At 40.3% G+C, this 57,260-nt stretch overlaps 1 protein-coding gene across 1 annotated transcript; it reads left to right on the top strand.

Moving 5' to 3' along the window:
* Positions 1 to 416: 416 nt before the first annotated feature.
* mtmr8 (myotubularin related protein 8) lies at positions 417 to 42,758 on the top strand. Its single transcript, XM_073058050.1, has 14 exons — positions 417 to 616; positions 9,814 to 9,936; positions 10,526 to 10,688; positions 14,327 to 14,484; positions 23,292 to 23,420; positions 23,513 to 23,647; positions 24,171 to 24,303; positions 25,291 to 25,400; positions 25,917 to 26,042; positions 27,537 to 27,586; positions 30,044 to 30,244; positions 30,923 to 31,051; positions 38,619 to 38,745; positions 41,187 to 42,758. The coding sequence occupies exons 1-14, from the start codon at positions 593 to 595 to the stop codon at positions 41,508 to 41,510; spliced, it is 1,932 nt and encodes a 643-aa protein (XP_072914151.1). The 5' UTR covers positions 417 to 592; the 3' UTR covers positions 41,511 to 42,758.
* Positions 42,759 to 57,260: the final 14,502 nt, after the last annotated feature.

Genomic DNA, 57,260 nt, shown 5'->3' with positions numbered 1-57,260 from the left:
ACTTGTTCTGCTTGCAAGGGTAAGTACCAGGAGGCAGATCAGTGGGGAGGGATGAATGGACCAGGGAGTCGTGTAGGAAACGATCCCTGTGCAACGCAGAGAAGTGTGGGGCGGGAGGGGGGGGGGAAGAGAAAGATGTGCTTAATGGTGGGATCCAATTGTACAATTTTTACATTTCTAGTGTGATTTGGTCAATACGTTCAGTGGTGTTAACAGAATGATATTTAAACATGGCAACATTGTCCCCCCACCCTCTCAATGTTTCAGATTTCTCCAGCACTCTCGGCTCAGGAACAGAAGGTCGACCCCACCCACACACTTTCCGAACCCGGGACCCCTCCCAACACCAGCGCGGAGCTCAGCCCTGCCCGAGCCGAGCCGAGCCTCCCTCAACTCTCGCGGGATCAGTCCGCCGGGGGCGGGGCGGAGAAAGCGGCAGCGATCACGTGGTGCTGCCGGAAATGGCGGTCCTTAACGGTGATGATGGCTAGAGGGACCGAGCTCGAGAAAATGGAAACACGCAGTACGTCGCTCTTCCGGTCGGACGCCTGATTGCGGCTCCCGCCGGCCGAGGGACAGCACGCCGCTGACCATGGAGCACATCATAACGCCAAAGGTGAGGCCGACGGCAAGGAAATCAAAGCCGCCCATTTCCTCGATCCCACCCCTTTTGCCCCTCTCTCCCGGATCCAGTCCTATCCCCAGTCCCCTCTCCGATTCCCATCTCATTCCCGTTCTCCAGACCATTCCCTCTCCCGATCTCACGTCCTATTCATTCTCACGTCCCATTCCCTCTCCACGATCTCCCGCCCCATTCCCTCTCCCGATCTCCCGTCCTATTCATTCTCACGTCCCATTCCCTCTCCACGATCTCCCGCCCCATTCCCTCTCCCGATCTCCCGTCCTATTCCCCATCCCCGTCCCATTCCCTCTCCACGATCTCACGTCCCATTCCCTCTCCACGATCTCCCGCCCCATTCCCTCTCCCGATCTCACGTCCTATTCATTCTCACGTCCCATTCCCTCTCCACAATCTCCCGCCCCATTCCCTCTCCCGATCTCACGTCCTATTCCCCATCCCCGTCCCATTCTTGATCCCCGTAGCAATCCCTCTGATCCGATCCTATTCCTCCCCTTTCCGTGTCTCCGATCTCCCATCTCATTCCTTCTACGGTGTCCCACCCCGTTACCTGTGCGGATCTCCCGTCCCGTTCCCTGTACCGATCTCCAGCCCCGTTCCCTGTGCCGATCTCCGGCCCCGTTCCCGCTACCGATCTCCCATCCCGTACTCACTCCCGGATCTGCCGCCCATTCCACTCTCTGATCCCTCCCCATTTCATCTTTTGCGTCCCGTCCAAGAAGAGCTGGGTGAGTTGCCTCAACACCTGTCGCGGAGTGGCACTCACACCGACTGCGATGAAGTGCTTTGAGAGGTTGGTCATGGCTAGAATCAACTCCTGCTTCAGCAAGAACCTGGACCCGCTGCAATTTGCCTAACACCTCAGCAGGTCTCTAGCGAATGCAATCTCACTTGCTCTCCACTGGGATCATCTGGACAATAGCAATACCTGCTGGTTATTGATTACAGCTCAACGTTCAACACCATCACACACTCATTTCTAATCAACTAGCACCAAATCCTGGGCCTCTGCAACTGGATCCTTTACTTCCTCACCAGGAGCTCGCAGTCAATGCCAATGTGAAATAACATCTCCTGGCTGAAGATCAACACTGGCACACCACAAGGATGGGTGTTTAGCCCATTGCTGTGCTTCTTCTACACTCACGATAGTGCGGATAGGCATAGTTCAAACTACATCTGCACATCTGCCGACAGCATGTCTCGGAAAAGGTCTAAAGGGGGAGGGTGATCAGCCAGAACTTAATACGTATTGGCACCAATGATATAGGTAGGAGAAAGGAAGTGGTCCTGAGGAGAGAATTTAGAGATTTAGGTAGAAAGCTGAAGAGGACCTCAAGGGTAGGCATCTCTGGATTACTTGTGCCAAGGGCTAGTGAGGGTAAGAATAGGATGATTTAGTAGATAAATGGATGGTTGAGGAACTGGTTCGGGGGCATGGTTTCAGATTTCTGAATCATTGGGTTCTCTCTGGGGTAGGTATGACCTGTACAAGAGGGATGGGTTACACTTGACACGAGAAAGTCTGCAGTTGCTGGAAATCCAGGCAACACATACAAAATGCTGGAGGAACTCTGCAGGCCAGGCAGCATCAATGGAAAAGAGTTAACAGTCGATGTTTTGGGCCGAGACCCTTCATCAGAATGGAACACCTGAAGTCAAGGGGAACCAATATCCTTGCGGGCAGGTTTGCTAGACCTGTTGGGGAGGGTTTTAAATGATTTGGTGAGAGAAAGGGAACCAGAGTGATAGGTCTGACGATGGGGCAGTTGGTATACAACCAGACGCAGTGTGCTTTGAGAGTCAGGAAGGATAGGCAGATTATAGGGCAAAATTACATTCAGTGGCAGGAATTGCAGTGTAACATGGGGACAAAATTGAAAAAAGTAACAATACAAGACTTAAGATAGGTGATCTTGTCATGCAGTTTAGAGATTAGTAGGTATAATGTGGGCATTATTGAATTGTGGCTGAAAGAATATCATAATTGGGATCTAGACTTCTGAGGATACACAGTGTATCAAAAGGTTAGGCAGAGGGGAAGAGATAGCTTTGCTGGTAAAAAAAAAATCAAATCCTTGAGAAAGAAGTGACGTAAGATTGGAATATGTAGAATCCTTTTGGGGAAGAGTTAAGAAACTTCAAGGGTATAAAGTCCCTAATGGAAGTTATATACAGGCCTCTGATCAGTAGCCAAGATGTGGGCTACAAATTACAATGGGAGATAGAAGGACAATGTTACAATAGTCATGGGGGATTTCAATGGATTGGGAAAATCAGGTTGGTGTTGGATTCCAAAAGAGAGAATTTGTAGAATGACTACAAGATGTCATTTTAGATCAGCTTGTGGTGGTTGAGCCCACTAGGGGAAAGGCAATTCTGGAATGGGTGTTGGGTAATGAACTGGATTTGATTAGGAATGTTAAGATAAAGGAACTCTTAGGAGGCAGTGATCAAAATATGACAGACCCCACCCTGCAATTCGAGAGGGAGAAGCTAAAATCAGATGTATCAGTATTCCAGTATTATAGAGGCATGAAAGAGGAGCTGGCCAAAGTTGAGTGGAAGTGGACATCAGCAGGGGTGATGGCAGAACAGCAATGGCCAGAGTTTCTGTGAGAAATTAAGAAGGTGCAAGAAGTATTCTGAAGGCAAGGTGATGCAACTGTGGCTGACAATGGAAGTCAAAACACCATAACTGCAAGAGAGGGTACATAACAAAACAAAAATTGGTGGGAAGGCCGAGGATTGGGAAACTTTTAGAAATTAATGGAAGGGACCTAAAAAAGCCAAAAGGAAAGAAAAGATGAAATATGAAGGTAAGCTAGCCAATAATAGCAAAGAGGTTACTAACAGAAAGCTTTTTCAGATGTATAAAGAGTAAAAGAGAAAGTAGATATCAGACCACTGAAAAATGATGCTGGAGAGGTAGTAATGGGAGATGAAAGAAATAGCAGATGAATTAAAAAAGTATTTTGCATCTATCTTCACTGTGGAATACATTAGCAGTATGCCAGAAGTTTGAGAGTGTTGTGGGGCAGAAGTGAATGCAGTTGCTATTACTGGAGAGGAGGTGCTTGGGAAACTGAAAGGTCAGATGACAGATAAGTCACCAGGACCAAATGGACTGCAGCCCAGGGTTCTGAAAGAGGTAGCTGAAGTGATGTGGAGCATTGGCGATGATTTTTCAACAATCACTAGATTCTAGCATGGCTTTGGAGGACTGGAAAATTCCACTTGTCACTCCACTCTTCAAGAAGGGAGGGAGGCAGTAGAAAAGAAATTATAGGCCAGTTAGCCTGACCTCAGTACTTGGGAAGATGGAGTTGATTGTTGAGGATGAGGTGTCAGGGTACTTGGAGGCACATGATAAAATAGGCCAAATCAGCATGGTTTTGTTACGGGAAAATCTTGCTTGACAACCCTCTTGAAATTCTTTGAGGAAAAAAACAAGCAGGATAGACGCAGGATGGATGTTGTGTACTTGGGTTTTCAGAAGGCCTTGGACAAGGTGCCACACATTACAGTTAGTCCCCGAGTTATGAATGTCCAACTTACGGACAACTTGTACTTGGGAACCGAGGAAGCAGAACGCCGTCCACCATTTTAAGTCGGATCGCGACTTTTAAGTTGTTGCCGTTGACACTGTGTTGAGTGTGTAACTTTGTATTTGGCTTAAATTTTTCTTAGCAAGATTAGCCCTGAACCCCCCCCCCCCCCGTTCTGGTCGGCTGGTGGCGCAGTGCCAAGCTGGAGAATGGGGTTTCCCAAGTTCGATCCAGTGACAGACTGCTCCCGTGCTGGGTTAATGACAATCCGGTGACTCCTGTACCATCTGTGCCGGGTTGATATCAAGCTCGTAACTCGACATCGTAAAAAAAACTGCCACCTCCAGTTTAAATTCCCACGCGGAATATTGTGGAGGATCAAATACAGTGCCGAAACCCAGCACAGCCCCCACTCGTCCCATTTAGCCTGTCTCAGTGCAGTGGACTTTAGGACCCGGGGATTTCAGTGCGGTGGTCCTTAGCCCTGCCCCGATGAAAGCAACAATTATTACTAAGCAACACAGTGGTTTAATTATTGGAATACATATGTTTCTTAAGTATTTTATATGCATAGAAAGGTAAAATGTATACTATATACTAAGACAAACTTTTGACTAACTGACGCTAAATAATACCGGATGTACTTGTTCCGACTTATGTACAAATCTGACTTAAGACGGACTCGGGAACGGAACGTATGTAACCTGGGGACTGGCTATAGTCTGCTTAACAAGGTAAGAACTCATGGTATTACTGGAAAGATACTAACATGGATAGAGGTTGGCAGGAGCCAAAGAATAGGAATAAAGGGACCCTTTTCTGATTAGCTGCTGGTTACTAATGGTGGTCTGCAGGGGTTGGTGTTGAGACCATTTTTTTAAACGATATATAGCAATGATTTGGATGATGAAATTGTTGGCAGTGGCCGAGTTTTTGGACAATACAAAGAGAGGTGGAGGGGCAGGTAGTGTTGAGGAAACAGGGAGCAGAAGGACTTGGATAGATTAGGAGAATGGGCAAAGAAGTGGCAGATAGAATACAGTGTCAAGAAGTACACCGAATTACAGGAAGGATATTAATAAGGGTGAAAGAGTGCAGAGAAGGTTTACAAGGATGTTGCCGAGACTTGAGAAACTGAGTTACAGAGAAAGGTTGAATAGGTTAGGACTTTATTCCCTGGAGCTTAGGAGAATGAGTGAATGCAAGCAGGCTTTTTCCAATGAGGTTAGGGGAGAAAAAAACCAGAGGACATGGGTTAAGGGTGAAAGGGGAGAAGTTTAAAGGGAACATTAGGGGGGGCTTTCTTCACACAGAGAGTGGTGGGAGTGTGGAATGAGCTGCAAATGAAGTTGTAAGTGCGGGTTCACTTTTAACATCCAAGAAAAACTTGGACAGGTACATGGATGAGAGGTGTATGGAGGGATATGGTCCAGATGCAGGTCAGTGGGACTAGGCAAAATGGTTGGGCACAGCCAAGAAGGGCCAAAAGGCCTGTTTCTGTGCTGTAATGTTCTATGGTTGTATGGTCATGTACTGGTAGGAGGAATAAAAGGGTGGACTATTTTCTATACCGACAGAAGATTAAAAAATCTGATGTCCAAAGGCACTTGGGCGTCCTCGCCTAAGGTTAACTTGCAGGCTGAGATGAAGGCAACAGTGTTATGTGAAGATTAGAATATAAAAACAAGGATATAATGTTGAGGTTTTCCAAGGTACTGATGAGGCTTCACACAATATATATAAATATATAAGATAGCTTATATACTGTATATTGATTGAATATCCATCAAGTGATGCCAGGTTGTACATACGGTGACTGACAGGAAATAAGAACATAGTGGTGGTGTTGGTGAGTGGAGCGGTTGATCAGCCTTATTGCTTAATGAAAGTAACTGTTTCTGATTTTGGGAGTTCTGGTATGGATGCTATATAGCATTCTCCCCTGATGGGAGTGTGGCAAACTGAACCCCGAAAAATGTTGTAACTTTCAGTGAACCACAGGGCTTGAGTAATGTGGGATTAGTGGATGGAGGAAGAGTGATTGGTAGTCAACGAATAGTGCTGAAGGGGATGTGTGATGTCATTGGGGAAGGGTGGTCTTGCTGTGCAAAAGAACAAGTGATTAGCATTTGGAAAGTTACGGGTTTGGGGTAAGGTTTTCTCAAGACTGATGGGAAGAGGAGGTAGCACTGTGGGTGAAGAGTCAGTTTTCTCACCTTTTCTTGAATAGTGGGGATAGATTTACTTTTTCTATGAACTAAGGGATTTTGAAAGATGTCAACCACTGTTTCTGTTGCTCCCACCTTCAAACCTGAAGATACAGCTTTTTTGTTCCTGCGGATTTATTACTTTTCAGTCTCATTCAATTTTCTTACTTAATTCTAGACTAATGCTACTTTCTTTGAACTCTTCATTCATCCTTTGTACCTCACCACTATTTCCAGGAAGATTTTTATATCTTCTGTGATGATGGATACAGCATTTTGTTTAAATTGTCTTCATTTCCTTATCTTTGATATAATTTATCTTTTATCACTCTGTAAAGAACCAAATTAACCAGCTAACCTTTTTCCTTTTCACAGTTCTACAACAGCTCTTACTGTATTTTTTTTAATGTTTCTCAGAGCCAGCTTATGTATTCAGTTCTCCCTTGTAATGGTCTTTCTATGCTGAATCTGAGATTCTCTTTTTTTTTGGCAAGCTTTTAAGGACTATCTTTTTCCTGTAATCTTTTATTTCTCTTGACAGCCATAACTGAGCCACTTTTCCTGTTTTGATCTTAGCTTACTCTGATACTGTAAATTGCTGACTCTGAGGGACTAGTGACTGCAAGCTGCACATCAGAAGAGGTGTTTTTCAGAAAGACCGTCATCAATGAATTATTTAACTCATACCCCAAAATGTGAAACATAAGAGCAAGACATTGACCTTGCACGAAGTGCAGTTAGTTATTTTAGAGTTAAGAACTAAAGTCCTAAGTCATAGTTTACTTCTGAAAGCTCAAATTTCTGCTGGAAGTGGAGGAAACATGCTAATTTATATCATTAGCTGTGTGACTAGATTCTGGCAAATGTTAGCTGCTATGAATTGACTTGGGGTGATTTTCTATTGGTCACTAATTGCCCTGGAAATGATCACTAGTGAGATCTAACATGGGCTAATATGAGGTGGTATAAATTTAAGGTGTTTGGTGGAAAGTATAGGGGGATGTTAGAGGTAGTTTTTCTACACAGCGTGGTAAGTGCATGCAGTATTTTGCTAGTGGTTGTGGTAGAGGCAGATGCATTAGGGACATTTAAGAGACTTTTCGGAAGACACATGGTGAGGGAAAAATGGCGAGCCATGTGGGAGGGAATTGCTAGATTGATGTTAGGGTTGGTTAAGGGTTGGCACAATATCTCAGGCTGAAGGACCTGTTCTGTTCTATGTTCTAGATAGCTTTTAGTGAGTAAGATAAAAATGATGCAAGTAGCTTGATTTGAAGACACTTGATTTTAAAATGTTGCCTTTCAAAACATTTTTATAGTATTATCTGTCTGTACAGCCTCTGATTAGGCTGCACTTAAAAAGCTGAGTTGGGGAAACTATGCTGTAAAAAGAACAAGGAGGCAGTATTTAAATGGTTGGGGTCAGAACTGAAAGATTACAGCTGCAGGAACAATTGAAAGGGTAGCGGACTTGTTTTTTTAAATCAATTAATAAAGGAACTAGAAATGAACTGTGGTAGATTTTTAGAATTCAGGATCCATTGGACAGGGTGGCAGAAGCAAGGATTGTATTGGGCCAGAAATTGTTTGTTTAGTCTGTTTGTGTAAATATGGCACAATTGACCTTCCCAATTCATAACTAGCTGATGCATAAGCAGACGGATGTTTTCACTGGCCCTTAACATACAGGACCTCAGAATCAGTGGGGCTTCCAGTGCTTAACGAGTAATCTCTGCTTCAAAGATTCTCCGAATGTTTTGACAGCAGGCAAAACCTGACTGTTAACTTGGTCAGCTCTGTTGCCTGCAAAAATTGTGCTTTCTTTTTAATCTGTACATGTCTCTTTTTCAGTAGGTTTCAAAAAATATTGAAGTTCATGTAAATAAAAAATACGAAGGATTTATTAAACTTTAGATTCACAGTATTTTACTTTTGGAACTGGAAATACATTGCATTGTTTGGTAATTTTATGTGCTAATAATGAATAAAATGCAAGCATCACTGTTTCTTTTTGGATGTTAATGCTTGCAAGAGTCCCTTAAACAATAAAGATAAAATCTCTTTAACATAGTAGTCTTTTTTTAAAACCCTAATACGTTTTATTTTATTGAAATAACCTTTTGTTGCTGAGCATCAATTTGTAATTAAGTAATACATTTACCATGGTTAAGTACATACCATACACTTTCACTTTCATAAATGTTATTATACATCACATTTATCATTCTACAAACGTTTGTACATCAACAAGGGCACCATGGTAGCATAACGGTTAGTGTGAGCTTTTACAGTTTGGGACATTGGTGTTCATTTCCACTGTCACCTGAAAGGAGTCTGTATGTCCTCTTTGTGGAATGTTTTGGGTTTTCTCCGGTCTGGGTGCTCTGGTTTGCTCCCACAGTCCAAAGATGTACTGGTTGGTAGGTAAATTGTTTCATGATTAGGCTAGGGTTAAATCGGAGGCTGCTGGACGGTGTGGCTGCAAGGGCTTATTCCATGCTGCATCTCTCTCAATCAGTCAATCAATAAATAGTGGCCTACAAATGCACCTCCTTATTTCTCAGTGGTTGTTGATTAAGAACATTTGTTCAATGCAGTGAAGTTTGTTTCAAAGTGAGAGGCTATCCATATCTGTTGCACTTGTTCAAATGTTTCAGAATTTAAAATGATTGTCTGCTTGTGTGTAGTTTCTTATTGATTCTATTGAATTTCTTTGTTCTACTGTGAATGCCTGCAAGGAAATGAATCTCAGGGTAGTATCTGGTAACATATAAATACTTTTGATGATAAATTTACTTTGAACTCTGAACCTTGAAAACGAGTGTATCCAGATTGTTCTCATGCTGATAGTGTGATTTTTAAAAGTATCAATGAACTTAAAGCATTTTTCTATCTGTTGTTATTATGGCATGGTATCATTGGGGGGTGGGATATTAACTTGTTTCAGATTCTGATGAGTTACCATGCCTAATGATTTGATGAAGAGCGATTAAAAGGAGGACAATCGCGTGCATTACTTAGTTGAAAATAATTTGTTCTGATTACATTTTTGTGAAATGTTTCCTGTGACACATAATATGTAAAATGTTTGTGCCTATCTACCACTATCAATGCCACAATGCCTCTGAAATTTGCATCAGTTGTTTTGATTATAAATGTGAACATAGGAGTTTTGAAAGCAGTGTTATATTAAGGCCCAGTATGGCTGCTTCATTCTATATAAGTAACATGTTTTTTTTCCAGCCCGGTGGCTTTTATTTGCTGAGTTAATCACCATCTGTATCTGCTCTGTCTTCATCTGGTTTTCCAGTGTTACGGTGAAAGGCAAATAATTCCTCTACTGTGAATATAACTGCTTAACTATTGAGGAACTTTAGTTCTAATTTTTAATTTTCATTTGCCTTTGTATTTCTTGCAGGTGGAATATGTAAAGTTGCTTGACCGGTTTACTTCGAAGAAACCAACACTGGGAACACTTTACTTGACTGCAACACATCTGATATTTGTAGAATCTTCGTCAGAGGTCCGAAAGGAGACATGGGTGTGTAATTGCATATTATTGTACACTGCTTTTGTGCTAACATTTGACTCTTGAGAGTAAAAGTACCCACTTTAACTTAAACCTTCCCTGTGAGCAGGGCAGATGAGTAATAAATGCTTATTTTGATGTTTGGGTTTTATATGCCTTTGACTTCAATGAATTGCAATATTTGAAGCAGTATAAAACTGACCTCTGATAGAAACAAAATTAGTGAAAAATTTTAAGCAAGTGATTAGAAAGTGACAAGGTTAATACTTAAGATTTTAGTTTCTGTTTATGCCTAACTTTTCCTGGTTTTCTAGAATCTGCAATAAGTTTGTGTGCCAGCTCGGTATCCTTACCCCAGTGAGTAATTTAAAGTAGAAGTTAGTTACTAGTGGGTGTCAGCAATATGAATTGTCTTTTGTTTCTCATTTTCACAATCTATTTGGATTCCTAGTGGGTAACAGTGGTACTTGTTTCAGTTTTCATTTGATTACTTTATTTATGAGATTTGAGAACATTGCAATTGAAACTGCTGTTGCCAAATGAAAAAATACAGAGTTCATGGCCAGACATTGAAACTAATTTGTTTTATTTCTTCTTATAGATCTTGCACCATCACATTTCAGCAATAGAGAAGCTTCCCCTTACTTCTGCAGGGTGTCCATTGTTAATCCATTGCAAGAACTTCAGAGTTGCACACTTTGTTATTGGTCGAGAGCGTGATTGCCATGATGTTTACAGTTCACTTCTCAGACTGTCACAACCAGGTACAATACACCCTTTGAAAACCTCCATGTAAATTTCTTAAGTTTATTGGCACTTTCACTTGCCTTAGTTCTGTTCAATAGTTGATGCATTGTTTTGGTATCTGATCACATATTTTCAAAGTTTGCATATTATTTGTTACTTCAAAGTGATTGCTGTGAATGCCCAGCATAATCACAAACAGGAAATCTATGATGATGAAGCAAAATTTTCCTACTAGTTAAGTTGATTAGAAATCACTAGGGCTCTTTGATAAAACCTAAATTTAAATGGGGTAACTGTGTTTTTGCTGGCTTTAATGATCCAGAGTGAGGTTCCTAATTGACTCAACTCCACTGTTCATATTATTTTTAATTGTACAATACAAAGACAATTTCACCCAGATCAAATGAATTTACTAAAAACAGACCATTATGTTGCTGCTTTAAAGGTTGACAGACATTGTTGCCACTCCATATTGTGTCAGTGTTGGATGATAAACAGGAAATATTAGAGAAAATCACAAATTAGTAAATAACTTATTTATTTGTCCCTCAAACATGATAATATTTCTGGCTGCTTCATAGATATATAATCAGGGCAAAGTTAACGGTGAATCAAAGAAAAAGATATTGAGTGATTAAAATCTTGGCTACATGGAAATTCAGAGCTTGAAACAAACAAAAACATTCTAAATGCTCAACAAGTAGACATCGGAGGATGTTTCTCCTGGCTAAGAGTCTAGAATGAGGGTCACAATCTGAAAGTAAGGACTGCGTCACTTAGGATCAAAATGAGGGGAAAAGTAGTGAATCGTTGAGATTCTCTGCCCCTGAAGACTGATGGCTCAGTCATGACTATATTCAACATCAAAATTGATTGATTTCTGCTATTAGGACAATTATCAATATGGAGATGGGTTAGGAAAATTGTGTTGAGCTTGTTTTTGCAGTTTCTGCGGACCAGATTTAACAATGACAGAGCTGCCAGTTTTGCAGTGAAAAGAATGAGGATGCAAAAGAGTTCGGAGTTCAAGGGACATAAATTTTTTAGAGGTTGACAGTACAGGGATGTGAAAAGTTATGGTAAAAGGAGAGATGATGAACCTAAGGGATGTCAAGAATGGTTGAAAAGAGATAAATATTTAAGGAATATTCTGGTGGTGGCTGGTAAAAGGACTCTTACTAGGAAATGGTTATCACAGGAGAGCCCAACTTTAAATACATGGATGGAAATTACAATGGACATTTACAAAATGGAGAAGATAACAGCATCTGTTAACCATAAGCTTGAACAATTTGATTCATCCTGGGAAAAATGGTTTAACTACATAATGCCTCATAGGCCTGATTTTATTCTCACAAATCAATGCATCTGTTGTAAAAAAAAGATCATTCCCTACTTGTACATAGTTCTTTCCTTTTGCTTGTTTTTTCTTTCCACTCTTTTCTATAAGTGTATACCTCAGATAAATACTTTGTGGAGATTTGTGATATATATGATTATATGATATATATGTACAATGTCTGAAATACATCTTATGGAAATGTTTGTTTGATGATGAACTTCAATAAAAAAAATTACAAAAAAAAGGGAACTTAAGAATTTAATGTCTTGAGGTCTTGGGCACAGAAGTATATAAAAAAACTGCATGTGATCAGAACAAGGTAGCAAAGTTTTGGATAAGCTAATGTTTATGATGATAGGAGGCTGGCCAGGGAAGCATTAAAATGGACCTTGTAATTGCCAAAAATATGCACAACTACTTCAACAATATTGGCAGGAACAGGGATAAATTACTGAACTGGGATGATGGATATTTTTTGGATTGTAGAGGACATGGAATGAAAATGTCAAGACACCTGTTGGGATTTTGATGCTAGAAGAATGTTGGTTCTGGAAAAAATGGACAGGGATCTGTTTTATTTATAAAGTGAAGCAACAGGTATTTGTTAACTAGTGTGTTCTTCTAGGGGCTGAATCACACACTCATTCCTTGCACAGATTTTCAAATCTGTTTTTAGTGAATAGCCAGTTGTACTTTAAGGTGTCAAAAACTGAGGCAATGCTTTTATGTTGTAATTCTATGTTTGGAAATTATATGCAGTGCAAGAAAAATAAGAGAACTCTTTATAGAGAATTGCTTTGATTCTCTCCTAATTTGCAGTGCCTACTCACAAACTATCTTTGTTAGCTCATTTCATTATGGGAAACTTGTGTCAGCATTTTAGTTACTTTTTTAATATTTTAGAAGTTTGAAACTGCAAAATTTCCAAAGGGTGCTTACCTAAAAGGATAGCATTGTGTAGTACAGTAACATTTTGTTCGATGCAATAGAAACAATTTTGCGAAGAAACATTTGGTTAAGCACACTGCAGGCCAATTCTAGATTTTGAACGGGTTCCATTTTTATAGACATCCATTAGTTGGTTTTGTCTGTATGTCAGAAAATACACAAAAACACTCGATTAGTTAACCTTTGCTCCACACTATTTTAATGAGTGATGTTGATTAGGGAACATTAACATTTATTTATTTAATGTCTTCTGCCTTCTTTCAATGGTACAAAATCAGTGTCCCACAAAGTGTCTGGTTTCAATGGGCTTGAAGTATCAGTGGCGATTGCATAGTTTAATAAGTATCATTGTGGCAGTACTAATAGAAGCGGTTGCTTCTCATTTGCCTGGGGAAGTTGCAAGTAAGCAGGTGCTTTTTCATGGTTGGTCTTTTTGGATTTAAGAATATTTATTGGAGTTCTGATGAAGGGTTTCAGCTTGAAATATCAACTGTATATTCCCCCTCTGTAGCTGCTGCCCGACCTACTGAGTCCTCCAGCATTTTCTATGTGTTGCTCAAGATTTCCAGCATCTGCAGAATCTTTTGTGTTTAGTGTCATTGCTGGGATATTTTGAATGCAATATTATGGAATTACACATTTCAGGGAATCTGAGACATTGATTTCAAGTTGCTTAGTTTATGAGTCTTGTTAAACTCAGGGGTTCTGGTGCATATGAACTGTATTGTGTATTTTCGTGGTAGTATTGAGAAGACTACTTTGATCTTTTCTTTTGTGGTAGTAAAGTTTGACTGCGGATTCAACTATGCTTAGAAGATTTGCATTAAGTGATTCCTTTAATGGTACTGATGTCTTGGACACATCTAGATGGCATTTTATTTATCTCACAAATGAGTTAGACAAAAAAGTGTTGCTACAAAGGACAGATCTATCTGCTAAATTGTGTGCAAAACTTAATTGTCGCTGAACTTAGTCTGGGTTTAAAATGAGTATGTGTTCCTACACAATATACAGAATATTGTTAACCAGAGACTGTCTCCTTTTCTGTTAGCTGCATGGACTTAAGCACATCCCTGCCCCATCTGGCCTGGATCTTACAATCTGCACTAGGATGCTGCTTATTTTGTTTGTGGGGTGTGTTCACATAGACGGAACAGCATAATTTGAAAACCCCATGGGTAATCAGGGATATCTCGCCTATAAACCTGTCATGAATTTGATAATGTTCCATTCAGTAACATATTGGCATTCAGTATTATTATGGTTTATATATAGAATTTTTATTGCTGATTGTTAAGGGTGTTCCTTTTATACATGAGCAGTTTTATCTTTATTAACTTTGCAACAAAATTGATTACATTTCAGTGGAGTATGAGGAACTTTATGCTTTCTCATACAACCCTAAACATAAGGAAATGGAGAGAGACATCAGCTGGAAAATGATAGATTTAAGGGAAGAATTTCAGCGAATGGGAGTACCTAATGGACACTGGGAGCAGACCGATGTCAATGAAAATTACCAGGTGAGCAGTTCTTTTGTACTTTTTTATAAGCCAGGTATGATCACAGTTACAGGTATCATTGATGGGATCACAGTTCCCAAATAGTTATCACAACAACTTAGTTTAATTGTTAGTCTTAGTGTTAGTTTAGTTGAATACAGTTTATGAATATGAGCCAGCAGATCCTTGAATTTGTGCTTTGTTTAGGGTCTCTTAATTTATCTGATTTTGCCAGAGCAAAGGATTGGTTGTCATGTATGAATCTTAGGGTAAACAGTGGTTACAGTTTCACTCTCTATTTCTTGTTTATTCATGCTGGAAAGTGTGCAAATGAGAATTTGAAGTTCTCTCTCCAGGCACTTTGTGACACTGTCCAGCTTGATATCTGAAAAAAAAATCCATTCGACAGTCTTCCAAAGACAGTCTGCCTAAAACCAAAACAGAACAAGAATTTGCATCTCTGGGGACGACGACAATGGGATCATACAGATCCCTAATTTCACTTGAAATATTTTCCCAGCACAGATACAAAATAAACCCAATTCTAAATGTTACAGTATTTTCATCTCATACTTTTATGTTGTTTTTGCCAATGTTCTGTATTCCTGGAACCTTGAATTTGAAACTGCCTTCCTTATTTATAAGAGCTGAATCAATATCCTATTTAGTTCCTGCTTTTGGTGGATTTCCAACATCACCAGCAAAGATCACTGCTGGAATTTCACTTTCCTGCAGGCAGTGACAAGTTCATTTTAAGAAAACTTACACTGAGTTTGACTACCTTGTTTAAACTTACCTTGTTATTTGTGCTAATATTGACATTGATTAGGTTTTGAAAGGATAGGAATTAATTTAAATTGTTTTATAAGGTGATGGAATCTAATCTGGAGTGGGAAAAATATAGAATTAATTGCTTAGATCTTAAAACAGTTTTTGCATGGAAATGCTGAGGTGAATGGTTGGTTTCTATGACTAATGGTGGGATTATGTTAAAAGAGACCTATCATAAAATCTGTTTGTTATGCTTGTCAGTATATTTTGCTGATTCATTTTTCTGAACCAGCCAAACTACTCGTTGACTCTGTGGTGAAAAATGTCTTTAAACTTTCCAGTAGCTGACATCTCTGATGTGAGATTAAAACTTTCAGAGTTCGCTAGATCGATGTATTTAGTTTTAAATACGATTATTCATGATTTCATCAAAATCTGGCCTGTTTCTAAAGTCTGAACTTCAGTTTTCCAGGGAATATCTAGACTAAAGTTCAAAACATATCTGCAGCTTGTTAAATTTTAAAGCTTTGTATTTAAGGCTTTGTAAAGCATTTCTTCCATTCCTAGCATTAGTGACTAATCTTTAAGTATTGCTTCATTCCTTTTGAAAAGATCTTGTAAATCTGAAAAATTGCATTGCAGTGCAATCCAAAGATGAACAGAAAAATAGCTATTACTATAGTTGGAATAATTAATTGATACTATTATTCATGTCTGTGTAATTTTTTTAGATGTCTGGAAAATAAATGTTCAAAACCTTGTCTAACAGTTCTAGTCATAGAGTGAGAAACTGGAAACAATTCCTCTGGCCCAATGCATCTGTGCAGACCATCAGGCACTCGTTTGTATGCTGTTGTGTAAATCTGATTTGGTAAAAGATACATTTTTAGTTGATGAGAAAGATGATAGAAATAAAATTAATGAACTGCTTTGTTAAGTCAATATCATTATTAAAATTGATCCAGAAGCATTTGTCATGGATTTATTAAAACATTTAGACCTTGCAGTGTTGTGAAGTTCATTGTTGAATATGAAACTCAAATGTTCATATTAGATGAAAGGCTACCATGCTTCTGAGTTCATTGGTGTTCGTTCCTGCAATATTACATCAGTATGGCAGTGACAATGAAAGCAGAAGGGAGCAAAGATTGTCACGTGGGCAGAAATGGCTGCTGGATGTTGTGGGTTTACACATTTCAAAAGTGATAGGGAGGGAGTGGCATTACTCATCAGAGATAGCATCACAGCTTCTGAATCAGAGTGGGCGGAAGTCAGAAACAGGAAGGGAGCAATCTCTCGAGAGTATTCTATGTAACCCCCTCCCCCGAATAACAACAGAATAAGAAGGTGGGGGGAGTGGAAGGAGACAAGGTAGAATGTGATAGGTGAGGCCACATGGGTGGGGGAGGGGTAATGGAGTAAGAAGCTGGGAGATGATAGGTGGAAAAGGCAAAAGACTGGAAAAGAAAGAATCTGAGAGGAGAAGAGAGTGGACCATGGGGGAAAGGGAAGGAGGAGGGGAAACCAGGCTGATGAGGAGAAGAAGTAAGAGTCCAGAGTGGGGATCTGGGGAGGGGGGAAAAATGATCAGAAATTGGAGAAATCGATTTTCATGCCATTGGGTTGGAGGCTATCAAAATGGAATATGAGATGTTGCTTCTCCAACCTGAGAGTGGCCTTATCATGGCAGAAGAGGATGTCATGGATTGCCATGTTGGAATGGAATTGGAGATAGGAGTTAAAATGGTTGGCCACTGGGAAATGCTGCTTTTTGCAGATTGAGTGGAGGTGCTCGATAAAGCGGTCTCCTAATCTGCATAATTCGTCTCTGTATCTACATGGACCTATTAACTTTTTGTGATTCATACATAAGAATACCTAGATACAAATGAACTTAACACAGTTACAGTCTGACCCTCCTCCATATCATTAATCTAAATAGTACACAATTGAAGGCCAGGAGTTATTGCTGGTTTCTCCACTAGTTACGCACTTCCGAACTAAAAACTGTACTTATTAAAAAATCTGCTTTCTTGTAATAAGAAAATTTCAACTCTTGTTAACATACTACTTTCTATATAATAACATTTGTATACCAGCCTTTTATGTGACATCTTGTCAAATGCCTTTTGGAAATCTAAATACACTCAATAGCCACTTTATAGTACCCTCTGTGCTTAATCAAGTGGCCACTGAATGTGTGTTTGTGGCTTTCTGATGCTGTAACCCATGCATTTCAAGATTTGACGAGCTGTGCATTCAGGGATGCTTTTCTTCACACCACTGTTAAAATGTGTGGTTATTTGAGTTACTGTCACCTTCTCCTGTCAGCTTGAAAAACTCTGGCCATACTATAACCTCTGTCAATAACGAGATTTTTGTCCACAGAACTGCCACTCACTGCAGGTCTTTTTATTTTGTTTTTCGCACCATTCCCAGTAAACTCCAGAGACTGTTGTGCATGAAAATCCCGGGAGATCTGTGGTTTCTGAGGTACTTAAACCATCTCATCTGGCGCCATCATTCCATGGTCAAAGTCACTTAGATTACATTTCTTCCCCATTCTGTTGTTAGGTCTGAACAACGACTGAATCTTGACCATATCTGCATGCTTTTATGCATTAAGTTGTTGTATCATGATTGGCTGATTAGGTATTTGCATTCACGAGCAGCTGTACCTAATAAAGTGGCCACTGAGTGTACACTACAACAACGGTTTCCCCTCTATCGATTCTGCTTGTTAAATCCTCAGAGACCTAAGTTAATTTATCAAACATCGTTTACCTTTCATGAAACTGTGTTGATACAATTTGACCAAATTAAGCTTTCCTTAATGATGAGTTATTTCTTCTTTAATTATTGAGCCTGGTATCTTGCCAACAATAAATATCAAGCTAACTGGCCATAATTTTCAACCACTTGTCTCTCTCATGTTCAGTAACCTTGTCAAAATAGTGAGCTCATCAGCAGATTTGGAAATGGCATAGCTAGTAAAGTTGTTACCTCACAGAGCCAGTGATGTGGGTTCAGTTTTGACCCTTACTGCTATCTGCCCAGAGTGCATATTTTCCCTGTGAACTGCATGGGTTTCCTTCTGGTGCTCCAGTTTTCTCCCACGCCTCAGTGCATGCGAGTTGGTGGAATAATTTGTCATTGTAAATTGCTGCCAGTGCGTAGATGAGTGGCAGAAAACGGGGGTTTATGTGAGAGGATTAAAATGGAATTAGTGCAGAATTAGTTTAAATAGGTGCTTGATTGTCATGATTGTGTCAATGGATCTGTTTCTTTGCTCTATAACTTTAGGTTTCTATTCACTTTTAATATTGTACACCTCAAAAACTGACTTCAGTCCAGAAACATATGTGATTTCTAAATGATGCTATATCCAAAATTAACACAGTTAAGTACGAATTCAAGTTTACCCAAGACTATTTCAGTAGGTTCTTTTTAATTCTAGTTTGAAATTTAAATTAGAACATAGAAAACCGACAACACAATACAGGCCCTTCGGTCCTTAAAGCTGTGCCGACCGTGTCCTTACCTGAGAAATTACCAAGGGTTACCCATAACCCTCTACTTTTCTGAGCTCCAGGAGTCTTTTAAAAGACACTATCGCATCTGCCTTCACCACCGTCGCCATTCCACGCACTCACCACTCGAGTAAAAAGCTTATCCTTGATATCTCCTCTGTACCTACTTCCAAGCACCTTAAAACTCTGCCCTCTCGTGCTAGCCATTTCAGCCCTGGGAAAAGGCCTCTGACTATCCACATGATCAGTGCCTCTCATCATCTTATGCATCTCTATCAGGTCACCTCTCATTCTCCGTTGCTCCAAGGAGAAAAAGCCAAGTTCACTCAACCTATTCTCATAAGACATGCTCCCCAATCCAGGCAACATCCTTGTAAATCTCCTCTGCACCCTTTCTATGGCTTCCACATCCTTCTTATAGTGAGCCGACCAGAACTGAGCACAGTAGTACAAGTGGGGTCTGACCAGGGTCCTATATAGCTGCCTCTCGGCTCCTAAACTCAATCCCACAATTGATGAAGGCCAATGCTCCGTATGCTTTCTTAACCACAGAGTCAACCTGCGCAGAAGCCTTGAGTGTCCTATGGACTCGGACCCCAAGATCCCTCTGATCCTCCACACTGCCAAGAGTCTTACCATTAATACTATATTCTGCCATCATATTTGACCTACCAAAATGAACCACCTCACACTTATCTGGGTTGAATTTCATCTGCCACTTCTCAGCCCATGTTTGCATCCTATCAATGTCCCGCTGTAACCTCTGACAGCCCTCTGCACTATCCACAACACCTCCAACGTTTGTGTCATCAGCAAACTTACTAACCCATCCCTCCACTTTCTCACCCAGGTCATTTATAAAAATCATGAAGAGAAGTGGTCCCAGAACAGATCCCTGAGGCACATCACTGGTCACCAACCTCCATGCAAAATATGACCCGTCTGCAACCACTCTTTACCTTCTGTGGGCAAACCAGTTCTCGATCCACAAACCAATGTCCCCTTGGATCCCATGCCTCCTTACTTTCTCAATAAGCCTTGCATGGGGTACCTTATCAAATGCCTTGCTGAAATCCATATACACTACGTCTACTGCTCTACCATCATCAATGCGCTTAGTCACATTTTCAAAAAATTCAATTAGGCTTGTACGGCATGACCTGCCTTTGACAAAGCCATGCTGACTATTCCTAATCATTATGCCTCTCCAAATGTTCATACATACTGCCTCTCAGGATTTTCTCCATCAATTTAGCGACCACTGAAGTAAGACTCACTGGTCTATAATTTCCTGGGCTATCTCTACTCCCTTTCTTGAATAATGGAACAACATCCACAACCCTCCAATCCTCCGGAACCTCTCTCTTCCCCACTGATGATGCAGATATCATCGCTGGAGGCTCAGCAATCTCCTCCCTCGCCTCCCACAGTAACCTAGAGTACCTCTCATCCGGTCCCGGTGATTTATCCAACTTGGATGCTTTCCAAAAGCTGCTGCACAACCTCTTAATATCTACATGCTCAAGCTTTTCAGTCCGCTGCAAATTATCCGTACAATCGCCAAGATCCTTTGCCGTAGTGAATACTGAAGCAAAGTATTCATTAAGTACCTTTGTTATCTCCTTCAGTTCCATACACACTTTTCCACTGTCACACTTGATTAGTCCTATTCTCTCACGCCTTATCCTTTTGCTGTTAACATAGTTGTAGAATGCCTTGGGGTTTTCCTTAATCCTGCCTGCCAAGGCCTTCTCATGGCCCCTTCTGGCTCTCCTAATTTCTTTCTTGAGCTCCTTCCTGCTAGCCTTGTAATCTTCTAGCTCTCTATTATTACCTAGCTTATGCAACATTTCATAAGCTCTTCTTTTCTTCTTGACCAGATTTACAACAGCTTTTGTACACCACGGTTCCTGTACCCTGCCATCCTTTCCCTGTCTCATTGGAACACACCTATGCAGAACACCACGCAAATATCCCCTGAATATTTTTCACATTTCTTATGTACATTTCCCTGAGAACATCTGTTTCCAATTTATGCTTCCAAGTTCCTGCCTGATAGCCTCATATTTCCCCTGACTCCAATTAAACACTTTCCTAACTTGTCTGTTCCTATCCCTCTCCAATGCTATGGTAAAGGAGGTAGAGTTGTGATCACTATCTCCAAAATATTCTCCCACTGAGAGATCTGACACCTGACCAGGTTCATTTCCCAATACCAGATCGAGTACAGCCTTTCTCTTGTAGGCTTATCTACATATTATGTCAAGAAACCTTCTTGAACGCACCTAACTAACTCCACCCCATCTAAACCCCTCAGTCTAGGGACATGCCAGTCGATATTTGGGAAATTAAAATCTCCCACCATGACGACCCTGTTATTACACTTTTCCAGAATCTGTCTCCCTATCTGCCCCTGTTACAATTGGGTGGTCTATTAAAAAAAACACCCAGTAGAGTTATTGACTCCTTCCTGTTCCTAACTTCCACCCACAGAGACTCCGTAGACAATCCCTCCATGTCTTCCTCCTTTTTTACAGCTGTGACATCTCTGATCAACAGTGCCATGCCCCCACCTCTTTTGCCTCCCTCTCTGTCCTTTCCAAAACAGCTAAAGCTTGGCATTCGAAGTAACCATTCCTGCCCCTGAGCCATCCAAGTCTCTGTAATGGCCACAACATCATAGCTCCAAGTACTAATCCGCGCTCTAAACTCATCTGCTTTGTTCATAATACTCCTTTCATTAAAATAGACACATCTCAAACCATCGGTCTGAGCGCGTCCCTACTCGATCACCTGCCTATCCTCCCTCTCGCACTGTCTACAAGCTTTCGCTATTTGTGAGCCAATCACCTCTTCCTCTGTCACTTCAGTTTGCTTCCCACTTCGCAGCAATCCTAGTTTAAACTCTCCCTATTAGCCTTAGCAAACCTCCCCACCAGGATATTGGTCCCCCTGGGATTCAAGTGCAAACCATCCTTTTTCTACAGGTCACTCCTGCCCCAAAAGAGGTCCCAATGATCCAGAAATCTGAGTCCCTGCCCCCTGCTCCAATCCCTCAGCCTCATATTTATCATCCACCTCACTTTATTCCTATACTCACTGTCGTGTGGCACAGGCACTAATCCTGAGATTACTACCTTTGTGGTCCTACTTCTCAACTTCCTTCCTGTAGTCAGCTTTCAGGACCTCCTCCCTTTTTTCTGCCTATATCGTTGGTACCAATATGTACCAGGACCTCTGGCTGTACTCCTTCCCACTTCAGGATATCATGGACACAATCAGAAACATCCCGGACCCGGGCACCTGGGAGGCAAGCTACCATCTGTGCATCTTTCCTGCGTCCACATAATCGCCTGTCTGACCCCCTAACTATAGAGTCCCCTATTACTAATGCCTTCCTCTTCCTTTCCCTACCCTTCTGAGCCACAGGGCCTGACTCTGTGTCAGAAGCGCAGCCACTATTGCTTCCCCCAGGTAGTCCCTCCCCCCTCCCCCAACAGTACTTCAGCAGGAATACTTATTGTCAAGGGGTACAGCCACAGGAGTGCTCTATAGCCTCTGACTCCTGCCCTTCCCTCTCCTGACTGTTACCCACTTATCTGTCTCCCCAGGCCCCAGTGTGACTACCTGCCTATAGCTCCTCTCTATCACCTCCTCACTCTCCTTGGCCAGATGAAGGTCATCGAACTGCATCTTCAGTTCCCTAACCCGGTCCTTAAGGAGCTGCAGCTCGACACACCTGGCGCAGATGTGGACGTCCAGAAGGCTGGTAGTCTCCTGGTCCTCCCACATCTGACGCCGAGCACAGAAAACCGGCCTTACACACATACTTCCTGTCTGTATTCTACTCAGGCAGCCTACCTCGCCTTGACCCGTTAACACTGAAGCCCCGTTGAGCCAAAACCTTCCTACTCTGTCTCCCTCTACTCCGTCGCCTGCTCTGTAAGGTGTCTCCTTTTAAACTCTTCTTGCTGTTCTCACTGGCTGATGCGCTTGTGCAGTTGTGCCCCGATCAAGCCGCTGAAGAAATAACCATCTCCCTTTAAACTCTTCTCAGTTTGATCGGGGCACGACTCACTGGCTGACGTCCATGCGCTTGCGCAGTCGTGGCCCAATCAAACCGCTGAAGAAATAACCGTTCCCTTGAAACTCTTCTCGCTGTTCTCACTGGCTGACGTTCATGTGCCTGTGCAGTCGTGCCCCAATTAAACTGCTGAAGAAAAAAAATTGTCCAAGAGATTGCAGATGCTCAAATCTGGATCAACAGTCTTAAGTCCTGACGCAGTGTTTTGACTCAAAACATCGACAATTCCTTTCTCCACAGATACTGTTCAACCCCCTGAGTTCCTTCAGCAGATTGTTCCTTTAAATTGTCTAAGTGAAGTGTTCAGTTTTCTTTAGTTTCATGTTTTGATAGTAAAGCACTCATTTTGTTGAACTGTTGATCAGTTTTATTAAACTAATTGGGTATAGCTCTATTTGTATTTGTCACATTTTACTATGGAATTTTGTTTTGATTTCTTCTAGACCTGTAGTACTTATTCATCTGTTCTCTATGTACCAAGAGAAGCCACCAAGCCAACAATAGTAGGCAGCTCAAAATTCAGAAGTAGAGGACGATTTCCTGTTCTTTCTTACTTTTACAAGAAAAACAATGTAGGTATTTTTACCAATGAGTGTCCCTTGCTGGCTTTTCTTCTTAATTCCGACCCTCTTCCTTGATAATGACGTGCTTTATTTTTAAACAGGCTGCCATTTGCAGGTGTAGTCAGCCATTGTCAGGATTCAGTGCCAGGTGTGTGGAAGATGAACAAATGCTGCAAGCCATCAGCAGGTCCAATCCTGGGAGTTCTTTTGTATATGTGGTAGACACTAGACCAAAGGTAATTTAGTTTCCCAAATGTTGTATCAAGATTACTTACACGAGTCAGTGGGTTGAAATGCATTCTGATTTTCTGATTTTACAATTACTTCTGAATTAAAGATCATCTATAATATAATTTCAGAGAGTGAGGGCAGGATGAAATACATTTCATTGTTACCATCAAAGAACATATTAATTATATCATTTAACTGTGATGTATAGATTTATGCATCAGTTGATTTTATTGATGAGTGGCCTGACCTATGCATTTCAGGACTGCTCATAACACCATATTAATGCTGAGTCAGTAAGCAAACCCCTTTTAATTGATATAGAGGCAATAAAACAAGTTTGCAGAAAATACTTGACATGTAGAGCAGCATCTGTGGGAAATGAGTTAATTCTCCACCAGAGCTCCCAGTTAGTCATCAGTCTGAAGCATTTAACTATCTATACAATCTGCCCATTTTACTGAGTACTTCTGATATTTTATCCATACATGAAAATTATTAAGATGTGTTCTTAATTTTATTTTTTGATAGCTGAATGCCATGGCAAATAGAGCTGCTGGGAAGGGGTATGAAAATGAAGATAATTACTCCAATATTAGGTTCCAGTTTGTTGGTATTGAGAACATCCATGTGATGAGGAACAGTTTGCAAAAACTTCTAGAAGGTAATATACCTTTACTAGTTCTGCCTGTGTTTATTAAAAACTAGCAACATTTGAAACTTGGTTTAAAAATTAGTAAGAAAAATTAAAAACTAATATTATAGTTGGTTGATAGGTTTTGGTGTTTTAACTACTGACATACTATTGATGAAAGTTCTTGCCTCAGCATTTTCTGGTTTAGCTTAACTTTTGTGAACCCTACACATACCTTGGGCCCTTTTGTCTGATTTTGCAATTTACTGGATGATAACTCCAGGCAGTCTGGATGATGGCAAATTTTGTCATGCTCATTTGGAAAGAATTTTAATGTGGCTATGTAATTAATTTTGCTCTTTATCTATCAGAGCAATGTGAAAAATGGTCTGATAGATAATTTTTCACAGTGTGGGTGAAATGAGCCTTTAAGGGAACAGGTTTTCCTACAATGTTATAAATTCCGTATGTTGGATAGAAATAGAATAACTCTTGTCTTTTAACCAGCCGCATCATTCTTCCAAAGAAATTAAATGGAAGAGGGATGGGGAAGTGGCAATTTTAGCTTAAAAAAATCAATGTAATGATTTGGTGCATGGTTTAGAGGAGCCAAATTAATACATTAAGGTTATCAAACATTGTACTTGCAGAAAATAGTTGATATTTTTTGAAGTATTTCATTTATATGAGATATTTTCTCCCCGTTAGTAAATAGTATGCAAATTACCCTGATAACAGTGATGTTTAGTGAAAAATATTCTCATTATTTAACTTTTACGTACAAATATTGCCCTTGGGTATGGATTTGGAAGGATTGGAATGAGTTTTCATTAGAAAAGCCGGTGATATAATTGGAGGAAATATTATAAAGGAAATAGTAAACCGCTGTCAATAATGCTGATGATGTGCCTTTAAGTATGAGGGCTTCAAACAACTTTTGTTTTCATTTGTATCAGTAGGCAAGGGAAAATAAAACAATGTTGAAATATAAATAAAGAATATTATTTTACATTTTAGTATGTGAGTTGAAAACGCCTTCAATGAGTGATTTTCTTACGGGCTTGGAAAATTCTGGCTGGCTGCGACATATCAAAGCTGTCATGGATGCTGGTTTCTTCATATCAAAGGTAATGGCGTGAGCATTTTTATTTGAGAGTATTTGTCATTTTTTTTGAATCCCTATTTAATGATTCAGTGACTGAGCCACAGCTAATTCTGATAAATCCTTTTATAAAGGCTTTTATTATTCAAATGTTGTGAAATTTAAGACGTTACCTCTGATTTTACAGACTGTTCTAATCATTTCATGCAAGTAGAGTTTGGTATCCAATCTCTTTTGAATCACTTCATCATTTTGTCTAAAATTAGTTTTTCGCTTATTTAATGCCTGGGGAAACTTTAACTGAATTATAACAATTGTGAAATAACTCTCAAAGTAGTACTTCCCATACGTAGTCTCCCTCCCACCATAACTAGTACAACAAACTAATAACATTTATGATTAGTTTTCAAATTGGTCTAAAACAAAGCATTACTTTTGAAGTTATTATTTTACAGGAATTTTTTTTATGAATGCTTCGTACAAAATACATATAAAGAACTTGCTGTTTAAAATAATTTTTATTGTTCACAATTACTGCTAGGCTGTGGCTGAAGAAAATGCCAGTGTATTGGTCCACTGTTCTGATGGGTGGGATCGTACTGTTCAAGTTTGCTCAATAGCTGGCCTTCTCTTGGATTCCTACTATCGAACAATAAAGGGATTTATGGTAAGAGTTTATATGGCACATTACAGTTTTGGGATTTTGATAACGTTGTTTACAGACTCAACCAGCTGAACTTAGTTTTATATTCTATTGAATAAAATATATTGTATTAATTAAAATTAGTTTGCAGGCTGAGCAGGTAAAGGCGTTGGTTTAAATGGCAACACGCTCAAAGTGCTGAAGGAACTCAGCAGGTTAGGCAGTATCTTTGGAAATAAACAGTCAATGTTTTGGGCCAGGACCCTTCATCAGGACGAATGTGGCCTATATATTTGAGTATATGGCAGTACATTGTGCAGACTGAAACCTTATAGTCAATTTAGTTAAATTATTAGTCCACATTGTGTGGCTAATTGCGGCTGAGATGAGAAAGAAGTTATAAGACAGAAGGAGCCTACATTAAAGCCGTTCCTGAAGAAATGTGAAGAAGAAACATGGACTGTGTATGTGCTAATATTGTTTTGCATGAATTCTTCTTTACCATTGAAATAATGAGTGTGATGATAGACAAGGCATAACTTCATTTTGGTTTTATTGCTATATACCTGTAATTCAAAACCTGAGCATCACATGTTCTGAATGTTTCAGTGGCTGTGTCTCATTTTTATACCAGAGTGGAAACTATCTGGACACACGGGATTTGGACAGCAGCTTCTTAATTTCCACATCTAATTGTGCATATATTGTTGCTAGAATTTGGTTTTCTAGCTCTAGTAATGGTGAATGCTAATGCCGCCACTGAATCTGTCTCCCACCCCCACTCCAGTAAAATCCTGGCTAACATTTTATAAGTTGAGAAGATTCCTAAAATACCTAAATGTTTTCAGGTGGTCTCTGTCAAAGAACCATGAAAAATCTTCCCAACTCAAGCATTGATGATGAAAAAAATCAGGAAATTTCTACCTGCTCTGTATTCTGACAACCATGTGCTTTTTAAAATGAAGCTTCAAATAAAATGTCAATATGCCCAGGTTCAGGCAACAATTAAAATATAGTAAGAATAGAAGGATGCAATTGGAAATATTTGTGTGAGGTAGAATTCAGAATTTGGAATGGAGACAAGGATCTCAGAGCAGAGGCAAAACCCGGCCTTGATGCTGTTATATACTGTAATTATAGACTTTAACAATGTCTCCACTGAAGATTAGCAGTTCTCTAGAGAGTGAAAGGATATTCCTGACAATTGAATTATTGTGAAAGTGGAAACTTGACTTACAATTGAACAGATTTCAAAATTTTGAATAAGATCAGTGGGGTGATAGAAGTTGGAACTTGTATAAATAGAACACTTTTTTACGTAAATAAAAAGAAAGTGTTCAGTACTTCAGAGGAGTATTAGACTATGGAAATACAAAGTAATGATTAGACATTTATTTAGATCCAAAAGGAATTGCACATTGTTCATTGCTGATGTATCAGAAAGTTTTGTTAGCCAAGTATGTCATAAAGTATTATTTCTAATAATTTATCCTCATCAAAATGTGCTTTTTTTTCAAGGTTCTTATAGAAAAAGAATGGATCTCTATGGGACACAAATTTTCCCAAAGGTAATTGTGCTCACTTATTTGGGGGATGCATCAAGTAAACTTTATCATTGTTGTTTTCATATCCTTTTTCCCCTCTTGAATACAGTAAATGAATATATGAGCAATGAGTCACTTGGTCCCTGAAATTTGCTCTGTCATTCAGTAAGAGAATATCTGCTTAATCTCAAATCTGCGTTCCCATCTTCCTGTGGTAATCTTTCAGCCATTGCTTATTAAGTATCTGCTTTAAGATGATCCGAAACCACAACATTTTGAGGAAGTAATTTTTGAAGGCTCATTATGCATTGAGAGAACACATTTCATGACATAATTTTTAAATAGGGATTACTTGTTCTGATTTCTTACCATTCCACCTTCTCAAGACTCCTCAAGATCTTATGTTTCAATCATATCTAAATTCCAAATAATATAATAGCCTGTCCAACTTTTCCTGATAAAGCAATCTGCTCACTCAAAGTTTTTGTTTATAAAATCTCTCGAACAGTTTCCAACTCTTTAAAATAATTTGGGGAAGAATGGTACTCTAGATGTTTCAGTATCAACCTATGTAACTGAATCATAACCTCTCTTCTTTTGTGTTCAGTTCCCCTATCAATAAATACTTACATTCTGCTACCCTTTCTGAATTAATTGCTTTAACTATTTGTAACTATTTACGAATCTTACGTGAGGACAGAAAACCAGAACAGAATGTTACAAACACTTAGTGTGTCAGTTAGCCTCTGTGTAAAGAACAAAAGTTAACACTTCAAATCAAAGACTCTTCATCAAAGCTGGAGAAATGAGAAAACAAGTTAGCTTTACACTATTGGGAGAGTGGGGTGAAATAGATAAGGTAAAAGGAATAATTCTGAAAGAGTGAGGACAAATTAGCTTTCATATTATACTTGATGAAGCTATTGGGTTGATAAGAGCAGTTAGAGAGGAAGCATACACAGGAACCCGTAAAAGCTGTGGCATGCAGATGAATACCCTGGATCCGATTTGGCCGTTTCTGATACAACAGGAAAGTGAATTACCCAGACTGGATCTGAGTCCAGCAGGCTGCAATGTTACCAATTAATAGATAACCAAAAGTGACTGAACATTGATATTCCAAAAAGCAGTCAGTCAATCAAAATGTGGTTTTCTCACAGTGATTGGTTTCTTCCAATCTAATGTATTGCATTTGCTACTCGCAAAGCAGCCTTCCAGACTCTATATCTACTTCAGCAGTTTTGGGAATTTGCTCTCTCTCTTATCAGTTTGGCCAGTTCTGCAGCAATCATCTGTTCACATATCACAACTTTTACAAGTTCTGTTGTTTGCCTTTACTCTTTCGGGCAACTGAAAGTGACCGAATGCAAGCGCTATACATGACATTCTTTTAATATACATTTATTTTCCCCAATGTGATGTACATTTCTTCCATTCTAATATACCGCTCCTGGAGGAAACCCAAGTAGTCGTAGGGGGAATATGCAGCAGCACCTTAGGACTGCATTGAACTCAGGTGTATGGTAGTGTAATGGGTCCACGAGCAACAGCACCATTCTACCATTTATATCGTAGGGCAAGAGAATAAAAGCAAAAAAAACTGCAGATACTGGCAATCTGAAATAAAAACAAAACATGCTGGAAATGATCAGTAGATAAAAAGAGAAAATGATTTAATATTGCAGATGAAAGACCCATTTTCCCAAATGGGAAATGTGTTCTTCGTGTGCAGATAGTGGTAGAATAGCAGAGGAATTGATGTCAGTGGGGGGAGAGAAAAAAATTAGGATCATTTTCGGATTTGTGTCAGTAAGTGCTTAACAAGGACACAGTGGGCTGAAAGGCCTACTATGTCCTTGCCTCTATGATTATAGGTGTGGATCTCTGCATCTCGGATTAATACAATCTTCTCATCTTTTAAACAATATGCTTTTTTAAATTTTCCTGCCAAAATGGACAGTTTCAGAATTCCTCACCTGCCTAATAACCGAGAAGTCTGTGTTCAATGTGTGCCTTTTCATTATTTCCCCATTTTCAACAGCCAAGTCCTGAGATTGATTTGCTAGGATTCATTCCTAAAAGCTCTTTCCCTTGCTTCAGAGCTCTTTAATGCTTAATCCTCTGAAAAGATTTTTAATTACCTCTCCTTGTAGCACCCTATCTGGATCTGTCCACCGTAGGATGATTTATGTTGAAGTTATTATAAAAGTTGTTGGGAATAGTGAGGGAGGTAATGAAGCAGCTACTCCTGGATACGTCAGCATCTATGTAAGGAAAAGTATATGGACAGTGACAAAACGTAGCTGAGCAAAATATGCAGGCCTGCATACAAAGAAGAGCATCTGGGGCAAAATGCCTACTGGTGCCTTCAGGTCAGAAATAATGTAGATGAAGGAGATAATATTTTTAAGAAATATCGTTTCAATTTATAGTTTAGTTTAAAAGAACATTTTTATTCGTTTTCTGCTTTAACTTTCACAGATGTGGCCATCTAGAAGGTGACCCCAAAGAAGTTTCACCTGTGTTTACTCAGTTTATTGAATGTATCTGGCACCTGATGGATCAGTTTCCATGTGCTTTTGAGTTTAATGAGAAGTATCTGCTGGAGATCCACGACCACATCTACTCTTGCCAATTTGGTAATTTCATTGGAAACTCCCAAAGAGAACGTCAAGAGTTGAAGTAAGTTTCATTTAAGCATTAATGCCATGAAGGACCATTTAATGCTCTTCGATTATTATGTTGTCTTAAATTATCTTTGAATCCTTGCATTGTATCTTTAAATACCTCGCCAGTGAAGTGTAGCTTAAGCCAAATATAACAAATGTCCTGAATAATATTAATTGTTTTGCAATGGAAGCATAGAGACAATAATAAAAAAAGCTTTTCTGTAAATGCTCTTGTATGGAGAAGTGCTGTTGTATGGTGAAGATAGGAATCAGAACTCATAGTTTGTGTAACATTAACAGTCATCAGTCATAGCAACAAAGCAGCTGCAGATCTCCTCAGTATTGACAAAATAAAAGTCCATTCCTAAATTCTCTGAAGTCCATCACTTGCGGATTGGATCTGTGTACTACCAGACGAAGTTGGAACTCATCATGTCTTTGATGCGCTCTGTAAGTTAGAGCATTTACTGGATGGCTAGTTGAATGAAATAAACAGGAAGTAATCAAAGTGCACATAACAAATGTTCTTCATTGAAACTTGATCTCTTGAAGAGAGTAAAATTTGATGTAAAAGCAGCGGCAATTATTAATTCCTCATTGTTACTGGGTGTGATTTTAAAACAATTTAACCATCCTCTTAAATAATATGATTGCTTGTATAATTTGGAATACTTTTCTTTTAAAATTATAGAATACAAGAAAAGACTCATTCCTTGTGGCCGTTTCTACTGGGAAAGCACTATCTGTACCGGAATCCCCTGTATAAACCCAGTGCAATAAATACGGTGTTAAAGCCCAATACTGCTCCTTTTAATTTCAGGTAAGTTTTGAATCTGGAACTTAAATTCATTTTTTTGTTTTGTCTTGGTTATAACTTTTTTAAAAATTCTGTAAAATATTTTATGACAAGATTTCCTGATGTATGAAAAATGACAGGCATCAATGTAGAGAGGGAACAGTTAATCCTCAGAGTCTCACTAGGACTGGGAAAAGTAAGGTAAATAGGATTTTAGATGTAGGGAGGAGTGAGGGGAGGGGCAAACAAAGACGGAGATTAGGATAAATTAACTGACTAAGGGACAGTGGTGAAAAGGGGTAGTATTGGGGCAAGCAAGTGAACAAAAGGTCTGACTGGAGGAGGTATAAATGGGGAAGGTGATTATTTGAAATAATCAAAAGAAATTCTGATTCTGGAGATCTCAAAGTGCTGATAACTTTCCTGTTTTGCTGTCTGGAAAGTTGTAATGGGCTGGTGGCATACTTGCTATTATGACAACAGGAAATGTTGGAAATACCTAGCAGATTAGCCAACATTGTAGAGAGACCATCAAAATTAAAACTTCATGTTGATGACTCGAATGTCTTCTCAGCAATTCAGCTTTGCTAGCATTGGTATTTCAACCATCCGTAATTTTATGCTTTTTGATTAATAGCCCATGAGCTTAAATTGGCCTTTATTAATAAAATGTTAGAAGACAAAAGTTTGAAAGGATGGGATAGAGAATTACTCTCCAGTATCTACAAGCTTGGATCATGCTTGTTGTCTGTGTAAAGGAGACCCTGACTCTGCATTTGGTCTTCTCAGTGAACAGGAGCCCAGATTTTAGGCAGTAAATATCATATGATTGAAAGAAGTGTAAATAAATTAATCTGCATTTGATTGACTGCATCTCCCGCAACTTCTGCTTCTGAATTCTACCTGCCACCTTCCCTGCCACGTGGAGATATCTGTAAGCCCAGATGCAGTCTCTGCCACAGCTCCCAGCCTCACTCTCCTCTGTCTGCCATGGACCACTCTGACATTTCATCCTCCACTGGATCCACACCTTTAACTGTTAGTTCTTCAGCTTCATTACGTCCAGGAAGGATTGGCAGATTGCCCATCTTCAGACCGTAGCCCCTGCCAAACCCCGCTCGGACATTGACTTGTACGGATGTCTCCAGACTGCGGATCCCGCTGTCTCCAACTGCAGTTCTGACAGCCCTTGTCTCTTCCAGATTGCAGGCACCAGCATCATCAATTCCAGCTCCCAACAAATCTGGATGTCTTCAGCAACAAATTACACAGCCTCTAGCTTTGGCTGCAGCCCCGACCTCAGCTGCCTCCACCTCCAGTCTGAGAATTCTCCCGTTGGACCCCCTGGCTCCCATTCCCCCACCACCAACCTCTTCAGGCTCCTCTGTCACCACCCTACCTTCGCTGAACATCCCAGCCCTCCTTTCTCCTCTGACGTCACCATCTCTCCGCTCCCCTTCAATCCCTGTGTATCTCTGACCTTCTCTTTGAGGCAGAACATTTTGTCCTCAGCAAGGGCTTTGGCTTGTCTCCCTCCACCCACACCTCAGTGAATTCCTCATTCCCCCCCCCCCACCACCCCATGACACCAAGCTCTTCTGTTGCCTTCGTCTCTGAGCCCACTTCTTTGGCAAAGGATTCCCCAGCCCACACTGATGATCCTTTCTGTCTTCAACACATCCCTCTTCTTGAACACATTGCTCTGGAACTTTTCATCTCCAGTTGCCAATGGGGCATCAATTGGCACAACTTCAGCACTCTTATCTCCTCCTTGAACTTGCCTCCTCCAAACGCAATGCCCTTCACTTCTGCACAAACGCCAACCTCACCATCAAACCTGCAGATAAAGAGGGTGCTGTATTAGTCTGGCAGACTGACCTCTACCTTGCCAGGGCCCGGCAGCAACTCTCAGACACCTCCTCTTACTTAACCCTTGAGAAGGACCCCACTCCAGACCACCTGGCCACTGTCTCCTGCACCTTATCAACTCTGGAAATCTCCATTCTGCTGCCACCAACCTCATAGTTCCCTTACTGTCACTGTTCATTTCTACTTCCTACCCGAGATCCACAAACTGAACTGTCTGGATGGGCCCTTTGTTTCTGCCTGCTCGTGCCCCATTGAACTCATGTCTGCATACCTCAACTCCTTTCCATCCCCAAGGTTCAGTCCCTTCCCACCTATATTTGTAAAACTTCACATGCTCTTGATCTCTTCAGAAAATCTACTGGCCCTGACATTTTCACCATGGATGTTCAGTCCCGTTACTCTTATATTCCCTATCAAGAAAGCCTTAAATCTCTCCAATTCTTTCTCAACCACAGAACTAACCAGTTCTCCTCCACCACCACCCTCCTTCGCATGGCAGATCTGATCCTCGCCCTCAACAATTTCTCCTTTGGCTCCTCCCCACTTTCCCGAAACTCAAGAGGTAGTCAGGGGCACCTGCATGGCCCCCAGCTATGCCTGCTTTTCTGTAGGCTACATGGAGCAATTCATGTTCCAAGCCTTCCCTGGTAATGTTCCCCAACTATTTCTGCACTACATCGATAACTGAGTAGTGCTGTTTCTTACACCCATGCTGAACTTGTCAATTTCATCAACTTTGCTTCCAACCTCCACCCTGCCCTAAATTCACTTCCAATTCTGACACCTCTCTCCCTTTTCTCAATCTCTCTGTCACCATCTCCAGAGACAAACTATCTACCAATAGGTTTTATAATCTACTGTTTCCCACGCATCTTGACTGTACATCTTTCCAACCTGTCTCCTGTAAAATTACTATTCCCTTTTTTTAAGTTCCTTCCTTTCTGCTGCATTTCTTCCCAGGATGCGGCTTTCCAGGACTTCAGAAATTTTGACTTCTTCCACTCTAAGAAAGGAGGAAAGCAAAAGAGAGGAAATTATAGGCCAGTTAGCCTGACCTCAGTGGTTGGGAAAGCATTGGAGTCTGTTATTAAGGATGAGGTTTTGAGGTACTTGGAGACTAATGATAAAATAAATCAAAGTTAGTATGGTTTCTGTAAAGGGAAATCTAACATGACAAACCTGTTGAATTCTTCGAGGAAGTAACAAGTAGGGTGGACCAAAGAGAGGCAATGAATGTCAGTTACTTAGATTTTCAGAAGACATTTGATAAGGTATCTCACATGAGGCTTCTTAACAAGATAAAATCCTATGGTGTTACAGGAAATATACTGACAGGCAGGAGGCAGCAAGTGGGAATAAAGGGGGCCTTTTCTGGTTGGATACCAGTAACTAGTGCTGTTTCTTAGAGGTCAGTATTGGGACTGCTACTTGTTAATGATTTGGATAATGGAATTGATGGCTTTGTGGCAAAGTTTGCAGATGATACAAAGTTAGGTGGAGGGGTAGGCAGGGCTGAGGAAGCAATACGATTGAGCATGATTGAGCAAAACAAATTGGAAAAATGGGCAAAAAAGTGGCAGATGGAATACAGTGTTGGAAAATGTACAATAATACATTTTGGTAAAAGGAACAATAATATGGACTATTATCTAAATGGGGAGAAGTTCAAACATCAGAGGTGCAGACCCAGGAGTCCTCGTGCAAGATTCCCAGAAGGTTAATTTCCAGGTTGAGTCTCTAGTAAAGAAGGTAAATGCAATGTTGGCATTTATTTCAAGGGAATAGAATATAAAAACGAGATAATGCTGAAGCTTTATAAAACACTAGTCAGGCTGCACTTGGAGTATTGTCAACAGTTTTGGGTGCCATATCTCAGAAAGGATGTATTGTCATTGGAGAGAGTCCAGAGGAGATTCACGAGGATTATATTGGGAATGAAGGGGTTAACATATGAGGAGTGTTTGGCAGCTTTGGGCCTGTACTCACTGGAATTTAGAAGAATGTGTGGGGATCTCATTGAAACTTACTGAATGTTGAAAGGACTAGATAAGGTGGATGTGGAGAGGATGTTTTCTCTGGTGAGGGTATTCAGATCTAGAGGGCACAGCCTCAATATTGAGGGACGACCTATTAGAACAGAAGTAAGGAGGAATTTTTTTCAACAAAGAGTGATGAATCTGTGGAATACTCTGCAGAGGAGGCGAAGTCCGTGGGTATATTCAAAGCAGAAGAGTGTTCTGCTGAAGGTTCTTGGCCGGAAACATCAACTGTACTTTTTTCCATAGATACTACCTGGCTTGCTGAGTTACTCCAGCATTTGTGTGTGTTGCTTGGATTTCCGGTATCTGCAAATTTACTCTTGTTGTTGGTAGATTCCGGATTGGTTGGGGCATCAAGGGAGATGGTGAGAGGGCAGGTGTATGGGGTTGAATGGGATCCAGGATCAGCCATGATTAAATGGCGGAGCGGATTTGATGATCTGAATGGCATATTCCTGCTCCTGTGTCTTATGGTCTTGTATCCTCCTTCAAAGAACGGGTATTCAAAAAGTTGAATTTCCCCATGGGGATGAATAAAGTATCTATCTATCTATCTATCTATCTATCTATCTATCTATCTATCTATCTATCTATCTATCTATCTATCTATCTATCTATCTATCTATCTATCTATCTATCTATCTATCTATCTATCTATCTATCTATCTATCTATCTATCTATCTATCTATCTATCTATCTATCTATCTATCTATCTATCTATCCATCTATCTATCTATCTATCTATCTATCTATTCCCCCTGCTCACCATTGATGCTGCCCTCACCCACATCTCTTCCATTTCCTGGTCATATGTGCTCACCTCATCTCTCCACTGCCTTAATAGGGATAGAGTTCCTCTTGTCCTTACCTACCACCCCATGATCCTTCACATCGAACACATCGTTCTCTGCAATTTTCGCCATCTTCAGCAGAATTCCACCACCAAGCACATCTTTACTTCTCCCCCACAGTCTGCTTTGCGCAGGGATTGCTTCCCTGTGTGATTCCCTTGGCCATTCATCCCACCCCAGTAGTCTCCCTTCTGGCACCTGCCCATTCACCTCCTCACTCACCTCCATTCAAGGCCCCAAGCAGTCTTTCCAGATGAGGCAACACTTCACCTGTGAATCTGTTGGCATTGTCTGCTGTATCTGGTGCCTACGATGTGGCCTCCTCTGCACAGGTGACCACTCTGTTGAGTACCTCCACTCCATCTGCAAAAATTTCCCAGTGGCCAATCATATCTCCCTTCCTGCTCCAATATGTTGGTCTATGGCCTCTTCTGCCATGATAACGGCTGCTCTCAGGTTGCAGGAGCAACACCTCATATTCCATTGTAGTAGCCTCCAACCTGATGACATTAACATCATTTTCTCCTTCCGGTATTTTGATACCTCCCCCTTCCCCTTTCTTCTATTCCCCACTCTGGCCTCCTACCTCTCCCCTTCTCCTGGCTGTCACCTCTCCCTGGTGCCCCTCCTCTTTCCCTTTCTCCCATGGTCTACTCTCCTCTCCTACCAGATACCTTCTTTAGCCTTTTTCCTTTTCCACTTATCATCTCCCATCTTTTGCTTTCTGGCATCTTTCCCCTTCCTTTCCAGTCCTGATGAAGGGTATCGGTCCGAAACATCGGGTACTTATTCATTTCCTTAGATGTTGCCTGTCCTGCTGAGTTCCTCGTGCATCTGCAGAATCTCTTGTGTTTATAAATAAAGCTCTGTTTCCTCTGGAAAGTGTGTTTGGTCGCAGATGGTCGGAAGGAGAACAGATGTTGTATTCACTGCATGCAAAGGCTCTGTGAAAAGTGGAGTGAGTATGGTGGGGTTATAAGAGTGATCCAGAGCATCTTTTGCCTCTGAAGCATCTTCTGATAAGATAGTAGAGAAGATGTGTTAGTGGCAATATGTAGATGAAGATGATGCATTGTGTAAAGATAGATTAGAAAGTTGGCAGTGCTTTTTTGTTGTATTTGTTGATTATGACCTAGTCTGTATAAAGAGCCTTAAAATTAATCTTGTGTAGAAGGAATTGGTGTACCGTAAGCATGGGGATACCAGCCAGCCAGTCTTGTGGCTCCCAGTGTTCCCACTGTAAGTAATTCAGAGACCTTCACCTGCAAATGGTTGTAAGAAAACAAAGCACTTTAAAACTAAAACTTTTCTCCAAGCTCTTAAGTTCTAGTGAGATTCATGGGTTGAGTGATAGGCCCACACTCAGCTACAGGTAGGGCTCAGAGGACTTGGGTGTGGGTGTGATCATGTCCTTAAGAGGTGGGCAGTGAAGGAGATGTTGTAAACACAAAGTGCATTGCAGATGCTGTGGTCAAATCAAGACGTACAAAAAAGCTGGATGAACTCAGCAGGTCGGGCAGCATCCGTTGAAAGGAGCAGTCAGCGTTTCGGGTCGAGACCCTTCATCAGGACTAAAGAAGGAGGGGGCAGGGGCCCCATAAAGAAGGTGGGGGGAGGGTGGAAAACCAATCAGAGGAAAGATCAAGGGGTAGGGGAGGGGAAGCAGGGAGGGGATAGGCAGGAGAGGTGAAGAAGAAATCTAAGGGGAAAGCACAATGGGTAGTAGAAGAAGGCAGAGTCATGAGGTGATAGGCAGCTAGAAGAGGAGACGGAGTGAAGGAGGGATGGGGGAAAGGAGAGGGAGTGAATTACTGGAAGTTGGAGAATTCGATGTTCATACCAAGGGGCTGAAGACTACCCAGACGGTAGATGAGATGTTGTTCCTCCAACCGAAGTTTGGCCTCATCATGGCAGTAGAGGAGGCCACGTATGGACATATCCAAATGGGAATGTGAAGGAGAGTTGAAGTGAGTGGCAACCAGGAGATCCTGTCTGTTGTGGCAGACGGAGCGTAGGTGCTCGACTGCGTCGTGTCTCACCGATATAGAGGAGGCCGCACCGGGAGCACCAGATGCAATAGATTACCCCAACAGACTCACAAGTGAAGTGTTGCCTCACCTGGAAGGACTGTTTGGGGCCCGGAATGGTGGTAAGAGAGGAGGGGTAGGGACAGGTGTAGCACTTGGGCTTGCAGGGAAAAGTGCCAGATGGGAGATCTGTGGGGAGGGACGTGTGGACCAGGCAGTCGCGGAGGGAACAATCCCTGCGAAAAGCAGAGAGGGGTAGAGAGGGAAAGATGTTGATTGTTAGAGAAGGAGATGTTGATTGTGAGAGGTAAGAAGGATGAATAGTGCGTGTGATCATAACCAGCTCTTGGGAAGCAGTTTCTTAATATTTCAGAATGCCATTTAAAACAATATTTCCACCTTGCTTTAGATTGAAAGAACTGATAAATACCCCCCTTTCTTTGAAATGCTTTTAAGCAAACACCGTGAGAATATTCCTCACTATTGATGTATTTTTTTAAAATGTTCTCCTCTATGGGATAACTAAGACTGACTGTGGTAAAGAAGTCTTGCATTTTTTCATTTTCTGAATCAGAGCATCAACAAAGTGACTTAACAGCGATTGTCAGTTCCATGTAAAACGATTAGTATTCTTGCTGTCATGCACTCAGAGGGGAAAAGTAATAATTTTGAAATTCCTTTTGTAAGTTTCTGTTTGTTCCATTGTCAGACACTTTGAATTCACGTAGCATAGTTCTGTTCATTTTTAAAGATGTACATGCAAATTTAAAAAAAAATAAATGTTTCTCCTGTTCTCCTGTCTAGGTTCTGGTGTGGAATGTATAATCGTTTTGATCGAGGAATGCAACCAAAACAGTCAGTTCTAGATTCTCTGCAAGCTGCAGCAAAACAAAAATCCGAGCTAGAAGAAACTGTAGAAGATCTGAATCAGGTAAAAATATTTAAGGTTGCCATGCAAGAGTTCCATCATAAAAAAACTACCATGTAGTCTGTGAAGCCATACATTTCATATTGCAATCTGCTACCTTCAAGAGAAAAAAATAATGGTTGATGTTTGCACTTGTGATGCAGACATTTACCTCTGTTGCTTGTGCACAGGTTTCCTTAGTGCATCTCATCTGTAGTGTTTTCTTCTGCGTACAGCTGGATTATAAAATCTCCAAGCTCACTCACTGTTGGCAGACTATACTGGCTCCACTCCCCAACTTTTCCTCCGCTACATCGACGACTACATTGGTGCTGCTTCCTGCACCCATGCTGAGCTCATCAATTTCATCAACTTTGCTTCTAACTTTCACCCAGCCCTCAAATTCACTTGGTCCATCTCAGACACTTCTCTCCCCTTTCTCGATCTCTCGGTCTTCATCTCCGGAGACAGACTACCCACTGACATCTTCTACAAACCCACTGACTCCCATAACTATCTTGACTATACCTCTTCCCACCCCGCCCAATGCAAAAATGCCACTCCCTATTCCCAGTTCCTCCGTCTCCACCACATCTGCTCCCAGGATGAGGCTTTCCGTTCCAGGACTTCTCAAATGTCCTCTTTCTTTCAGGATCGTGGTTTTCCTTCTGGCGTCATCAAAGATGCCCTCACCCGCATCTCCTCCTCCACCCGCACTTCAGCCCTTAACCCATCCTCCCGTCACCACAACAGGGACAGGGTTCCCCTTGTCCTCGCCTACCACCCCACCAGCCTCCGGATCCAACACATTATCCTCCGCAACTTCCGCCACCTTCAACAGGACCCCCCCACCCAGCACATCTTTCCCTCCCTACCCCTCTCAGCTTTTCGCAGGGATTGTTCCCTCCGCGACTACCTGGTCCATACGTCCCTCCCCGCAGAACTCCCACCCGGCACTTATCCCTGTAAGCGCAAATGCTACACCTGTCCCCACACCTCCCCCCTTACCACCATTCCGGGCCCCAGACAGTCCTTCCAGGTGAGGCAACACTTCACCTGCGAGTCTGCTGGAGTTGTCTATTGCATCTGGTGCTCTCGGTGCAGCCTCCTCTACATTGGCGAGACCCGATGCAGACTGGGGGACCGCTTCGTCGAGCACCTCCGCTCTATCCGTCACAATAGACAGGACCTTCCGGTTGCCACCCACTTCAACTCTGCCTCTCATTCCCATCTAGATATGTCCATACATGGCCTCCTCTACTGCGTTGATGAGGCCAAACTCAGGTTAGAGGAGAAACACCTCATCTACCGTCTGGGTAGCCTCCAGCCTGGTGGTATGAACATTGAATTCTCCAATTTCTGGTCATTCCCTCCCTCTCCCCCTTCCCCTATCCTAGGTCCCTCTCTGCCTCTCTCCCCTTTCAACTTTCTGCTCCTTTATCGCTACAGTTCTTTCATGCTTATCCCCTCCCCCCTTTATCCTTCCTCTGATTGGTTCTCCACCTGGCGCCTCTAGCCCTTCCCCCTCCCCTATCTCTATTACTGGGCTTCGGCCCTCTCCTCCCCCCCATTCCTGATGAAGGATCTCGGCCCGAAACGTTGGCTACTCTTTTTTCACGGATGCTGCCTGGCCTGCTGAGTTCTTCCAGCGTCGTGTACGTATTCTATACAATTGTCTTTGTATGGTGTACTCCGTTGTATTTTTAGCAGGGCATTGTGGCATACCAATCCAACTAATCTTTCTGAGGGTTTACTAATCTTTCCGAGGCATGGAAACCAGAGGGTTAAGGGAATAACCCTACCATTGTGTATGGGGCAGTGTTCACTGAATAGAGTTCATGGAATATTGATAGCAGCAGTCACAAGAACCTTTTCATTTTACATTTCAGTCTCATTGAGAATCATTGGGTCTTATCTGTGAACAATTTCCAAATATCAAGAAAACTAGTTTCTCTTGAATTTTGTTTTGGTTTTGTGCAGGACTTTTGTCATTGAGAATGCTTATTAATGGTTGAGCATTTAAATTTATGTCAGTGCATAACCCAGATCTTCATGATTACACCAGAAGTACAATAGAGTAGCTGGATCCATTTACATAGCCAATTAAGTTGCTGAGCGTCAAACTCCATGACTTTAGATCTATTATTGCAACTCTATTCCCTTTGTCCAATGGTTTGAATATAAAATTGACAAACTGGCATTAGTGCAACACACAGAGAACTGGAAGAACTTAGCTGGACAAGCAGCATATGTGGAGGGAAATGGATATTCAGCATTTTAGGTCAAGACCTTTCATCTGGAGTCCAACATACGCTGTTTTGATCTCCAAACATGCTTGTGGTGCTTTGGAGAAATGTGAAAATGTTGAAAATGTATTTTATTATATAAATTATTTAATGTCCTTTCATAATTGATTTAATATGCAGCTGAAGCTGATGTATATTCCTTTGTTTTTTTTCACACAGGAACTTCTTCATGTAAATGAATCGCACTCTGGTGCTTCTGTTACCTTATCAATGAAGCTTTCGACTGAGGAACACACTCCCCAGATTCAAGTATTAAATGCTTCTCAGGACGATACAGAAGAAAACAAAGTTCCATTAGCAAATGGCATGGAGGATTTAGTAGAAACTATTTCTGATGGGAGTGAAGAAAGGGAAAATATACTGGATTCTTCATTTACGCACGAGTCCACTTCAAATTACACGGACTCCCTTTCCTTAGTCAAAATGAGCATACAAGGGGACGAAGAACATCATGAAATCTTTCAAGACAAGGTTGAAAAATAGTTACTCATTTTGAAACAAATTGTTTTTGTGTTTGTTCCCAAGCATATTTTGTCTTAATATTTTCATATTATTCTGCAAAAGTGTCAAAAGGGAAAATGCCAAGAAATAGCTGTGTAACAAATATATTCCAGGTTTAGAAAAGGAATCTATCTCGCTGCTTAAATTACATGATTTACTTCAGAGAGACAATTTTATAAGAAGCACACTCTTGGTATTAATGCTAATCCATTAGGAGGCCCTGGTGGATATTTGGTGAATGTCCATAATGGATGGGAGATCGTCATTACTTTGGCCCTGAATTCTTCTTACAAGGCTTCTGAATTCCTGATATGCCCCGAGTGATGAGGCTCAGATGTTATAATCTGTCCAGTTATTGCAGATGTATTTTATTGTATTTGTCAACTTTTAAAGTTCCAATCTTCGTAAGTAGCTTCATTGTAGTATTTCTGAGTTTTACTACTGAAGAAACCAGCTTTGGATATGGTAAAGCATTTTAGAAACCCAAACTGGCTGCTTTGTATATATTGAGTATAACCAATATGTTTTCTAAAATTGGAAATTATTAAGTTTTAGCTGTAATAAACTGATGATGATTGTTTCCCTCTTTAATTATCTTCAGTTTTTCCCCCTCAGCTATCTTTCTATTCCATATCTTTTGATATGGCTTTTCTGCTGTCACCAGCTTTGTGATATATTAGCTAACTAGCTGTTTTTATGTAAACTTGTAAGATAAATTATTCTCCAGTTATATTCAAATCCATTTGTGTTCTCAACATGTCTTCAACTTGCATTTCCCATCTAAAGTGTAAGAAATAAGAACTTGAGCAGCTGAAGTGTTGTCATTAACTAACTGTGAATATCTAGCATTAGAGATAGTCACTTGGCTAAGGCCATCTACAGTCCTATCAATGATCAAGCAACTCAGAACAAGGAAGGGAATTTATTCAGGCTTTGGTGTGGAAAGACCCTTTATGAGATGTGTCCTTGGAAGTAGCTGCAATTCAATTATTTTCACAGAATGCCTTGTGAACAGGTTATACTATTATTCTGCTTGTTATGAAAAGTTACCACAGTTCTTTCAATGTGATTGTGAGATGTTGTCACCTGATACTGCCTGTTGAACAGTATTTGTTGCAGTTAGTGCTGATGTCTTATTTCATTTGAGATTTAGAAATATGAATCTTTTTCATGAGATTTAACAAAAAGTTTATTTTCTAATCATTAAAGAGTTATCATTTGTATTTTTAATGTTGGCTTATTTTCCAGTTTATTCAAATTCTGAACTTTTGTTATTATTTGTCATGTCTCCAGATTCAGTTTTCGAATCTAATCTAGACTACCCAGTACCGCTTCCTAATACCAAACCCAATACAGTGACCCAGAAGGTCATTCAGAGTCTATTTTCTTCAACTATGTTGGGGATTTGTGATGTGCAGAATACTTTGCCAGACTTGCAGTGTTCTTGTCCACTGGTGTTGCTTGCTGTCAGTAGCAGATTTTCTCTTAGGATCTCATCAGAAGCAAATGAGTAAATATTAACTGCAAGTGTCATTAAACTTAACTTCTCTAAAGCCTTTATTTCATGACCATTTGTCACCTACTTTATTTTTGCAGCAATTTGGTTACTTTAAATATGGATCGTACAGTATGTATTTGTGTAAGACAAGATATTTATTTCACACTTCAAGAACGGAAAGGAGGACACACAAATGAATCATTGCGATGGAAATTGCTGTGCTTCATATTTGGGAGTGCATTTATTTGCAAACCAGGTTCTGCTCTCCTTGCCTTCTCTGTCGGATCACATTTCTGAAAATAAGATAAAATTTGGACTATTGCAACTTTTGTTACCATGCTATCACAATAATTGCAGTGGAGAAGATATTTTTAAGTGGGTGGAGAATGGTAGCTTTATAGTAAAGTCAATGCAAGATTGGTAAATTGAGCACATCAGATGAGCTTGGAACCCACAATGGCAGTGTGATTTGAAATTCAGAAATTAAATAAAATATATAATTAAAAGTTATTATCATCAAATTATCACATAAAGTCCCTTTATGTCCTTAAGGAAATCTTGACAACTTCCCTCCGCGTTGGCTAAATGTGATTGAAAACACATTGTAATATGATTTATTAAATCACTCCGTCCAGGGCAATCAGTGCTAGTTGTGAATGCTGGCCTAACCAGTGACACCAATAGATAAAATAGGGAGAAAGGAACTTATTTATTTTGCTAAATTATTTCAATACTTTGGAAACAGTTATAATGTAAGTTAAGAATATAGTAAATATGTAAAAGTAGTCTGAATACAAGAATGTATGGAATGTATGATTTAGATATGGTTTTACATACCAATTTTATAGACAAACGTTTTGTCAGTGGCACCTTGAAAATCAAAGGAAAACCTGTAAAGTACTTGAAAATCTTGTTATAAAATAGCTCTGACTTTCTTTGCTCATTTATTCTATCTACTAACCAGTATTCTGTTTCATATGAATGCAAATATTTGCTTTGGCAGTACCTTCAACCAAGATTTAGGATTCCAGATAATGTTCATGATGTATTCGACTGCTGGTGGGGATGAGTCAGATTCTGTACTCATCTGACATACAGAGACATTCACTTCCTCAGAGTGTCAAGGGATTTTACACCATTTTGCAACCAATCTTGATTAAATAATATAATACAGAAAAGACTTAGAATTAGCCCAAGATCTTGTGCTAATGGTTCATTTAGCTATCTATCTTGTCATAGGTACTTCTTTCTTAAGCATTTAATGACTGTGCCACACTTGAATTTTAGTTAGTTTTGAACAGTATTTTAAAAATAAATTAAGGTACCCTGTAAGCAAAATGAAAGTAACCAGAATAGATTTTATAGAAAATGATTCTTGAAAATTTTCTCGTATTAGTGCAATACAATGTGGATGCAGGCCCATCAGCTCAACCAGTTCATGCCTATCATGGTGCCTACCTAGCTAGTCCCAATTTCTTGCATTCAGCTCATCTAAGTCTTGTTCCTCCACATGCTTCCTATCCAAGTGTTTCTTGAATTATACTATAGTACTTGACTTCTGGCAGCTAGTTGCATATTCTCACCACCCTCTGTGTGAAAAAGTCGACCTTCAGGTTCCTTTTAAAGTATTTGCCTCTCACCCTAAATCTATGCCCCATGGTTTGGGCCACACTTACCCTTAGGGAAAGATTGTTACCATCCACCTTATCATAATTTTAAACATTTCTACTTGGTCATATCTCATTCTGCATTCCAAGGAAAAGAGACTTAGACTGACCAACTTCTCCCTATAACTTGGGCCCTCTAATCCTGGCGACGTCCTTGAAAATCTTCTAGAGATCATCTTTAGATCAAAATTGATCAGTAAGGTGGTCTATTTCTGCCTATGAATCAATTTAAAACTGTTACCTTTCATTTGTAGTTAATTTGTAGACCGCCATTTCATTTGTGCTGCCTTCATTGTGTGTCACACGCCTTTGGAGAATTGATCAAGACTATGACTTGAATTAAAACATTGATGTACAGTGTTTTCTCTCAGATCTTCAAGATCGATATTTTTTCCTCTGTTTTATTGTAGAGATTGATGTTGGATATTATTTAAAAATGAAACCTTGCCGGTTGCTGTTCAGTTGTACCCATTTATTAAGTAAATAAACAAGTGCCCTCTAGGTTTGTACAGCACTTTTCAGATTGTAGCATTGAATAATTTAATAACTGGCTCAAAAATGTTTTTTTCTGTTAGTGCAGTTGGATAATGGTGTTATTTATCTATAACACAACACTGAAATTTTGTCTCTTCAATACCTATTTCACCTGGCATGAATGTTTTGGAATTCATTATTCAGCTATTTTATACTCTTCTTAACTTGAACCTTCTACAAAAGGAGTATGTTATTTTAATTATTAAACTTAATATATAATTTTGAATATTTTCCCAAAATATTGCCAAATAACATTCAGAAAATAAAATACAAATATTACGTTGAATTTTGCTATATAGAAATCAATGCAAGGTTAATCGTTTACTAAGTATCCTAATATCTTTCCAATTTTACCCTACCCTTTCCTGTCCTGTTGATTTCTTGACAGCTTAGATCCAGGAGCACCACATTTATTCTGCTATCATGAATAATATCAGAATTTGATATCGGCACAACATCATGGGTCGAAGGGCCTGTATCATTCTGTAATCTATGATCATTTTTTTTAATTAATTGTAATCGTGAACAATAGTCAGATCAGAAATGCTGATCAAGTCAACTAGTTCCGAAAGAAAACACTGATAGGCCAATCAGATGGTTCACTGCTGCTCAGTGATAGAACACAACAAAATCATATGTACAATTAAGAAACATTAAAAAATAGAAATACTGGAGTCATGATGATCATGATGAAGTCTGCTGCAGAGAGACATTTATACACATGTTGTCCTCCATAATTCAGAGAGATTGAAGGATAAGGTTACAGAGTTACAAAATGTGACAGGAGCACTTGGAACTTGAACAAAGTATTCTTAGTAGTCGGTGTGATCAGCTATATTTCAGAATTTATTCTTGTGTTTTTTCCAGTAGGAACTAAGATATTGATCATAGAAGAAACTGATTTTTGCCATTTGAAATTAGACTGCACAAGGTATAATGTCATTTATACAAATCAATAACGACAACTTAAATGAAAAATGGCTGAGATTTGTTTCTGGATTACATGAGGATTTTACAGCAAAATGGAGTTGAGACCAAAATCACATTATCATCTACTTGAAAGACAAAGTGGGCCTGAGCAGCCACATGGATTCTTTATTCTGTTTCTTATGTTCTGTACACATTTTATGGGTATTAAACACTAAGTTCAAGCTAGAATTTTTCCCCATTATAAATACCACTATTGAGGAAAGTCTGTTTGCTTTAAACAGTTCTCTTTTCCATTTTCCTTTGACAATTCCTCTTCCCCTAACCTGATAATAGACTTTTTGGGGTATTTTTTCTACATTCCCTCTGGTGCCCTTTATTTGCCTTGTGTTATCAATACATTTTAAGCTAATTGAATTTCTGATATGCCCTCATGCCCAATCCTTTGGCCACAAGCTTTCTTTTCCTCTGGAGGTGAACCTTTTCCCTTCAGATCTTCATACTTTTTGTTCAAATTGAATTCTTTCTTCAGGTGTTTTTTTTACCCTCTCTGGTTAGTGTCTTTAAGAGCTAATGGGGTGGCAATGGTGGTATCAGTTTTTCTACTTCCTCTTCTGATTTAACATCTTTCTGACCTTGCAGCAATCTGTTCTTTCCTTTGTTATTGTCAATAAACATGCTAATTGGGGCTATATTATTTCTGCTTACCCGCTATTTCTCATTATCCACTTCCTATTAACTCACATGAGATCATTGCCTTACCAGCAAACACCAAATATTACTCTCCATTCCATCTAGCAGTCTCCATCCACCCCTTCCGCACCTTTCTATGGTCTTCCTGACTACTACCAGCTACACAATCCCACGTGATCCTATTCTATGTTGTTTCCAAGATTCATAGGCAGGATTGTCCTAGCAGACGTTAGTGCAATCATTTCTTAATATGATCTGTATATACCAATCAACTGACAGCCATTACTATTAAAAAAATGTTCCTGTGCTTAACACTCATTTATTTCACTATGGGTAATCCATACCTCAACAGCTTCATCTGCCTACAGCATGACGTTATATCCTATCCGTTGTTGTCATTGCCAGGCTGAAATTATTTAAAAAATGAGCATCTTGTCTGTACTTAACTTTTCCAAATAAATGTAATAATCATTGGTCTTGGGTATGTTTGCCTTTTTGTGCGATTAGTGGAACATTCTATCTGGAACCTTCTCTTGAATCATAATGATATATTGCATTACATTGTGTATTTTGAACTGGAACATCTCATCAATTGTTTTAAATTTCTGTCTCAGATTTTGGATTAAGATCAATCTCTTAGTTCTTTTCCCTACTTGTTGCATTCCATTTCCAGGGGATAGATACTCAGCCAATGAATGCTATAATCCTGTCAATAGCTTGATTAAAATTAGCCCACCTTACTTCCTGTAAGGATTCCTCCCTTTTATTTTACTTCTTCTGCATCTTATCAGTTCTAATAGCTGCTACACCATTGCTTCTAATGCCATTCAGGTCCTTGAGTCTGTTTCATCATGCAGCTGGATTCTGTCAGATAGGCATCTTAACTTTGTCTACCCATGTTAGTCCCAAACCCAAATGGTACCTGTCTAACAACAAACCATCAACTTAGATTCCATTGCTTTTCAGGAAATAGTGTATCACCTTGTCACAGATCTTCAAGGAAGTAGTTCTTGATGTAACCCCTGAGTATCTTTTCTCTTGTTCTGGATTCTTCCATTATAAGTCACACACACAAGATTATGAAGCTGTGGGAACTCAGTTTTAGACCCTAGATTTGACTATGCAATAATCTTAATTTTATGGATGTGGACTTAACCTGTTACTTGCGCTTACCCCTTACCTGTTGTAAATATACAGTAAACCTTTGTATCCTCAGGCCCACTGACTTCCTTAACTGGTGTTTAACTAGAAGTAATATTTTTAGTGAGGAGGGAAGACAAGGCAATCCTATTTGATTTTGTATTGGAAACTAATTTCAGAATAAGATTTAGAACAAAGATTTTTCACAAAGACTGAAGTATTATATCATAGATATTGTTGGCAGTCCAAGTTTCTTTATGCAGAAATATAGGAGAATGTGGTGAACTATATATACCTGTCTGGACGTGCCCCCCCCCCCCCCCCCCCCACTGACTGCTCCTAACTCCTCCCACTGACCGTGGCTCCTCCCACGGACCCCGGTATAAAGGCGATTGAGGCCTGAGGCCTGAGCCCTGTCCTCAGTCTCCAGGATGTAGCATGGTGGTCAATTGCTGCTTGTTCTTTCTTCCAGTCAATAAAAGCTAATATCTGGCCTCACGTCTCAGAGAGTTATTGATGGTGCATCAGAGGAAGAGGACTGCAAGCGAGTTAATCATTTCTGACCCCTCCCTCCCACCACCAACCATGTGCATGCACAAGTGTTCGCACACACATTTGAGAATTTGTGGAAGTAATACTGCCTGTTATTTTTGTTTCTTCTTAAGGGTTTTGATATCACATATAATCTGCTGAGATCATCTTATTCAATGCAAAACAGAATTAGAGCCCAGCATCTAATTACATCCTGCCTTTACCAACTAACTGAGAGAAAATCTGTATTGCGAAATGTACTATAATATCATTTCAAGCCAATATTTTTTCATATGTGTGCCCTGAAAAAGGAATGGTATAAAGTTGCTCAATATATTTCAAGAATGTTTTGTGAATCAAGTCATTGAATATATTGTATAAGACTTAACTTATCTCTTTGATTCATCTTTGTAAGCAGTGAAATATTCTTTTTGTAATTGTATTTAAAAGTATATAGTGTGTATCAAACCTGCGTGTCATTTTCTCGTGCTTTGTTCAGGCACTCTTAATCATAACTTATTTTGGGACTGTATCAGTTAGCAGTTCCTCAAGCATTTTTAAAAAGGATTCTAATGTTCTGCAGTTACATACATATTCATCATATTGGTTTGAATAATATTTATTTTATTTAACAGTAGGGAACATAAATGTTCTTTGTCGTTAACCATTATTGAAAGTGTCAGGGTGCAAATGAAACAGCTTTTAAAATTTCACAGATCTTCAGGTTTGGTAATGAGAAAATAAAAGCTAAAAGGAGGGATATAATATTAATTTTTTTGGTAATTTATTTTTTATTGACGTTCATCATCAAACAAACATTTCCGTAAGATGTGTTTCAGATATTGTACATATATATCATATAGTCATATATGCCACAAATCTCCACATAATATTTATCTGAGGTATACACTTAAAGAAAAGAGAGGAAAGAAAGAACAAGCAGAAGGTCTGACACGGTGGTCAGCAGCACAGGGGCGCCGCAGGGAACCGTACTCTCTCCGGTCCTGTTCACCCTGTACACATCAGACTTCCAATATAACTCGGAGTCCTGCCATGTGCAGAAGTTCGCTGATGACACGGCCATAGTGGGGTGTGTCAGGAATGGACAGGAGAAGGAGTATAGGAAACTGATACAGGACTTTGTGATATGGTGCAACTCAAACTACCTGCGTCTCAATATCACCAAGACCAAGGAGATGGTGGTGGACTTTAGGAGATCTAGGCCTCATATGGAGCCAGTGATCATTAATGGAGAATGTGTGGAGCAGGTTAAGACCTACAAGTATCTGGGAGTACAGTTAGACGAGAAGCTAGACTGGACTGCCAACACAGATGCCTTGTGCAGGAAGGCACAGAGTCGACTACTTCCTAAGAAGGTTGGCGTCATTCAATGTCTGTAGTGAGATGCTGAAGATGTTCTATAGGTCAGTTGTGGAGAGCGCCCTCTTCTTTGTGGTGGCGTGTTGGGGAGGAAGCATTAAGAAGAGGGACGCCTCACGTCTTAATAAGCTGGTAAGGAAGGCGGGCTCTGTCGTGGGCAAAGTACTCGAGAGTTTAACATCGGTAGCTGAGCGAAGGGCGCTGAGTAGGCTACGGTCAATTATGGATAACTCTGAACATCCTCTACATAGCACCATCCAGAGACAGAGAAGCAGTTTCAGCGACAGGTTACTATCGATGCAATGCTCCTCCAGACAGGATGAAGAGGTCAATACTCCCCAATGCCATTAGGCTTTACAATTCTACCGCCAGGACTTAAGAACTTTTTAAAAGCTATTATTAATGCTTTTTGAGATAGTGATTTAGATGCATATCATATTTTTTTTTTACTGAGTTAAGTATTGTATGTAATTAGTTTTGCTACAACAAGTGTATGGGACATTGGAAAAAAAGTTGAATTTCCCCATGGGGATGAATAAAGTATCTATCTATCTAAGGAGAAAACTATGTACAAGTAGGGAGTAATCTTTTTTACAACAGATTCATTGATCTGTGAGAATAAAATCAGGCCCATGAGGTGTTATGTAGTTAAACCATTTTCCCAGTATGAATCAAATTGTTCCAACTTATGATTAACAGATGCTGTTATCTTCTCCATTTTGTAAATGTCCAAATATTTTTAATGTTAAAAAATGTCACAATTTAGGAAGAACATTAAGGGCTTTGAGAAGTTGCAGTAGGAATATGCAGGACTGATATCAGCAATTATAGGGTTCAGTTTATTCTGAAGGACTGGAGCAGCTGGGAGTCTGAGAGCAAAAAGAAATAAAATGAGTTGGAAATAGCCTTCAAAATCATGAAGTTTAGAGTAAACTGTTTTCTGTTGTTGGAGGATTGGTAACCAAAGGGCAACAACTTCTAGACAATTGACTAAAGAACCAGAGGTGACTTAAAATAAGTTTTTCAGTAAGTTACTGTGATGTGGACTGCATTTCATGAAATAGTACCTAAATGGGATTGTTGAAATGGTATTTAGAAAAGTATCATATACATTTTAAAGATATAAAATACAAGGCTGGGGAATGCTCAGAGTTTTGGAACTAATTGAATAGTTCCTACAAAGTGCTGGCAATGAACCAGTGAACATTACAGCACAGAAACAGGCCCTTTGGCACTTCTTGGCTGTGCTGAACCATTTTTCTGCCTAGTCCCACTGACCTGCACCTGGACCATATCCCTCCATACCCCTCTCATCGATGTACCTGCCCAAGTTTTTCTTAAATGTTGAAAGCGAGTCCACATTTACCACTTCATCTGGCAGCTCATTCCACACTCCCACCACTCTTTGTGTGAAGAAGCCCTCCCCTTAATGTTCCCTTTAAACTTCTCCCTCTTCACCCTTAACCCATGCCCTCTGATTTTTTTCTCCCCTAGCCTCAGTGGAAAAAGCCTGCTTGAATTCACTCTATCTTTATCCATTATAATTTCATATACCTCTCTCAAATCTCCCCTCATTCTTCTAGGCTCCAGGGAATAAAGTCCTAACCTATTCAACCATTCTCTGTAACTCAGTTTCTCAAGTCCCGGCAACATCCTTGTAAACCTTCTCTGCACTCTTTCAACCTTATTAATATCCTTCCTGTACTTAGGTGACCAAAACTGCACTACAATACTCTAAATTCGGCCTTACCAATGTCTTATACAACCTCACCATAACATTCCAACTCTTATACTCAATACTCAATACTTTGATTTATAAAGGCCAATGTACCAAAAGTTCTCTTTACGACCCTATCTACCCGTGATGCCACTTTTAGGGAATTATGTATCTGTATTCCCAGATCCCTCTCCTCAGTGTCCTACCATTTACCTTGTATTGATAATGGATTGTAATATAATCCATTATAATGGATAATGGATTGATAATATTCCTTGACCCTGTACCTCACAATTATGAATGATAACAGGAACCTGTAAGTGAGTGCAAATTAAAGTCTGAAATAGTTGCAACAATGTCCAGTTAGAAGGGCTTCACTTTACCCCCACTATCACAGAAGCCAATTTTCAACCAATTTAAGTAATCCACGTGATAAAGGCTGAGAACAGTGGGTACTGCAAAGACTGAGACATCCCATCTATAACTGAAGATCAGAGGTCAAAATTAGGTTACTTATTTCACACATTTAGGCAACCAGTGGAAAATTCCCCAAGTTTTACTGGTCCAAAAAAAAACGCATGGTAAATCCAGCCTGTTACCTCCCACTTATCCTATTCTCGATCAGTAAGGTTGATGTAGAATATGCAATAAGATCTAGGCACCATTCAGAAATGACTGATTAGTGCTAAATAACAATCATGCTACAGAAATCTCAAACAATGATCATCTTAAACTAAAGAGGCAGCCCCTGTGATATGGGAAACTCACAGAATTTTGTGACAAAAGTAAATAAACACATCAAAAACATGAAATTTAGCAGACACTGGAAATCCAGAGTAACATACAACATGCTGGAAGAACTCAAGTCAGGCAGCTTCCAAAGAAAGGGATAAACGGTAAACGTATCAGCCTAAGACCCTTCATCAGGACAGGAAAGGAAGGGGGAAGAAGCCAGAATAATGAGGTGGGGAGGGGAAGAAGTACAAACTAGCAGGAGATGGGTGAAGCCAGGTGAGGGAGGAGGTAGGTGGGTGAAATGAGGAGCTGGGCGGTAGTACAGGTAAAAGGTAAAGGGCTGAAGAAGGAATCTGATAGGAGAGGAGAGGAGGCACAGGTGGAGGGGAGATGTGATAGGCAGGCGAGAAGAGATAAGGGGGGAGCTAGAGTGGGGAATGGAGGAAGAGGGAGATAAAATTACCAGAAGCTGAAATTGATGTTCGTGCCATCAAGTTGGAGGCTACCTACACAGAATATGAGGTGTTGCTCCTCCAACCTGAGGGTGGCCTCATGGACGTGTCAGCGTGGGAATGGGGATTGAAATTAAAATGGCCGGCCACCAGGAACTCCTATTTGTTCCAGATGGAGCGAAGGTGCTGGACAAAGTGGTCCCCCAATCTATGTCATGTCTCACTGCTGTAGAGGAGGCTGCATCAGGAGCACCAGATACAGCAGATGACCCCAACAGACTTGTAGGTGAAGTGTTGCTTCACCTGCAAAGACTGGGGTTCTGTATAGAGACGAGGGAAGAGATGTAGTATTTCTGTCGCTTGATAAGTTCCAGGAGGGAGATTACTGGGCAGTGATGAATCGACAAGGGCATTAGGGTGGGGTGGTGGTAAAGATGTATTTGGTGATAGGATCCTGTAGAAGATGGTGGAAGTTGAAGAGAATGATGTGTTGATGCAGTGACTCATGAGGTGGTAGGTAAGGACAAGAAGAAAGCTTTCTCTGTTAAAGTAGCGGGAAGATGGGTGAGGGCGGAGGTCGAGGAAATGGAGAAGATCAATGGTGAAGGAAGGGAAAGTCCATTCTTTGAAAAATGAGGACATCTCAGATGTTCTGGAAAGGGAAGCCTCATCCAGGGAATAGATATGGAGGAGACAAAATAACTTAGAAAAGGGAATAACATTTTTACAGGGGACAAGTTGGGAAGAAGTATAGTCAAGAAAGCTGTGAGAATCAGTAGATTTACAAAAGATATTGGTAGACAGTTTGTCTCCAGAGTTGGAGACAGAAAGATTGACACATCAGTCCTTACAAAAAATGCAGGTTGCAAACGCATCAGTGATTGACTCAAGTGCAGATGACACAGCCTTATGTTACAGGAAATCATGATACAGGCCATTTTCTAGCAACATAACTACACCCTCTTAACATTAGTAATGTGGCATTGCGTTGGTAAATCCCATGCCATCATCCTAGGAATCACCATTGTCCAGATAATATACAACTACATAAATACTGTAGTTATAATAACAAAAATCAGAGGTTGAGTATTCTCCAACAAATAACTCTTCCCCTGACACCCCAAAGTCTCTTTACCATCGAAGAATGCAGCTTGAAGAATACACAAGAAACTCTGCACAATCCCAATACCAAGACAATTGTTGGTGTCATTGCACCATGGCAATCCCTACATTGTCACTGAGTCTGAAGCCTGTAACTTCCCACCCAACACCATGGTAGTATCCTCACCACAGCATTTCAAGAAGGTGGCTTAACCATCACCATCACCAGAGCAATTAAGCATGGATTACTGTAGCCACCCTTTCCAGCACTACCCATTCCTGAAAATAATGGCATATATTAAAAAAAAACGTTGCTGCACAATAACTTGTCAGTTCAAAGCAAAGTTTGAATCTTAACATTTGACTGGGCAGCTTTCATCAAATGAAAAGATCTTGACAAAAGGCTTGAACTAGAAATGCTCAAGTCCCATCGTTTGTGAAGTGAAAAGATTTTGAAGCAGTATTGTTATTAGGTTATATGCACAACAGAAGAAGAATATCCATAAGAAGACCTTAATTGTAGACAGCTGCAAATGGCTTTAATGCAACAGTTTTAATGAAATACTTATATGAATTAATCCAGACTTGATTAACATGAATATTATCAGTATAAGAAGTCGACCAGGACCTCCATATCAACTTCTGAGATTATTTTTTTTCCTTATCCAGAATATATTACTGTTGTTACTCACCAAAAGAATCAGAAATAGCAGAAGTTTGCTCTTTCCTTTATAGTGTTTGTGCCTTCATTTCACCTATAAAGGATCCAATTATTGGTACTATATTGTACTAAGACCATAAGATGGCTGAGTAGAATTAGACCATTCAGCCCATCGAGTCTGCTCCACCATTCCATCATGCCGATGTGTCCCTCTTCACCCCATTCTCTTGACTTCTCCGCATGACCTTTGATGCTCTTATTAATAGACAATAGACAATAGGTGCAGAAGTAGACCATTCGGCCCTTTGAGCCTGCACCGCCATTTTGAGATCATGGCTGATCATCTACTATCAATACCCAGTTCCTGCCTTGTCCCCATATCCCTTGATTCCCCTATCCATAAGATACCTATCTAGCTCCTTCTTGAAAGCATCCAGAGAATTGGCCTCCACTGCCTTCCGAGGCAGTGCATTCCACACCCCCACAACTCTCTGGGAGAAGAAGTTTTTCCTTAACTCTGTCCTAAATGACCTACCCCTTATTCTCAAACCATGCCCTCTGGTACTGGACTCTCCCAGCATCTGGAACATATTTCCTGCCTCTATCTTGTCCAATCCCTTAATAATCTTGTATGTTGCAATCAGATCCCCTCTCAATCTCCTTAATTCCAGTGTGTACAAACCCAGTCTCTCTAACCTCTCTGCGTAAGACAGTCTGGACATCCCAGGAATTAACCTCGTGAATCTGCGCTGCACTTCCTCTATAGCCAGGATGTCCTTCCTTAACCCTGGAGACCAAAACTGTACACAATACTCCAGGTGTGGTCTCACCAGGGCCCTGTACAAATGCAAAAGGATTTCCTTGCTCTTGTACTCAATTCCCTTTGTAATAAAGGCCAACATTCCATTAGCCTTCTTCACTGCCTGCTGCACTTGCTCATTCACCTTCAGTGACTGATGAACAAGGACTCCTAGATCTCTCTGTATTTCTCCCTTACCTAAATCTACACCATTCAAATAATAATCTGCCTTCCTGTTCTTACTCCCAAAGTGGATAACCTCACACTTATTCACATTAAACGTCATCTGCCAAGTATCTGCCCACTCACTCAGCCTATCCAAGTCACCCTGAATTCTCCTAACATCCTCATCACATGTCACACTGCCAACCAGCTTAGTATCATCAGCAAACTTGCTAATGTTATTCTCAATGCCTTCATCTAAATCGTTGATGTAAATCGTAAACAGCTGTGGGCCCTGTGGCACCCCACTAGTCACCACCTGCCATTCCGAGAAACACCCATTCACCGCTACTCTTTGCTTTCTATCTGCCAACCAGTTTTCTATCCATGTCAAGATCTTCCCCCCAATGCCATGAGCTCTGATTTTACCCACCAATCTCCTATGTGGGACTTTATCAAATGCCTTCTGAAAATCGAGGTACACTACATCCACTGGATCTCCCTTGTCTAACTTCCTGGTTACATCCTCGAAAAACTCCAATAGATTAGTCAAGCATGATTTGCCCTTGGTAAATCCATGCTGGCTCGGCCCAATCCTATCACTGCTATCTAGATATGCCACTATTTCATCTTTAATAATGGACTCTAGCATTTTCCCCACTACTGATGTTAGGCTGACAGGTCGATAGTTCTCTGTTTTCTCCCTCCCTCCTTTCTTAAAAAGTGGGATAACATTAGCCATTCTCCAATCCTCAGGAACTGATCCTGAATCTAAGGAACATTGGAAAATGGTTACCAATGCATCCGCAATTTCCAGAGCCACCTCCTTTAGTACCCTAGGATGCAGACCATCTGGACCTGGGAATTTGTCAGCCTACAGTCCCATCAGTCTACTCATCACCATTTCCTTCCTAATGTCAATCTGTTTCATTTCCTCTGTTACCCTATGTCCTTGGCCCATCCATACATCTGGGAGATTGCTTGTGTCTTCCCTAGTGAAGACAGATCTAAAGTACTTATTAAATTCTTCTGCCATTTCTCTGTTTCCCATAACAATTTCACCCAATTCATTCATCAAGGGCCCAACGTTGTTCTTAACTATCTTCTTTCTCTTCACATACCTAAAAAAGCTTTTGTTATTCTCCTTTATATTCCTGGCTAGCTTGCGTTCGTACCTCATTTTTTCTCCCCGTATTGCCTTTTTAGTTAAGTTCTGTTAATTGAGAACTTATCACGTTCCACTTTAAATATATCGAATAGCTTGGCCATAACAGCTGTCTGTGGCAATGAATTCCACAAATTCACCACCCACTGGTTAAAGAAATTCCATTCCATTCTCATTTCACAGGTCGTGATTCAAATCTTTACCCTTCCCCAGAAGTGTCTGACTTAAGGAATATTTGGCTGTCAAAACAAAAGAAAAAGATTACTGGCTTAATGCTGGAATTTCGTGAGAGTTCATAAGAACACGTGCAGATTTCTGGAGGTAAGAAAATAAATGTCAGCTCAATGGGGACTTTGATCTTGGATCCTGTAACCCACACTGCCGTATTATCTCAAATATGTGTAAAATAGCAGTGGGCTAAGCTTGGAAAGATAAAATTGACAAATGGCTCATTGGTTTGGGGGTCTGAAATGAGTAACTGGTCATTGCCTGAGCCTCATTAACTTGTACAAGCATACTCATGTCACTCATCTGGGCCATTGCTGGCAGTCTACAGCAGACTCGGAGAGC

The sequence above is a fragment of the Hemitrygon akajei genome, chromosome 10, assembly GCF_048418815.1.
Source record: "Hemitrygon akajei chromosome 10, sHemAka1.3, whole genome shotgun sequence".
NCBI lineage: Eukaryota > Metazoa > Chordata > Chondrichthyes > Myliobatiformes > Dasyatidae > Hemitrygon > Hemitrygon akajei.
Note: the sequence above shows the minus strand (reverse complement) of the source record. Positions and strands in the feature narration are given on the sequence as shown.

Coding starts and splice junctions, on each gene's coding strand:
- mtmr8 (XM_073058050.1), top strand. CDS start 593: ATGGAGCACATCATAACGCCAAAG. Junction 617..9,813: donor AGCACATCATAACGCCAAAG/GTGAGGCCGACG, acceptor TATTTCTTGCAG/GTGGAATATGTAAAGTTGCT. Junction 27,587..30,043: donor GGACACAAATTTTCCCAAAG/GTAATTGTGCTC, acceptor TAACTTTCACAG/ATGTGGCCATCTAGAAGGTG.